The 72,089-nt window shown below is 43.2% G+C and overlaps 2 protein-coding genes across 2 annotated transcripts; both read left to right on the top strand.

Moving 5' to 3' along the window:
* Positions 1–15,229: 15,229 nt before the first annotated feature.
* ndnf (neuron-derived neurotrophic factor) lies at positions 15,230–19,845 on the top strand (the record flags this gene model as incomplete). Its single annotated transcript, XM_083969716.1, has 3 exons — positions 15,230–15,423; positions 15,861–15,985; positions 18,201–19,845. The coding sequence occupies 3 exons, from the start codon at positions 15,230–15,232 to the stop codon at positions 19,595–19,597; spliced, it is 1,716 nt and encodes a 571-aa protein (XP_083825842.1). The 3' UTR covers positions 19,598–19,845.
* Positions 19,846–31,193: 11,348 nt separating this feature from the next.
* Positions 31,194–70,980, top strand: prdm5 (PR domain containing 5; the record flags this gene model as incomplete). Its single annotated transcript, XM_083969704.1, has 14 exons — positions 31,194–31,360; positions 32,772–32,855; positions 34,000–34,122; positions 35,742–35,910; positions 36,027–36,204; positions 37,672–37,793; positions 38,327–38,406; positions 41,510–41,594; positions 42,797–42,954; positions 43,435–43,528; positions 47,167–47,327; positions 51,443–51,536; positions 61,350–61,435; positions 70,816–70,980. The coding sequence occupies exons 1-14, from the start codon at positions 31,262–31,264 to the stop codon at positions 70,978–70,980; spliced, it is 1,698 nt and encodes a 565-aa protein (XP_083825830.1). The 5' UTR covers positions 31,194–31,261.
* Positions 70,981–72,089: the final 1,109 nt, after the last annotated feature.

Below are 72,089 nucleotides of genomic sequence, written 5' to 3'. Positions count from 1 at the left end.
AAACATATTATTATTATTATTGGTAGTAGTAGTAGTAGTAGTAGTAGTAGTCTTACCTGAGTGAATTTTCTGTCTCATTTAATCCGTGAGCTATCACACAAATGTTGCAAAAACTGTTTAGACTTATTACTTAGAAGAATGTCTTATAGGAAAATGTTATTACTGTAAAGGAAAATCGACATGACATGACATCTGAATAAATTCAGTTTTTGCCCTCAGATGGAATACATATATCCTGTGCATTAGTCATTGTAGTAAAGCTGCACATTATGATTGAAACAGAACTGGGTCTGTTAATGTGTAAATAACTGACTGGATGTAAATTCAGATATTCATGTTCAGGATCTCACAACGACCAGCAGTTGAAGCATTGAAACATTAAAGCACATCTCTATAGTGATATCATAAATATCACTATAACATGACACATGGCCTCTCACATTATACAACCAACCTGTGGTCCTCCCATAGTAAATGACAGGATGCAGGATACCTACACTCTTTAAATGTCTCCACAGGAATCACTCAGGAATCAAATCAGTAATACATTCACTTTCTATGAGTCTTTTCCAAATACGGTCAGTTGATCCTGTCAGTCCTGTGCACGGTGCAGAAAATACAATCTGCACACATCCCTGGTTCCATTTCAATTCTGAACTATTTTCCTGAACATGTTGCCTACGAAATGACAATCTCAGTATTTTTGTCGAGGAAACGAAATCCCATCCACATTTATTTTTCCTTTTTTTTTCCTCCTGTGCGTGCTTGTGTGTGTGTGTGTGTGTGTGTGTGTGTGTGTGTGTGTGTGTGTGTGTGTGTGTGTGTGTGTGTGTGTGTGTTTCTTCTCCACACATTCACATCTCGGATTACAAAGCGCATCTTTTTTTGGCACAGTTCAGGGTTTAACATGGCAGAGTTATGCTGCATCTGTCAAATCATAAGCTATTATTCCTAACTGTCCAAGGTGGATAAGCATGTGCTGGGACCATTTGTTACACTGTCACACACACACACACACACACATACACACTGCAGCTGTTATATTGGAGAGCATCCGTCGCTGTCTCACAATAGCTCAAATCTCTTAGATAGAGTTACACTATAAAACCACTGGGCCTGTTTAGCTTTAACACCCATTAGAGCAGTTAGCTTTCAGCTTATTCAGCGCTCTGCAACAGTCTTCATACTCCTTGAATTCTCCACATTTTGTCAAGTTACAACCACAAACTTAAATGTATTGTATTGGGTTTTTATGTGACAGACCAACACAAAGTAGCGCATTGTGAAGTGGAAGGAAAATGATGCATGGTGTTGAAGATTTTTTACACATCAAAGACCAAAATTGAACTTTTTTCTATGTGTGGGTGAAACTTAAAACTGCACATGAACCTGAACACACCATCCACTGAGAAACATGGTGGTGGCAGCATCAGGCTGTGGGGAGGAGGCTTTTCTTCAGCAGGGACAGGACATCTGTTAGAGGCAGAAAAAGACTTGAGACTGGGACAGAGGTTCACCTTGCAGCAGGACAACCACCCTAAACACACAGCCAGAGCTACAGTGGACTAGTTTATGTCAAAGCATGTCCATGTTTTAGAACGGCCCAGTCAAAGTCCAGACCTCAATACTGTTGAGAATCTGTGGCAAGACTTGAAAACTACTGCTCACAGACGCTCTCCATCCAATCTGACTCAACTGGAGCTGTTCTGCAAAGAAGAACAGATAACAATGTCAGTTTGTATGTGCAAAGCTGCTAGAGACAAACCCCAAGGGACCTGCAGCCATAGGTGGTTCAACAAAGTATTGACTTATGCATGCAACACTGATTTTTATCTGTAAAAAAAACAATCTTGTATCATTTTCCTTCCACTTCACAATTTTGCGCTACTTTGTGTTGGTCTATCCTATAAAATACAAGTAAAATACATTTAACTTTCTGGTTGTAATGTGACAAAATGTTCATACATTTGTACTCAATGTAAAAAAGTCATGATCCTTCAGATTTTAGACTTGCTGACATAGCAACACCTGTAGTTCCCATGATGCATCTAACACTCAACAGAGGAGCTTCCTCCCTTTTTTTCCCCCATTTTTCTTTCTCTTTTTTCTCCTTTTGTGTCTTTTTTGTTTTGTATGTTTATTAGTGATAGTGATAATGATCTGTATGGACTGTTCTGTTATTTCTAAACCAAATGAAATAATAAAAGAAGTTGATCACAAAAAAAACAGAGGTGCGTGTGTGTTCACAGGTGTTTGTATGTGCCACTATAACAACTCCAGAATAGATTGTTGACATGCAGCTTGATACCACTTTAAATGTGTGCTTGGATAACGTATGTGTGTCAGTTGGGTAATGTATATGCAATGTAATGATGTAATGCGTCTTCCACTTTGTCCTCCTCCTGTCTGTGGACAGAGAGTGTGGACGGTGAGGAGTGGAGCCTCCTCCACTTGTCTCTGCCTCCTCCCGGCTGTGTTTACAATCGACATACCACGCCTGGAGCGGCTGCGCTCTAGAGTTTCACTAAAAAGTCTGGGCACGGACTCCTGTTTGAATGTTCTCTCTATATATATGTGTTGTGTGTGTGCGATTGTGAGTCTAAACTTTGCTCTTTGTTTATGTCTCCCTGTCCCCCGAGAATTCCAGGCACCGCCGACATGCTGCTCCCTCGCTTGATAATAGGATGAAGTTGGACGCTGACAACTGCTGCTCTCTTATTGGATAATGAGAGGAAGTTAGACGCTGACACGACATGCACTCTTCGCTTGTGTCCTTTTTCATCTGGTTTCAATTGTGGCTTCTTGTTTTTTTTTTCTTCTCTCTCTCTCTCTTTCCCTGTCAAGAGCTAGAAGAGCTTTTGAAGAAGAAGAGGAGGATGAGTGGATTTGGGAGTTAAAGGACGACCTATATGCTAATTTTAGAAATGCTGAACCTAGTATGCCCAGCATGTTTATCTGCATCCGTCTCTGTTGTGTAATGGATCTGTGCAGCACACCAAACTTAAAGGGACACAACAACATTTCTTTTCGTGTCTTGCCTCACTCCCGAGTCCATGACAAGCAGATAGACACCATCCTTTCGACTGTGCGTGCAGTAACAAGGGAGATAGAGCCGTATCGCCCGTAATTAGCTTAGCTCAAACGCTGGAAGTGCATAGGTACTGTTAGCCTGCCTCCTACCCGAGCCGAAATCAGCAGTCAGAAGCTGATTTCATTTTAGCTCTAAACTCTGTAAATATATCACTTTATTGTCATTTCCAACATTTTTAGGTGAGAAAGTAGCAGTTTAGATCAGCAGTGTGTCGTTAATTTGTCTAAATACCAGCTGTTTACAATTTTGTTCGGACGAATTCGGCGCTACTCAAGCTAGCCGTTGTGACCAACGCACTTCCGGTTACTTTCACAAAATAAAACACCCGTTGCCCTTTACATACAGAAAACCATGACAATAGAATTTCTGCTTTTACTTTGAAATAGGAAGCTAACCTACCCTCGATGTAGCTAGCTTGAACCAAAATAAACCGTTTTTGCTTGAACCCTCCGTTTTGACCGATCTCGTCCCGTTAGTGGCATTTGACCGCTCAAGATGCCTTACTGGAGAGTTTTGTCAGCTCTGAGACGAAGATCGGCCCGCCGGTTTCCGTTTAGAATTGCTGAAGAGTTTCTCTGGTGACTTTAGGTGGAGGCAGGCTAACACTACCTATACACTTCCAGTGTTTGAGCTAAGCTAATTACAGGCGATACGGGCTCTCCCTTGTTACTGCACGCACAGTCGAAAGGATGGTGTCTATCTGCTTGTCCTGGACTCGGGAGTGAGGCAAGACACGGAAAAAAAATGTTGGCGTATCCCTTTAAATGAAACAGTGAGAGCCTCTCTCAGTAACAAACCCCTCCAGGCCTGCCTTATCTCCACTCCCAGGGCGGTGTTGTAGCTACGAGCTGACAGAGATATCTGCTGAAGGCCAGGTGGGTACATGATGCACAGGATGTCCTCAACACAGCCTCATTCCCTCCCTCCCTCCCTCCTTCCTTCATTCCTTCCCTTGAACTGTAACCTCTCCTTTCTCTCCTCCCACTCCGTCTTGCTCTTCTCTTCAGATGATGTGCGCCGGTTGTCGCCCGGACCAGTTTATCTATTAGAGAAGTTGCCGTGCGGCGTGTGTGTATATACCGTCTTCACCTGGGTCAGGGTTCATACATTCTTTCTCCAACCCCCCCCCCCCCCCCCCCCCCCCCCCCCCCCCCCCTCAAGAGGCAACAAAAGGAAAGAGAAAAAAAAAGATGGGGAGAGATGTTTACAGAGTGGATGTTTTCCTGCAGAAGGCTCTTAGCTCTGCTGGGTTAAATCAGTTAATGATGAACTCAGTTTTAGGCAGGTAGACTCTCCTTCAGCTGGGATGAAAAGCCTCTCAGGCCACGCTGAATGGATGAGAGCTGACTTCCAGGCTCCGCTCAGCACCCGATGAAAGCACTTCACTCCAATAAGATATTACTTTCCACCCGCCCTGCATTAATGGATCACCTGAGCCACGGAGGAAGTGTAAGGAGATCAGTTAGGCCACAGAGTTATCCATCCCCCCCTAAAGCAAACAGCCTGTGTGTGTGCACTGACTCTGGATCTGTATCTGTTGTTCTGGGCCTGACCTGCAGAAACCTCAGAGCCACAAAACTGGGCACATCTCCTCAGAAATCATGAACAAACAAAGATAAGCGTGCCAATTTTTCATTCCACATCACTGATCTGACACCAGCTGCTGCAGAGCTGATGTTACAAGCTGACGATCAGGCTGGTGAAGAGTGTTACTTGATATCCAAGAAGCAAACGAGTGAAGACACACAATCTGCACCATTTCACACTGATGGTAAACTGTCAATCATTACTAAAGCTCAGTTAAGCTCCTTCCAGATAAGGAAGTGGTGCAGCCCAGTGATGAGCAATGTCTTCTCTCAGGGTGAGACATATGTTAAAGAGATAGTTCAACATTTTGGCAAATTGGCCATTGCCATAATCCCTATAGTTTTAGCAGTAGGCTCGTTACCTTTAATTGTCGGTGCAAGCTGTTTTTAGAACAGCGGAGCAGAGCCGTGAGCTGATCAGAGCTACACTACGGAGGCTAATGGGATTTCTTGGTTTCCCTCATCAAACTCATCAAATACACAATCCAACAACTCCAAAACGCTCTGGTGGACAAGTTGTGACCTGCACATTCACCACGCTGTGAGATAATAACGGAACATTATGAGACGGAGTCGTTTTCTAGGTAATTTCATGCAAAACAGCTGATGCGCGTTCCTGTTGGGGGCCTGTTTTCAGCAAGCAGTCTCTGCATTTGCCTTGAAAACAACTCTGTCTTATAACATTCCGTTATTATCTCATAGCGTGGTGAATGTGCAGGTCACAACTTGTCCACCAGAGCGTTTTGGAGTCGTTGGATTGTGTATTTGATGAGTTTGATGAGGGAAACTAAGAAATCCCATTAGCCTCCGTAGCGTAGCTCTGAGCAGCTCACGGCTCTGCTCCGCCGTTCTTAAAATAGCTTGCACCGACAATTTAAGGTAACAAACCTACTCCTAAAACTATAGGGATTATGGCAATGGGGCAATTTGCCAAAATGTTGAACTGTCCCTTTAAATCCTGCTTTGGGTAACTTCATGTTTGATCTTATTTCTGCAGTCAAATGAAACACTGATGGTTTCACTCTATCATGTTATTAATAACAATAATGGTTATGTCATGATTAAATAATGCATGACTCATAATAAAATAATGGTCACAATGTGATCAGTTAACATGTCAAACCTGCATGACCACAAAGTAGCTGGATTCCAGTTACATGTATTTGATCAGCAGCAACACCAGATATAGAGCTTCTTCTTTTTTAAATCAAACCAGTCAACAGATATTATTAATTATTATTATTTTGTTTCATTTGTTTAACATCAATCATTTATAAATGAGTGTTAGAGCATGATTTTACTTGAGAAGTAACTACTGATGTGAAATCATGATTGAGACAGAATTATTCACACTATTTATTGGCTGCATCTGATGATTTTTAAACATAATGTATCCATTAGTGCTACCCTCTCTGTCTTTACACAAATAAATAATTAGATAAATCAAAAATCTTTCCACCCTTGTGTCCATCGTCCATCACCTCACCTGTAAACTGCATGAAGACCTTTAAGTGGTGAAAAAACATGTGACCATTTTGATTTAAAAGACAGAAAGCTCATGAGAATAGGGACAGCTGCTCTTTGACAGAGGCAGAAAAACACCTGTGTACCTGGAATGATGTGATGAGCTGTAAATGAAACAGCTGGAAGTGTTTCCAATGCAGATCAGGTTTTGGACTTTGGTTTTGAATTTTATATGAATTCCCATAAGGATAAAAAAAGAATGATTTATTGAATATGATGCTGATGTCGTTACAAGGCAGCAACGCTCAAGTGGACCAACAGTAGAACTGTGTGGATGTGATGTGCAGCAGATTGCTGTGTGACACAGGGCGTGGCTGGAACACAGGACACGGACTTTCACACGAAGAGAAAAAATGTGCATTTTCTCCAGATTTCCTTCAGTCAATCTGTTAAAGTGAGATTTTTGTAGAGCAGAGCTGAAACAGTGCAGAGGGATTAACATTACAGAAGCATTTCCACCTCCTCCCTCCATCTGTACTAAACTGTCCCTGGTGTGGATCCATTTCCAAGATTCTGGCATGTAGCCGGGTCAATGCACGTCTCTCTCTTTGTGTGTGTGTGTGTGTGTGTTATTGTGAGTATACAAGTCCCCAGAGTGGATTCATTTTCACAGCTCGGTAGTGTGGCTGACAGCGGATTCAATTTGGCATCTATTTTAATCCCAGGGATGTGAGAATCACAGCGGCTCTAATCATGCATCCAGGCATTACTGACCCCCACACACCTGAGTGTAGCTAACATACACAAACACACACTGCTAGTTCCTCTCTCTATTCATTCACAAGCATTCACATAATAAAAAACTCTGAGGAATGAGTTACTGACTGATGTGCAGCCTCACTGACACTGAAAAGAACTGTTCTGTTATCTACAAACGCTCTGTCCAGACTCAGTGGCCTAGCTGTCTCCTGACTCCCCTCAGCCATCTGACCCGGACATGATCCAAAACCTGATGTGGACATAAAAAATCTGAGAAGAAAAGAGTGAAGTCTTCACACTGTATAAAGCTCCTCGAGTGTTTATTATAGATCAACGTTTCCATCCCAGTGGATCTTCGTCAGGATAAGAGACAAAGGAAACATTTCGTTCATATAGGCAATCGGTCCCACTCCCCAAATCAAGGTGAGGCAACCCAAAGACATACACAACAGTAAATTACAATATAATCTGAGGCTGTTAAGGGGAGATGAGCCCATAAATAGAAAAAAAAAACACACAAATACAAATATATAGATAAATAACAAGTATTTGGCAAATGTTCAACAAATTGTTCTCAAGAAAAGTATCTTAAAAAGTATTTAGTTTTTTTTTTTTTTAATTACAGTATAGAGAAAGACACAAAAAAGACACAAAAATCTGCCCTTCTTGCATGTAGCAGGCTGAATAACAGTTTTCTGTGAGGCTTTCTTCCAGCAGACGCTAGATGACGCTGTTGTTCCAACACTCAGTCCGTCTCCTCACTCAACAGCTCTGCCCACTGATGTCAGACCAGCTCCAGGCTGATCTGTCACTTAAACAGTTTTAAAGTTTGTCTTTTTTTTATTCTTAACTTACATGCCCCATTTATATTGCATTGTTTTAAAGGTGTCACTTTTTTATCTTCTCACAAATGAGACAACTTTGTATCAGTGTAAATATCAATAATCGATGGCTGAGCCTGATGATGTCCTGCTGCTGGAGCGTGTATAGGCGCACGCGTGTGAAGCTCTGCAGCTACACCCGACACGAGGAGACGGTCTTCCCGGGGAGGAAACAGCAGCATCCTCTAAAATCCGGATTGCCCGGTCATCAGCCCCCCCACCCCATCACCCCTTCACCTCCTCCTCCTCCCACCCCCTCTATCAGGCTATAAATTTGGGGGCAATTCAGTTTCCGAGACAGCTCAGTGGGGCTCTTATCTTGGGTAAATATTTGCTTCCCTTCAAACGCAGGAACAGACAACACCGATGCCTCACAGGGAATTTCCACAGCTCATCATCATCACACATGCACTGCTGAGGGCTTTTGTCACATATATCACTGTTGCCCTCCCTCCACCTCCTGCATTTCCTGCAGGAAAGTTGCAGCAGGCTGCACTCTGAGCATTGTGTGCATGCCCAGCCCAGCTATACCAGGGCTCCCATGATAAAACTTGTCTTCACACTTTGGCCCCCCCGAGGGAGTGCGTGACTTTGGCCCCAAAGTAATAATTTCCAGGGAGCATCAGAGTAAGCAGCGAGCAAATAAAAAAAAAGAGCGAGGGGAAAGCCCGCTCTGTAAAGAAGCAGATTTATGCCGTGGTGACATCTGACAGTCTGTTTTTGTGCAGCACTAAGCCTGGGTAACTACTAATGTGATTTAAAGTCCAATTCAATTAAGGCTTATTTGACCTTTTTTTTTTTTTTTTTTAATAAATTTATGACATTATTAGCCTACACTAAGGAGAATTCAAGATAGACTAGATTTTCAGATTTTCTCCATGTGTTAAGAGTTCGAGGGCCAGTCAAACCAGGGAGCAACTCTGCTCCTTTTATCGTGTATGTGTGTGCGCGCCCGTGTGTGTGTGTGTGTGTGTGTGTGTGTGTGTGTGTGTGTGTGTGTGTGTGTGTGTGTGTGTGTGTGGTGCGCCGCTGCTGAAGGAGTGGGCTGGTTCTGTGTCTTGGAGTCTTCCTACAGAGAGAAGACGAAGTTTCGCACCAGTTTTGCCTCCAATCCAGTGGAGGTTTCAATAGCAGCAGCGCGGCAGGGGAGGGACGCACTGCCAGCAACTCAGGATACCCACTCTCTCTCACACACACACACATACACACACAAAACACACACACATAACACACTCTCACACACACTCTCACACACTCCTGCCCACCAGAGACCAGTTAAATCCGCAAGAAAACTGCAAACACGCACCAGAGCAGTCGCCTTAATCCGATTGATAGGCAGCGACAATAGGAGTGGAACTGGGGGAACTACTGGACACTGTAAGAGGACAACTTGTGTTTTGATTTTTTCTTTTTCTTTTCTTTTTCTTTTTTGAAATCTTTTCCCACTGAAATCGCGGTATAGAAGTGAGTTTTGAGATCAGAGCGGTTGGAGGACAAGAAGCAGCCATCCTGCAGATAACTTCGCCGCTTCATATTGTGGAAGGTAAGAAAGACCGTCTCCTGTGGAGCTTGTCTATTTTTTTTTTCGCATGATATTCCCTCTGGCACGCTGCGGTGCGTCTGATCCACAGCCTCTACAAATTACTGCACCGGGAAAGAAAGAAAGAAAGAAAAAACACACTCCTTTCTTCGCTTTCTTTAACTTTTCAGAGGCTTTTATTTTTTTTTATTGTGCAGAAATGCGCCATATAAATTCAGAGCCGGACTCTCAGAGAGCAGCTCCTTTTGAAAAGAGTCTGCCAGAGAGAGACTGAGGCAGAGAGAGAGAGAGGGGAAGAGGTTTTTGCGGTTTACAACTCCGGGAAGTTAAAAGTTTCAAACACATTTCAATCAAGCCCCAACTCGCATGCTCTTTTAATTTTGGGTTATTTTGGTTTGGGCTGTGTTTCACAGTCACAGCACATGGCGCTGCTGGGCTCGTGAGGACCGTTAAACTGATGAACTTTAACAAACCCTCCTTTTGCTTTTGTGCCTCCCGAAAGGTTCCCATGCTCCCAGGGGTGACACACACACACGCACACACACATACACACACTCTCTCTCTCACACACACAGCACCCAATACTACTAATAAAAAAAAGCTATTCATCAATACGCGCAGTATTTCCAGCAGCGTGTGAACAGTTTTTCTTTTTTTTTTTGCGCAATTTGGTGAAATGTTTGTTTCACCCACGGCCGCTTTTTACGCGCACCTGTAAGAGCACATAGAGGAGGGGAAAAAAGTGCAGGATAACTGTTGACATTATGAGAATTAGAATACATCTGCCCGACTTGTTTTAATTAAAGTGAAACTGCAGGCAGATTAATGACAGTTCGGTTCATGTTGGCAAGTTGATTTCCCCCCCTTCATCCGGTCCATGTGAGCGCCGTGTTTTTCCTCTCAGTCGGCGTCTAATGAGAGACATACCCGGAGCGGGGATTTGAATAACTGTATTTAGTAGCGGGGGTGAAGCCACACTGCCTCCCTTCTTTACTTTCTCAGGAGAATGAATCATGAACAAAAAAAAAAAAAAAAAAAAAAGTCTTAAAATGGGAAGGTCTGCGTCGCATACCGTAACTAAACCGTGATTTGCATATGAAAACTCTCCGGCTGAAAGAATTCCGCCAGTGTTGCTATAGGCCGTTTGCGTCCAGAGCGGTGACAGGCTTCAGCGGTGTATATACAGTCTCCTCCGCGCTGCCCCTTTGTTGCACATCCAGAGTCACTGCTGGAAGATTAAGGACGCACGTTTTTTATTTCCTTGTTAAATTATTCATCATATCCACACCCCTTACACTCCCTGTCTCCAGGGCACATTCATTTTTTTTTTTTTTTTTTTTTTAAAGCCCCTCATTATGCTCCCCTCAGATGGACACAAGCAGAGGCAGGGCTGCTGAACAGGCTTTCTGTGCTCCCCCCCTCTCCACCATCACCACCATCATCATAGCACAACAGATCCTGATTGACTTATTTCCTACCAAGCAGCCAGGGCATGTTGCATGTGTGCCCCCCGGATGATGGGGCGGCAGCGGTGGGTGGATGACTTTCCCATGGGGCATTTGCTGTTTTAATCTATAAAATCTACCCCCCCCCCCCCCCCCCCCCCCCCTCCTCCTCTCCACAGCCACAATGCCAGCACATCAGTCAGAGCCACCGCCACGATTCCGCCCCTCGATTCTATTAGAAAATGCAAAAAAGCGGCCCTTTGCGACCTGACCCTCCTTCATAGAGACATTCCAGGATGCGGTGCTGAATGCGAGCTCCAGAGATGGTCTATAGAGGAGGAGGCGGAGGAGGTGGATGGGTGGGTGGGTGGGGGAGGAGGAGGAGGAAGGGGGCGAGAAGGGAAGGAAACTGGGCTCTCCTTCTCCCATCACGCTATTGTGCCAGCTTCGGTGGTTCTGATGATGTGGAGAGTTCAGAGACTCAAACTGTGAGTGATGTTGTGGATGGCGAGGAGACAGGTCCTGAGCGATGATTTTTAGACTCACACAAAGAGTGGAGCAGAGGAATGCCATGGTTTTGGACACACACACACACAGAGAAACATATGGACACACACACACCAGATAAAAAATCTCCGTAGTTGGAGCGGAGCCCTCACCACAGTCTCTACCAATTCATTAATGAGCTGTTTAGCTCTCCAAGAGCACCAGACCTGCTTTTGGTTTGGCCTGCCTATAGAACAGGTCCAGGTCCTGTGTGGTTCCATCCTTGGCTCTCAGCCCTTCATATACTCCACTCACTCCAATCCCCACATTGGCCCTGAAGTGACAGCAGTGATGGAGCTCTCTGCTGAGGACCCTCCATAAATCTGCCTTCAGACTTCCTTAAAGAAAACACACAGAGGCTTCAGGCCCCCGCGCGCCGCTGCCAGGCGTCTTGTTGGGTGGAATCCGAAATGTCTCTTTATTTGTGTTGAAATTAAACTGTCTTTTATTCCCTCCCGTTCTGTTAATGAGCTCCATGTGGCAGCAGGCAGGAGGCTTATCCGTCCTGACAAGGAGCTGGAGGGAAGGAGAGGGAGCCCGGTTAAACAAAGTGAGGAGGGGAGAGGAGGAAGGTCAGGGCGAGTTTGGCGCGCGCCCGCGCACGAGCATACACGTGCACACACGAGGGGGATATGGCGTGCGTGATCAGGTGGATGAAAATTGTTGCACGTAATTGATATTTGGTTGCTTTAATCATCGGTGGGTTGCGAATGATTTTCATTTTTGCAGCTGATTGATGTTGCTGAAAAGATTGCGTCCATCTGGGAGATGTAAAGACAATAGTGTGAACGTTTGTTTTTTTCCCCTTTGCACACGATTTGCTTGTAATGACCTCAAATTAGAGCGGGGTCAAAGCTGTTATTTGTAGAAATTGAAACGAGGGGACGCCATTCCTCAGATCAAACAACAATGGGGTCATTTTCTCATTTTTTTTCTCTTTCTTTTTCTGTGTAAGATTGATTCTGTGTGAGTCCAAGACAGCCATGGAAAAAGAAGATTATCACTATTTAAACCACTCCATTCGCTCTTTCATGTCATGTCACACAGCTCTCCAGATCCCACAGCACTGCCAATTAGAATTTACAGGATGTTTTCCAACAAAATGCTTCATTAATTTCACTGAAAACTGAAACAACAACAACAAAAAAAAAGAAACTCTGAATGTGTAGATAAAAAAGATAAAAAGCGACGGCAGACCAAAGTTGACAAGACTGCGGGTGACCTTGCCCTAAAATTATCCCTTCCTCAAATTGGGATCACACAGTCTTCCCCGTTCTAATTAAACATTCAATTTTATTTGTTCCAGATGTAGCTTTTTTTGATGTGTTTTTTTCGGTGAGGGAACTCGCCCGCATGTAAGAGCAGATCCGGTGTGAAGCGGTGTGACCGTGTCCATGCAGCTCCAGACCGGGGGGGGAACTGCAGTGTCCCCGCACGGCTCGGGCGTCCTCTCTCGGGCGGCGGTGGATGCTGACCATGTTGAGTGGACTTCAGTCATAGGGTTTGAATCAGTACTGTCACATGTGAGGAGCACATTGTAAGCACACATAAAATGTGCTAATGACAGTGGTGATAAAACCCATTCTGTGTGAGTGATAGGACACATTATGTGTAATGACATCAGTGTGGTGGACGCAGGCGGCCGGGGGGACGGGGGGACAGGGGGGACGGGGGGCGGGCGGCTTGGCTGCGTCCGCGCCTGTGTGGTGTTTGGGGATGTTGGAATGAAAGACAGCTCTGAACAGCTCTGTACATACCACCTCAGAGCTGTCTTGAGTATTAATAGACATGTCTTTGTTCTGACTGACACGCTTCTGAAGTGGAATGAGACAAGCCGAGGCGATAAGGATCTCCACTCTCTGTGTGAGTCAAACCTCAAAGTGCCACTTAGGCGGCTTTCCTTTTGCTCTCTGAAGTCTGGCAGTACAACGGGAGACCGGTCTGAGACAGCAGCGGGGACAGAGACACTGACAGGAGCTGTCACGGGCCTTTTCCCCTCCTCGCATGTGCTCATAAAGGCCCAGAAAGTAAGAAATGAAGCCGTGTTTGCGGTGTGAAGGTCCACCCCTGGCCTCTGGTTTTACTTATCTAACTGTTATGTGTGCTTATGAAGGCTAACAGGGGAGAGAGGGTGTAATGAAGGAGCGAAAGGGAGGGCTCGGTGAGTACAAGTGCGAAAGAGAAAGGGATTATTTGTTGATGAAAAAGCCGTGATCAAGGGAAGGAGACAGACAAGGCAGGGTGAGCAGAGAAAGGGAGAGGGGGGTCATTAAAAGGACACCATCTCGCTTGCAGTAAATGGCAGTAAAGTATCTGGCTAATCTGCCATCATTACACTGATTAAATCACCGGGGATTTGGCGTTCCCATCAGCTGCAATCAATGGGGCAAAATCAATAGACAGGGGATACGTGAGAGGCTCTCAGCCACGGTCAGCTGCACCTCGTCCCGAGCCACAGTTCCAACCACCAAACACTTTTATATTAGCGTCAATAAAATTTAAACGACATGGATTTGGGGATTTTTATGTTAAGCGCTTTATGAAATAGTGTGGTTCCCTGGAGCTCCGAGCAATGTCTTTTCCTTCACACGTCTGTGTCTGAATCTAATCCACCCCCTCCTCCTCCTCCCTGTGGCCTGGAGTTCTCATTCATTCTCCATTTACTTTTTTGTCTCTCACTCATTGATTCACACACAGATGGTGTGCGGGTCGACATCCAGGTTTAACGTGAGATGTTAATCGAGGTGAAAGCCTCAAGAAAAACAAGGGAGGAAAAAACATTTAAACATGACATAGCCTGTGTGAAATGTGTAAAGAAATTGAAGTGAATGCTTCTTAAACACATTGTAGATCTGCGGCCAAAAATAACTCATTAAGAACAATTTTTGTTTTTAGTCGAAAGGGAGAAAAAAATAACAACGAAAAAAAAAGGAAAAGGCCATTCAGAATTTCCATGGCAAAAGTGGATGTTTTGGCCACATAACTGTGGCTGATATGAGCCGTCAACACTGATTGCCATTACGCATTAAAAACAAAGCTGTGCTTGGTTGTTTTTGTGCTTGGAGTTTTATGAGAACTGATATCACTCTTTGGAAAATTGGAGTTGCTACAACCAGCGCTCGGTTAGCTGTGATTAGTATGTCACAAAGACTCAAAACAGGGACAAACAGTGACCCTTTCTACAGTCTGTTCTCATGGTTTCATTGAAAAGAAATAGACATGTTGGATAGGAGTCAATACCACTCTCTTTCTGTTTGCTAAATAAGAAACCTAGCATTAGCTTGGCTTAGTAATAATAATAACTTCAATTTATATAGAAAAAAACCCAAGGTCACCTGGGGAGAAAAAAAAGGAGTGAACTATGACCAATTAGCTAATTAGCATTAGCTTAGCATGCTGCCCCTCCAGATCCCCTAAAGTTTCAGAAATACACAGATTAACCTAGAGCTAGGTAGGCTAATAATAATAATAATGGATTGGTTTTATATAGGCCTAGCGCCTTTCAAGATACCCAAAGTGCTTTACACAAACCATTATTCTTTCATGCCAGTGGTGGTAAGCTAGGTCTGCAGCCACATGCACCTTCCCTTGGGCAGACTGAAAGAAGCGTCACCACCACCAAACATTCATATTCATTCATACACATTCACACAATGGCACCACTGGGGATGAAGCGGGATCTTCCGGTTATTGGCCAACCCTCTCTACCTCCCACGCCACCGTCGTCCCACAAAAATAAAAAACGAATGATTCACCTATGAAAGGAGGAAGGGGGCAAGTTAACCATGGAGCAATGTTTTGCCACAACTTGTAGCATATCACTCTGTAGTGATCATCTCAGTAACTGGACCTGAAATCCCACAACGAATGTGTTCCAAAACAAAATACATGATGCCATGTTTCTTTTCTATTTCAGAATGAGGCTGTGTAAAGGCTGGAGCACGGTGCTGCTGGTGCTCCTGGGGCTGGGAGCCGTGGCCCAGAAGCTGCCCACGAGGGACGAAGGCCTCTTCCAGATGCAGATCCGAGACAAGACGCTGTTCCACGATTCCTCCATTATCCCAGACGGAGCCGAGATCAGCGGCTACCTCTTCAGGGACACGCCTAAAAAGTGAGTGCTCCTCAAGGCAACAAGAGGCTCCGAGTGAATCCTAGTCATTACAAACTGTTTACACATGTTGTTAGCGGAGCAAATAGGGGTCAGTGGCCCCCATCTACTACTACTGGACTGATCCATATAGCATCGCTGAAGAAAACATTAAAGTTGCTGATGGCCACTTACTGTAAGCAGATAGGAAACATCAGATGTCGCTGTGTGTAACCTGATCTATTATGTTGATGCAAAAACTAAATAATAGATGAGAAAGTGGCAGGAGTGTAAATGAGCGTCTGTCAGCTCAGAGGGAGAGAGAGTCCAAGGTCAGCGGAACAATGGCAGAGCTGGACGCTTCGGTCTCAAACAGACACACACATTATTTAGGATCACGTCTCAACTATGATGAAACATGGATTTCGCGGGGTTCATATCTCGCCCTGTCATTTCCACAGGTACTACTTTGTGGTGGAGGAAGACAACACACCCCTGTCTGTCACGGTGACACCTTGCGATGCTCCTCTGGAGTGGAAACTCACCCTGCAGGAGCTGCCGGAGGAGGCCAGCGCAGAGGGATCAGGTATAATTGACATCAGGCAGCAGTGGAAGAGGTTAATGACACGTTATGTGGAAATATCACTATCCCCCACACACAATTAACTGACGCAGTGATGTTAGGCTTTGTGTTTTGGTGGGTTTTAATTAAGTCACAGTCGCAGTGTCTAGTCTGACCACTTATGATGTCTGACTCGGCCCAAGCTGACGTCTATAATTTCAGAGGAGGGCTCCACTCTAGTCAACCTACTGAATCAAAGCCATTACATCCCTTTACTTAAGCCGTCTTGGTCTTCTAAAGGTAAATCCTTCTGCTCTCTGTCTGTCTGTCTCTCTGTCTGTCTTCCTTCCTCTTTTCCTTTTCCATCTTTCTCTCTTTTTTCCCCCTCTCCCTCCTTCTGCCTCACATTACAGTAAAACTTTCTCCATCTGGAGGTTGCCCTGTCAGCACAGCCGATCCTGCCAGATGACTAAAGCAGCGGTTTTGAGTGTAGATGTGTGATGTGAGCATACATTTGAATGTCAATACAATGAGCACCTGCGTATGTGTCTGTGCTCTTGTCAAATCCAATGTTACAAAAATGATTTATTGGGTAGTTAGGCCGCTGGAGGCTGCTCCTCAAGAGGAAAGAATTCATCCCGAGCACGAGAGAATAACGGCAAAATCCGGACCCGACGCAGCGGTAGAAGTGCGACTTAAAGTTCAGTCGGGTGAACTTCCTCCCGTCCTTGCTGCTCTTTTTAGCGAAATGTCTCTGGTGGGAGTAGATCTTTGAGCATTAATTTTTAGTACATCACTGAGCACACTCTGGTCGACAAACATAATATTATGGTTTCTGGCTCAGGCTGCAGTAAGAGCTCAGACTGTCTCTCTCTCAGCGAAGCTACAAGGCTCCTCTTTTTTAGCAGAGCTTCACCGGAAAGGCCGAGTGAATGCTGGCCTGTGATCTTTGGGGATGTTTGGAGTGAAAACATGGCTGCAGCGCGAGGGGGGGCTGGCTAATCGTCCGTAAGGCTTGCAGAGAGCTTCATCGTGACCTCACAGCAACAACATGTTAAGATTTCTTTTTAGTGTGGGTGGAAATTATTTTGCATGAAAGCCACAAAAGAAAAAAAAACAAGGTAGAAAAATACCGTAAAAGGTCACGACTAAACATCTCAACATATTCGGAACTCGTAAAAAAAAAAAAAAATGTTGGATGCAATGTGGAGCATAGAGTAATTATTTCTGTTTTTCTGACTATTTTTTTCTGTTTTTCGTGGTTCATTTTTTTCCTCCTGTTTTTCTGGCTATTTTTTTCTGACTTAACGAGATTTCAAAATCCCGCGAGAAGCTCCCACCTGCAAGTAACGTTTAACCGCTACAGTCAAGCCTCCACATCTATTACATCTTAGATCCATGAGATACATTGTTAAGGATTTTATCCACCATTGCTTTATTTTTCAGACTGATGGCTCGAACACAAGCATCAACACACTTTTCCCGGGGCAATCCTTCAAAAATAAAAGTACTACTCATAACACAATGAGTAAAGGCGCTTTCTTTTACATTGCTTAACATACATCCATGGATATGCTCCACAAAAAATACAATCTTGTTTTCACTGTGTTCCAAGTAAATTCAGATTTATATTGAAAGGAAACTACCACCTCAGAGAGTGTCACACAATATTAGAGCAGTCTCATGTAGCACCTTTATTTTGAAATCAGTCCTTATGTTACTTGCAGGTGGGAGCTTCTCACAGGATTTTAAAATCTCGAAGCTAAGTCAGAAAAAAATAACCACGAAAAACAGAAAATAATTAGTTAGAAAAACAGAAAAAAATTATTCAAAAAAACAAACCAAAATATAAATTACTCAGAAAAACAGGATTTAAAAAAAAGGGATAGTTCACCCAAAATTGAAATTTCATTCATTATCTACTCACCCTCATGTCAACTAAGGGCTGGGAGAAGTTTCAGAGTTATCTGTGCCTTCTCTGAGTTACAGGGGGTCTCGGCGTAGCAGTGCATGTCCATATAACGGTTGCAAATGGATACCAACTGTCTTCGTAACAAAAAGACACACCAAAAAACATCCAAATACCTCCATGCTGCTCGTGTGTAATGTCCGTAATGTCCGGTTCGTCTAATTTGGACGAACTGGGAAGAGGACAGACCCTGGTTCGTCCAAATTATTATTCAAGTGATTGCAATACGCTTCCGTACTTACGTTGTGCGTGTTGTTGTTTTTTTTCCAGGAGAGCCCGAACCTCTGGAGCAGCAGAAGCAGCAGGTGACGGTGGACGAGGGGACGGAGCTCTTCAACTACAAGGGGAACGACGTGGAGTCCTACGTGGCCACCAGCACGCCCTCGGGCCTGTACCAGCTGGAGCTGCTGTCCACCGAGAAAGACAGCAACTTCAAGGTGTACGCCACCACCACTCCGGAGTCGGACCAGCCGTACCCGGAGCTGCCCTACGACCCCCGCGTGGACGTGACCGCCCTGGGCCGCACCACCGTCACCCTGGCCTGGAAGCCCACGCCTACGGGCTCTCTGATGGGCCAGCCCGTCCAGTACTGCGTGGTCATCAACAAGGAGCACAACTTCAAGAGCATGTGCGCCGCCGAAGCTAAGATCAACAACGACGACGCCTTCATGCAGGCTCCGAAGCCCGGCAGAGACTTCAGCCCGTTCGACTTCATGCACTTCGGCTTCGTTCCCTCCGACAACGGTTTCGGCAAGGACCGGGGACTCACCAGTAACAAGATCTCCCGAGCGTACGCCGCCAAGCCCAGAGCGGCGGACATCCAGAAAGTCTGCATCGGCAATAAGAACATTTTCACCGTGTCGGACCTGAAACCGGACACGCAGTACTACTTCGACGTGTTCGCCGTGAACTCCGCCACCAACACCAGCACGGCGTACGTGGGGACCTTCGCCCGCACCAAGGAGGAGGCCCGTCAGAAAACGGTGGAGCTGAAAGACGGCAAGGTGTCCGACGTCTTCATCAAGAGAAAGGGCAGCAAGTTCCTGCGCTTCGCTCCCGTCTCGTCCCACCAGAGGGTCACCCTGTTCGTCCACACGTGCCTGGACGCCGTGCAGGTGCAGGTGAGGCGCGACGGCAAGCTGCAGCTCTCGCAGAACGTGGAGGGGGTGCGGCAGTTCCAGCTGCGGGGGAAGCCCAAGGCCAAGTACCTGATCCGGTTGCGGGGCAGCAGGAAAGGAGCCTCCACTCTGAAGGTCCTGGCCACCACGCGGCCCAGCAGCAAGCAGCCCTTCCCCTCGCTCCCGGAGGACACGCGCATCAAGGCCTTCGACAAGCTGCGCACCTGCTCCTCCGCCACCGTGGCCTGGCTGGGCACGCAGGACCGCAACAAATACTGCATTTACCGCAAGGAGGTGGCCGATAATTACGGCGAGGAGCAGAGACGCCGGGAACAGAACCAGTGCGCCGGGCCCGAGACCCGCAGGAAGTCTGAAAAGGTCCTGTGCAAGTACTTCCACAGCCCGAACCTGCAGAAAGCTGTGACCACAGAGACCATCACGGGTCTGGAGCCGGGCAAGACCTACCTGCTGGACGTTTACGTAGTGGGACACAGCGGCCACTCGGTGAAATACCAGAGCAAACTGGTGAAAACAAGGAAATACTGCTAAATGACTCTGCAAAGAATAAATCTATTATAAATATATATATTAAATAAGTTTATTTAACTCTAAGTGATATTCTACTAAGGAGTGTATACAGACTGACTACTCACACAGCTGATGGGCCTGTGGCAGTGACTGAACTGTTTGTAGAGAGAGATATCAACCTGTATATTTATGTTTACATTTCATTATGGCACGTCTGGGTGGCCCATGGTGTGAGCTGCTTTGTTACCAGGCTTGTCGTCATCGTGTCGCACCCCCCCCCCCCCCCCCCAGGGGGGAAGGCAGAGCTTCAAAGAGAATCATCTTTCACGTTGTATGTTTTCTTTGTTTTTCTGCATGACATTTCGCTTTTGTGCGTCCGTTATTTGTCCGTCGCTTCGGTTTTTCTTCCAATCACGTGGAGCGGAGGAGATACAGTAGCCGCCTGTATTATATTATATAAATCTCCCACTGCATATTCATCACATGTCTTTTTTTTTTAGGAAGAATTTAAATTATTTTATACTTTTTCGTCTCTTTTTTTCCGATCATCCGCTTTTGTTGATGACAAATAATAACTGTTGCGAGGAAATTCCAGTTTTACGAGGAAGCTGTCGTAGTCCAGACATTCCCTTGTTATGTATCTCAGCCAGTGTTTGCTCTAGAGCCCATCTTGTAAATGTGTTCTGTGCTGCAGATCTGTGTTATTATCACTGTATCGCTGTGTGTGTGTGTCACATGTACAGAGTTGTCCTGCCAATATTCATGTACATAAACACTAAATATAGAACAAGTAATCCCTGTGTCACCCTGGGTGTCATGTTCTTTTGCCAAGCCGTTAACATCACAATCATGGCTCAGAGATGAAAGACACACACTGCGTATTGGGTTTATAGACTCAGACACCCATTAGGGTATGAACATATGAGCAGGACTTGATACTTGGGAGTGATTTTATAATGATAACCTGAGCCCCGAGGAATTATATGCGACATGACAACAGAGGATGAACTCTTTCCAGGAAATACCCTTGAACTTCTTCTCCCAGATCAAACGAGTGGTGGTTATTGCTCCACAAGAAAAAAAAAGAAAAGAAAAAAAAGTTACCTCTTGACAACGTTGCTTGCGGTCGAGTCTCTTTCAGAAGGTGTACAGTAATAAATCAGTGCGTCTTTGCAAGATGGTCCATGTTCTCTTTGTTCCCTACAGATATTGTGGCGTCCTTGCGCAATCTAAAGACATGTGGGCTAATTGGTGACACCAGTAGTTTAGGTGTGAGCATGAATGGGTTTTGTCTCTTTGTGTCTCTTCCAGCACCAGCTCTGATTGGCTCCTGTTTAAACGGATAAGCAATTTGGCTAATTCTAAACATTCATAGTGCATTTCTTTATCTCTGCTAGAGGAGATAAAGGGGTTTTAACACTCTACCTAGAGCAGCTGCATGCATATGAAACTTAAAACATGCTATATGTTTCAACTCTTTACAGTTTAAAGAGTGCAGACCATCTGTTTCCCATGGTCCCCTTGTGATCTCAGTTTTTCTATTAAAACAGTCATGATGGTTGCTGCTCTGCGCACAGATCTCCCTAAAGATGGAATACAAATGTTACTGATTTGGAAATTTGCATTTCATACATGGGATCCTGGGTTGATCTCAGGATCACAATAAGAAGGAACAGGTCTGATAAAAGTCACATGTTTGATTTAAGAGTCAGGGCACACATCATTGAAATAACTCTTATCGGGATTTGCAGATATAATGTGACATACATCATACATATATATTGTAACAAATTTAACAAATAATTTTCTTATGTATAGCTATAACTTTTCAGATAAGAGAAAATATAACCTGTTCTCTTTAAATGACAAATATCAGGGCGTTGCTTCAATTGTTGTGTAACTGATTAATGTAGTAGCCTAACTTTTAAAGTTTAATGTTTTAATTCAATGATAAAACCAGTGTAATTAATATTTCATGAATGTTATGAAGCCAATGATCTAATTCATTAGCTAGAGGATTATCAAGATACTGTTTGCTCATATGGTTTGGTTTGTTTTTCCTATATTGAAGTTGAAGAATTAAGATCTTTGTTGTCAGTCTTGTTTTAAACCAAATCAGGCTGAATGATGTCACACTAATCAGAATAGCTCAGTGATTGCACAGCCTATGGAAAGCTTTTGAAATGATACCATCTCAGAGTGGAGGGGGGGAAAAAAAAAACAGGTGACACTGAACAGGCCGCAATCTCCCTGTTCACCTCACCTTATGTTATTTTAAGTGCATATACTTAAAAAACAGGTACCAAATTTGGGAGAAATGGGTGACTTGCGATACTATTTAACCATTAGACTCAGTTAACCACAAATAAGCAAGGAGAAAAGCCAGACACACATCAGTGCACATATCCACACGTTCCAATTAGGAGCAGTCTCAGGTGAATGGAAATGCTCTCTCTGTTGTGGCCAAGAAAAGCAGCTGTTGCTCGTGAATTGCCGTGTTTCCATTCCTGACCTTGATTTCGGGTAGCCGCGCTCCGATTCATCGCCGCGACTCACTGTCAATCACAGTGCTCCTGGTCAGAGGAAATGCAGCGAGGCTCCACCTGGCTCCCATTAACCTGCTGTTGCCCTGGAATAATGTGGAGGGGCTTCCACCGAGCTGTGGGAGCGTCGTGGATCTCCCTGTAAAACTGCCTCTAATAAAGCTGGTCCTGCTCTGCCTAACATGTTATCCTGCATGTGTGAATGTGATCTGCCATGAAGCACTTGACTTTTTTTTTTTTCTTTTTTTTTTAAGTCTCCTGCTCTTTGGTCAACTCAAAGAGGTCTTGGATGGAAAAAATGTGGAGACATTTCTGTTTTACCAGCATGCTCCAGGAGATCTCCTCATAAACACTCACTCGCAAACATACACATACTGTACAGAGAAGCCTCTATGCCAGAGCGAACCATCTGCAGGGCTGTCCGTGTTTATCTTCTGCGTGGTAATGAGTCAGTGCTTTGATGTATGAGTTTTGTATATGTGTGTGTGTGTGCATGGAGCGGTGTAAGGAGTGCAGACAGACATGTTGTGGGTTGGTAAGTGCTTCATCTGTCTCACCAATCATTAGATTCCGGCTGATGTGAGCCCTCGTTAAAGACCGAGGCCTGAACAAATAAAACACATCTATGGTGCTTATCACGCCTAACTGAGGCTGAAAAATAATCACATTTATATATACATCTCATTATGTTTATACACACTTTACTTAATTATGAAAAAGAAATATGTGGATTATGGAAAAACAGCTCTAACCATGTCTGAGATCTAATTACGGAACAGTTTATTAATGTGGGAATACACTGTTGACTCTCTTGTGGAGATTTTGATGAGAGGACTGATACCACTGTCAAAGGCAATAGAGGAAGGAGCAAAGATGGAGGAAAGAGGCTGTTAGCACAGCTTGGAATCAGATGGAAACAAGTAGCCGTGCTCTGTCCATATAGCAGAACCAAATAGCTCAAACAAACAACACATTGTGGTTATATGGGGAGTTATGTGCCACACTTGTTACTTCGGTTATATAAATGAATGAATGAATTTTTATTTTCGTGTCATGCCACCATTGTGGCCCATCCCATATGGGATTACAATACACATTTACTGACAAATCAAAAACTAGACAGTCCTTCCTGTTGGTATTACCTGCCACACCAGTGTGACACATAAATAAACAATTTAAGATTACTTTCAGCACTCATCTGTATAACGCTCTTTGTCTCATTGCCCAAAATGCTAATATTTTAAATTGACGAAAAGACGTTTTAGCTTCTCAGCATTGTCCTACCACACAAATTCGTTATTTGGATCTACCTTACTAAACAGTTTTTGTCTTATAAAGTCATAGAAAGGACAGTATAACACACAATGCATTTCATTCTCCACCTCTTGGATGTCAAATTCTGTGTTATATTGTATGAGATACGAAACAAGGCCACGATTTGAAAATACAGTGATTAATATTTGCACCAAAGACAAGCACCACAGTTGCAGCTGAAACTGTTGCTAACCTATATAAATCGTTAGACTAATATGAGGAATTTAAGAATGAGAATATGATATTTGAGTAAAGTGAAAATTATTGTCAACAGAAGGCATACCTACCTACATTTTGGTGCTTTCACCTTGGCAGGAAGTGGATCACCATGGAAACAACCTGCATGTTTAAGGTGCATCCAATAGAGGAATCTTCTCCTGGAGTCTTAACACTGGTGTTGGTGATGAGAAATGAAGCGTAATGATGGGATGCCTTTATCAGGAAAACTTATATCAACTTCAAGCAAACAAGATATAACTCTAAACACTATAAAAAAATCTGGGATATGGCATTTTTGAAAACCGTTGGTTAAAACCTAGTTGTTTTTACACATTTGCAGTCTTTGAGCTGCTCTGGGTGACAGATGCTACTGTGTGACCTGTCCTTATAAAAGAAAAATGATGGTTTAAACAAGCCACCCAGAGTTGCCCTTCTACCAAAAGTAAAAATGAGCATAGCAGCATCCTGAAGCTCAGTAATTAACATGCTGTATTTTGCTTGTTTGATCTTATCTTTTTTTTTGTATGTTTTTGTTAATTAGTCAGCCTTTAAGATGCTGGTAGGCAGATTGTTTTATGTTTGGAAAGAGACAAGCTAGCTGTTCCCTACTGTATATTCCACTTTTCATATTATGCTAAGCTAACAATAGCTTCATATACTACATACAGGAAAGCAAATAGCCTAAGTGTAGTCCCCAAAACATAAATTCCTGGATGTTAAAGACTTTCACCACTTTCATGAAAATAGATGTGGAGCACTGAAAGAAAGATGAACTGTTGACATTTCTTGCAGGAGGAGGAGTCCTCATTTTGCAAAGGACTGTAGGACTTGGCGTTTGTCAGCATGCTCTGTGCATGTTTGTGTGAATGCACTTGCTGCTCAACTTAGAGCTGAGTGACACTTTTGGACAGGGATTGTGAAAAGGGAGCAGACGCTCCAACAGAATCCAAACAGAGAAGAACAGCAAACAGACAGACACGCCGGTCGGGAGAGGAGGGGGGGGGGGCTTTGAGTGTGACGCCCGTGTCGGAGAGAAGTAGTGAAACGCTGTTATGTGTAAAATGAAGGGCTCCTGCCATCTACCAGGTTGGTATGAGACTTGAGGGCAGTTAAATTAAATGATTCAGCCGTACACTGGTGGCACTGTCTCAGAAATCTCCAAAGTAAACACTGAGTAATGAAATTATGACGCTTTGAAATTTCACACACGCACAAAAGAGAGAGGGAGCCCCGGCTGGGAAGCAGAGAGGAGCAGACCGCGATGAAAATGACTCCACTTCAGCGGCTCCAGGGATAGATCATTGTTGAGGCTCAGGTCCAAACCAGCTCTACATAACTCTCTTTTAGCAGAGGGACACGCAGGAATCGGAGGCTTCCTTCCAAACCCATCCTGACCAAAAGCCCATTCCCAGGAAGGGTGGAGAGAGGGACCAGTGGCCCTCGGGCATTGCCCGTCTCAGCCGATCTCCATTAGGATAACTCAGGCAGTGAAAAAAAACAATGGCTGGCTCCTGAAAAGGGCTTTCATTTAATCCTGTTGTATATTCAACTGTAAGGTCAGTTATATTAGCAGACACGGATACGACAGCTATTTCCATATCCTCTGCACTTAAGGATGTCTAGATGGCCTAGCCTTGTGTGTTTGTGTACTTGTGTACCTTGTGTGTTTGTGTACTTGTGTACCACGCTGCCATCACCCCCTCTCTCCGGAGCTGTAGGGGTGGTCCCCCTGCTCTCTTGTGCTCATGAAATCGCTTCTAAGTGCCTGTAATTTCTCACGCTTCATCAGCACTGTAATTTCAAAAGGGTTCCCTCTGAAGACCCTCCTTTAGCGGCGACCCGGGGTTGTCAAATGAAAACATTATTTATCCAGTGACCTCGGAGCTTCAGGAAATGGTTTGCTGGCTATTCAGCGACAGCCTTGAAATAGGGAGCTGCGGTGAGGGACTGCAGGGTTTGTGAAACATGAAACAAAAGGTGGTCTGGCCCCTCAATCTACAGTATCAGGTTTGGAGAGATTTGAGAAAAATGCACACACATCCATTTGGAAAATCTTGTATGGAACCATTTGTGTGTTTGCCAAACTGAGGTTTTCCTCCAGTGAAAATATTTACTTAGAAAAAAAAAAAGAAACTCTGAAAGTATTTATTTCAATGCAATCCATTCCTTCACCATGTCCTAAATGTGGTTTCTGTAGTTTTTGGCCCAACTGGCGGTCCAGCCACTGAGTGGCTCCGCTCCATGACTGGGTACTTTCAGGTTCAAAGTCACGCTCCTGTGGGGATGATGAGCTAAATGTCTTGAAGAGAAATCTTTATCGCGGTTGATGCTAGTCCACAATACGTCATTGTCTGCTGTTGCCGTTGCCGCTGCTGGGTTTGTGCGTGCGGAGGCGTTGTCATCGGTTGGTAAGGCGAGCGAGTCATGGAAAGCTTCTTTCACTCACACATGTGTAGAAGTGAGAAATGGTGGAAGAAGAATAAGCAGACAGTAAAAAAAAAAGAGCTGGAGATGCTGTTCGCTGGTGTCTGAGGGGATTACTGCATGTCTGGAAGAAATCTGCATAGCCACAATAGCCGAGCAGCTCTGTGGATGCTGACGGCCTGTCGGTGGTTCACTGTGAAGTCACCCTGACATTTTACACGGGGTAGAAAAAAAACATGTTTTTGCGGAGAGCAAACTTGTGCGTAGTTCTGTCTGACTCAATCAGCTGATCTGCATAGTTATACTGAGAACTTGTGTGTAGGAATAAAAGGGTGAAATGTTTCAAAAAATGTAACTGATATTAGTTTTTCATGGGGACATTTCTTAGTTTGGTTGTTTTTTTACAGTATTTTTGGGATGTTTTTACACCTTTAATTGACAGGACAGTCAAAGAGAGACAGAAACTGGTGAGACAGAGAGGGGGAATGACATTCAACAAAGGGCTGCCAGGGGAATCGAACTGGGGCCACTGCACATGGGGTGCTTGCTCAACCCAGTGAGCTATGGGATGCCCCTCATTTCTTAAATTTTATTGAGAGAACCCGTCCACAGCAGCCCATCACTACCTAACATGAATTATCGTTTTACTTTTTATCCAGTGCTATCATCAGAACAAAATGTCTATTTGTCCATTGGTTTTGCTTCCAGCCTGCACAATGACACTCCATCACCCTCATCCATCCATCATCTCCTTTTAATACCAATTAGTGTGCTGACACAGATGTAAAACCAAAATGTTATCACAGTCATTGTGAGCATGTTGCTGTGCTGATGTTAGAATGTATTTAATACCGCCACCAGGCCTGCAGAGAGCAGGGGAGACTGGGGACAGCTGCAACACTTTTTACATTTTTCTCAGTTACTCAGAGACTATTTGGACAATAGGCTCAACTTTTATAGATTGAACATACATGTGTCTGCTAATTAGTCATGCCATTCAAAGATGGTTACATATGACATATCAATCACAATATTTATTTGAATGGAAGAATCCAGACGTTGCAACTGACCCCAAACATGGGGCACAGTTGCAACACAGATCAGGGACGGTTGCAACATAGTAAATACATACATGAAATTTCACTAATTAACTTTTGATTTTTGTCTTAATAAGCATAGTATTCCTAAAATATGCCTTGTCTTACAATAAAGGTATAGTATTATTTATTTATTTAGTAATATTAATCGAAGAACAGTTGGAGTTTTGTTTTGCGTAGAACTTGAGTCAACATGCAGAAGTTACCAGTGGTATTAAAACTCAATAGCTCAGTGTGAGACCAGAAGAATGGAACAATTTGCAATACAAAAAACTTTTCTTAAACATGTAGGCTACTCTACATTTGGATGATTTATTCACTATATGACATCAAATAAATTGACTTTTCTCCAATTTTCATAGGAAAGTATATGTGGTTAGTTTCCTCCCATATAACAACAGAATTGAATATTTCATTATCAACAAGTTATTTTGGGAATTATTTAGTCTATCATTAGTCTCTCATGGTTTAATATAATTGTTCTGTTCATCGTGAGGAATAAAATAGATACATTGTGACTGTTTTAAGATAAAAATGTCTCATTTTATACATTGTGTTTGCATATGCACTTCCATATTTAAATGGCAGTTATAACAAGTTGTTGCAACTGTCCCCATGACAAAACAGCTAGCTAGCTAGACACAATGACACTGACACATGCTAACCATATAATTTAATAGTCAACACAACAGTGATTCAAACTAGGTAGGTTTAGATTCACTCATACAAAAGGTCAGGACAGTATGCCAAAAATACAGCTCATGAAAAAAGCTACTTTCATACCCTTAAAACAACTTTGTCTCAGTACAAGCAGGAGCAGATGCTGAATATGTCTTCTCTATTCTTGGTGGGCAGAGGGTCTAACTGTGCATGTGTAGTCTGAGTCTCATCACTCTAGCATTTCTGATTTGAGAAATAAGGCTTGTTGCAACCGTCCCTTGTTGCAACTGTCCCCAGTCTAAAAATCCACAAACACCAAAGACCATGATGCATCTTTGCAGACCAACACAGACTGTCTACAATCTTAAAAAAGGCCAAATCTGTGCTATCATCCTGCCTTGTATTGAATTTCCTTGTTGAGCAGATGACTCCCTTTGTGTGTGTGTATGAGTGTGTGTCCTTTGTGCAGGTGTTGGAGATCAGAGCAGGTCTGGAAAACCCAGGGATCTTAGTGAAAGCTGAGTGAAAGTTAATGGGTTGGAGGGTCCTCTGAGGGCACAGGGGGGAAAAAAGGGGTCGTGACATTTAATCGTCCTGCCCCGACAGGCCAAGGCTCTGACAGAGAGGTCAGGGGAGACAGAAATGGACCAAGGAGGACATGGGTGGGGTGGACACACACAAGGGTCCTCTCAGTCTAGTGATCCGGCCTGTCTCCCTGTAACCCTCTCTCATGGCTTAACACAAATACGCCTGGAACATGACTCCCAGCCGCCGATGACACCGTCTCAACAACAGGGGCTGGTTGGTGGGAGTCCCTGCTGAAGTTCTGATATATGGACTCTCCTTTATAAACAGCAGCCTGACAAAATCCTTGGAAACACCATCTCACTGACTCTGATGTAAACATACTCATCATGGTTTAGTCTTTGCCATAATTGTCAGCTTTAAGTCTGGACCGGTCCTGAAGTCGCTCAGCACAGGACAACAGGAAGCCACTGGCATAAACACCAGCTATAAACAGGATAAACAAAAGCTACGTAATGCTGACACTGCTGATTAAAGAGGGGGGACACGTTTGTCGAAGAGGTGTCCAAAACAGATACACACAAACAGTGGGTGATTAGAGCTAATGCTAATCTCTCTGTACAAGGTGAAAGTCAACAAATCAAGGGTAGTCAAGATAAAAGAATGTATAACGTGAGGTGTGCAGGAGGCTAGATGGTTTCAGAATCATCTCTTCTAAAGTTTTTGAGATTTTTATTTCTCAAAATAACCTAGTTTGGCATAGTTCTCAATTGTTCTTCTTCAAACTTGTTATGGATAAAGACGTATGGAAACCTCTGTATTACACACCAAGAGATGAAACAAAAACACTGCATTTTGTGATATTATATTAAAGGGATAGTTCAACATTTTGGCAAATTGGCCCATTGCCATAATCCCTATAGTTTTAGGAGTAGGTTCGTTACCTTTGATTGCAGTGAGTGCAAGCTATTTTTAGAAGGGTGGAGCAGAGCCGCAAGCTGCTCAGAGCTACGCTACGGAGGCTAATGGGATTTCTTGGTTTTCCTCATCAAACTCATTAAAAAGCCTACACACAATCCAACCACTCCAAAACGCTCTGGTGGACAAGTTGTGACCTGCATATTCACCACGCTATGAGATAATAACGGAACGTTACGAGACAGAGTTGTTTTCGAGGTGAATTCATGCAAAACCACTGATGCGAGTTCGGGGGCACGCAGTTTTTCGGCAAGCAGTCTCTGCATTTGCCTCGAAAACAACTCTGTCTCGTAACGTTACGTTATTATCTCATAGCGTGATGAATGTGCAGGTCACAACTTGTCCACCAGAGCGTTTTGGAGTTGTTGGATTGTGTATTTGATGAGTTTGATGAGGGAAACCAAGAAATCCCATTAGCCTCTGTAGCGTAGCTCTGAGCAGCTCGCGGCTCTGCTCCAACGTTCTAAAAATAGCTTGCACCGACAATTAAAGGTAACATACCTATACTATCCCTTTAAACATTTTTATTATTTTGGGGGTCTGGCATTATGAAATGTTGACCGGCGTCAGTGCTTTGACTATGTTTGAGCACCAACTCGTATAATAAACATGGTGCCAAACTTACTAGGATAAGTTGATGTATACACGTCTACATCCTGTTTGGTTTTATTTACATATAAGTCTGCCTTGATTTAAGGTTCAGCCTGGAGGGTTTGGTTCTGATGGTTGTGGAGCAGCTGGCTCCAGACCAGAAGAACCATCTGTTCAAGCAGCTCAAGATTGTTGGTAAATTGTGGTTTCTGGCCTGCTGAGCAGAAAGGGTCAGTCAGATCTCTGATCCACAGTGGTTTCTGAATTAGACAGAAAAACAAGTTTGAGCCAAAACACAACATATTCTAAAGTTTTGGTGATTAGTGGTGAGTGTTTTACAGAGAAATTTTGAAATTTTTCACTTCACACAGACTATGAAAAAAACACTAGTAAAAGTGTAATGACAATGGAAGAAATGAAAACAAGATGGCCTAAGAAGCTTGTGAATAGGGGTCCAGTCACCACATGCACTACGATTTCAGCCACAGAAATTTTAAAACTCTTATTTCTAATCCAAAGTTATACTAAAACTCCCCAAAAATGACATGAATGGCAAAAATGACAAAATACAAAAACATCTATCCCAGCCTAATTGGTACATAGCTACAATAATAAATTGTAAATGAAAATAGTGGCCTATGTGTATTTGTATGTGTCTATATATCAAAAAATACAGAGATAGTGACATATTTCTGTTAAATGTATGTCTTAACCTTTTCAAGATTATTTTTTTATAATCTTAAATGTGAACAGATCAGGATATATGACACTCAGTAAGTAAGGAGAAACACTGGAAAAGTGGGTCATTATATTGGTGTTGACGCTTGACTTTTTTTTCTTCTGTCAAATCAGTATTTCAAGTAGAGTCATTATTGTTGTGATTCTATATCATTCATTCATTCTTTAATCAGCACTCAACTCATGGGGGCTCCATAGCGGGGGAAAAACGACAAACTAAAGAAAATCCCCATAAACTGAAATGTTAGTCATCCAGTGTACCGTTCCTTACATTACACGTGTTGTTACTTGCATACAACTCCAGTAACCATTGCTGCATTGCCGTGCCCCTGTAGCCTACTGTACAGGCTGGGAGAGCAGCCTGAATGAAACACAGGCTGGAGTGTAGCACCACAGTAAAGGTAGCTTCTGGTTACAAACTTTGGACCAATCAGGACGCCGCTCCGCTTCCCTGCTGCAGGAACTACACAAGTTTAACCTGGACCGCTCCACGAAGAGACTCTATCTGCTCTAAATTCAAACCGACCATGCTAATTCCCTCCCGCTGACACATTCGGTAGTCAACTCATTGTCATTGACGGAAACGTTTCCGAGTAATGACAATGTTGGGTATGTATGTGCCAGACAGATTTTCCCTGAAATCGTCAAAGGTCCAGGATGGAATCGGTCTGTACACGGCGAGGCGAGTCAAAAAGGTTTGTTTGTTTCTGGCTGGGCGACTTTGTAACCGAGTGTACACGCGGGAGGCGTTTAATGTTGCTTTTAAGACTTTTCTAACCGTTGTAAAGACGTTTTCTGTTCGCCTCGTTCCTCATAGTCGCTGTCAAAGTCTCAGCTTGAAGCCAAGGCTCCTCTGACGTGAAGTGCCACGTAGCTGCACTTACTCCAGTTGTTTCTCTCGCTCACTGCTCCACTGTGTATTCAAATAATGTATAGTGCGAACACGCACTATATATGACGGTTACATCCACGTAACAGCTCGCGACTTTTTAAAAATACGCATTTTGGCTAAAGTGAATACATACCGCTGTCAATACATATGGACAGGTCATATAGAGAGGTATACAGTAGTGACACGTCCCTGAGTATGAATGGTCTCAGTGATGCGTTCACGTTCAGGAGGTTATTGTCAGTTAAATCAGAGGCGCTGTAGTAAAACATGATGAGAATGGACGTGAACACAACATTTTGACCACGCCCCCTGACATTTTTTGGCAATTCTGGAGAGTCAGAGAGAAAAACATTATCCTATAACAAGGAATCTCACATTAAAGGGATAGTTCAACATTTTTTGAAGAATTCGCTTATTGCCATAATCTCCTATAGTTATAGGGGTAGGTTCATTACCTTTAATTATCGGTGCATGTTGTTTGGAGATTCACAAGGGAAGAGATGCGAGCTGCTCCGTGAACACAATGGAGGTGAATGGTACAAGGTCCCCTGTCCATCAAAACTCATCAAATACTGTACATAATCCAATAACTCAAAAACACTCTCATGGACAAGTTGTGACCTGCACATTCACCACACTATGAAATAATCATGTATTATTATGTGATAATACGAAACATGAAGCAAATATTCTACTACTTGCGCTTCTGAAATCACTCCGCCCAGCAGCCGTGTCTGGAATGCAGTTGCGGCTATGCATTTGCCTTGAAAACAACTCTGTCTCGTAATGTTACATCATAGTGTGGTGAATGTGCAGGTCACAACTTGTCAATGAGAGTGTTTTGGAGTTGTTGGATTGTGTATTCGATGAGGGACAGGGGACCTGTACCATTCACCTCCATTGTGTTTGCTGAGCAGCTCGTGTCTCTGCCCCGCTGATCTCAAAACAACATGCACCGATAATTAAAGGTAGTGAACCTGCTCCTATGACTGTAGGATTATGGCAATAGACAATTTTGCCAAAATGTTGAACTATCCCCTTAAAAGAGGAGTAGACCTACCCACCAGCCATCCACCATTTATCTGTCCACAGTGTACAACACCCACTGGAATCCTGTACTGTATCATGTTTTTAATATCATTCATTTTGCCTGCTAGTTTGTTTCACAGTGAGTGTCCTGATTTGAAAGGTGTCTCCGTCTCTTTGTTTTCAAGGGAGAAAAGTTTGGCCCGTTCGCAGGTGAGAAAAAGCTGCCCAGTGAGCTGGACGAAAGCTCCGACACCAGGCTGATGTGGGAGGTGAATGCACACACACAATGCACATACACACACCCTGCCCTGTTTCTGCAGCACTGTACACATGTGACGGTTCAGGTTTTAAAGGTGCAAGTGGTCAAAGTGAGTGCACCGTAAATATTGGTTTCTATACTGTAGATTAGAAGGACATAAATCATGTAATGTTTAGTTCTGTATCAATTATGTTTTATATTTAAAGGGATAGTTCAACATTTTGGTAAACTGGCCCATTGCCATAATCCCTATAGTCTCAGAGCTACGCTACGGAGTCGGAGGCTAATGGGATTTCTTGGTTTCCCTCATCAAACTCATCAAATACACAATCCAACAACTCCAAAACGCTCTCGTGGACAAGTTGTGACCTGCACATTTACCACGCTATGAGATAATAACGGAACGTTATGAGACAGAGTTGTTTTAGAGGTAAATTCATGCAAAACCGCTGATGCGTGTTGCCTTCAGGGACAGTTTTTCGGAAAGCAGTCTCTGCATTTACCTCGAAAGCAACTCTGTCTCTGTATTTGATATGTTTGATGAGGGAAACCAAGAAATCCCATTAGCTTCCGTAGCGTAGCTCTGAGCAGCTCACGGCTCTGCTCCACCGTTCTAAAAACAGCTTGCACCGACAATTAAAGGTAAGGAACCTACTCCTAAAACTATAGGGATTGTGGCAATGGGCCAATTTGCCAAAATGTTGAATTATCCCTTTAATAACAGAGTAATAGTCTCTTTGCAGATTGTGTTGCAGTGTTAAACACATCCTTTATCACTGGGCAGCTGTAAGAGAGACACAGCTACTTGCATACGTGTCCAAATGCATTCCTCATTTTTCTCTGGTATAAAAAAAACAATGACTTATGTTGCAGATCAATTAAGCACACTGTTTAATTTAAACTGTCTCTCATGTTGCTGGGAGCCATTGATGGTAAGCGCTTAAAACAGATGCTGTGATGTAGTTATCTGTGGCTGCCACATTGGGAGGTACAGACCTGCGCACATGATAAGGTGTTCATACGTCAGGGCCAAACACACTTTGATGTACAGAAGACCAACCATGAAAGCAACAAGAAAAGAAGAAGGATCAGCGTTTTACTTCTGTCAACTCACACAGTCATTGTTTGTTTTGTTTTTTCCCCCCTTCCCTCAGGTCCGAGGTAGTAAAGGAGACGTGCTGTATATTCTGGATGCCAGTAACCCACGCCATGCCAACTGGCTGCGGTTTGTCCATCAGGCGCCTTCACAAGAGCAGAAGAACTTGGCAGCCATACAGGTAGATTTCCTCTCAGTGGACAATGAATCCCTCACACTTCCTTAGAAGAAAGAGGATGAGATATTTTAAAGACTTAAGACGTTTGTGGGGGCGGGCTAATTATTATTGGCTGGGATTACAGACGAGTCCTTGTCTTTTATATAGCTGTTTGATGATGTCACAGTTGTAAGCTCACTATGTGACCAACTAGGTGTTCCTGGTCTTGTTCTTACTTAAGTACGGCTGTAAAGAGCAAGCAGCCCGAAAGACCAGCTCAAAAAAGCTGGTGAGTTTTTTTGCTCTGTACCATGTCCCAGATAAAAGGTTTAATCTCACAGATAATATGACTATGAAATATGTTATAATATAATGAGGGTGGTCTTACATGGGTAAGACAAATGTGTCAAAATACCAACTGAACTGAGGGAATTCTTTATTTCTACAACTTAAATACTTAAAAAAAAGATGTACATCACATATCACTTTGGTTGCAACTCTGCTTTTATCCAGATGTTTAAACTAAATAATAATAATAATACATTTTATTTATAACACGCTTTTAAAATTGCTCAAAGACGCTTACATAAAAATAACAACGCTATTAAAATACAGAAACAATGTAGAATAACAACACAATAAATTACAAAAAGAATGTGAAAGATCAAAAGGAGATATTAAATGAGATAGGATATTGGTAAAGGATTGTATTAATTGGTAAAGTATAAAATGATTGGTAAAGTATTTGTATTATTGGTACAAGTATATGAATTGTGTGTAAAATTGGACAAGGACATAATCATACTTTTTTGTTTTGCGTATTTATATGTATGTATTTTAGAGACACAATTTTTGTGATTGTTAATTATTCTAGATACTTTTTTTTGTCAATTTGTTAATTACAAAGACCTCAAATGCATTTAAAAAGCTCATGATAAAAAGTATTATAGTGAAAAATAATGCATTGGTAACTGAAGTAATCTAATACAGTATATAAAAAGTATAAGACACATTCACATTCACACACACTGACACGTGAACACAACCTTAGTGCATTTTGCTCCAGTTGATTTACCTCTTGCTTGTGCAAAAGATAAAAAAAAAACTGTTCTGTCATGGCTGAAGAAAAATAGAGGTGGAATGAGGGGAAGATGAACATTTAAGGTTGCAGGGCCAAGTTACCTCCATTAATACACACATGCTCGCAGTGATTGGTTGTTTAAAGGTCATCTATGTGGGTTAAAGCTCTGTGTTCCATCAGCAGTGACATTTATTGTGCAGCTTTCCTCTTGTTAATCATTATTTATGTATATTTAGAATCCCATAGGTAAAACAAAATGACGGTTTGATTTTATTAACGTGACCTTTAAGAACAGCCGAGTTAATGACAACATTTTTAAGGGTTTGAGCTTTTGACCTGTGGCCTCGATCAGGTCATAACAGACTTTTGTCTGGGTGTAATGAGTTCAGCCTTCACTTACTCACTGTGCATTGCCGTAAATAGCTCGACTTGCATTGAGCAAGAATACTTTTCCTCGTTAGCTGCATTCCTGTCAAATTTGTGAGGTGCAGCCCTGCCACTGCTCCATGTCATCGTTAGCTTTGTGTTATTACTCAACATCAGCCCTGTTGTTATCTCTCAGGACGGAGAAAACATCTTCTACCTGGCTGTAGATGACATCGAGACAGACACGGAGCTCCTAATAGGCTACCTGGACAGTGATATGGAGGAAGAGGAGGAGGAAGAGGAGGAGGAGATCATCAAGGATGAGGACGAAAATAGTAAAGACAACAAGCACATTGTTGAAATGGGTAAAGTCAAATGAGGTCTTCTCATTTCAGTGTTATGAAATCACAATCACAGCTAATACTGATAAGTCACAGGAGTTATAGGAGATCTCTGCCATGTGTACCACCTCTCTCTCCAGAACTGGTAACAAAGAAGGAGGACCACCCCTGCCTGCTGTGTGAGAGCAGTTTTCCCAGTGAGGAGATCCTGGCCGCCCACCTTCAGAGCCTGCACCAGAGGCCCAGCACTGAGGAGAAGGAGTTCAAATGCAGAAACTGTGGCAAGAAGTTCCCCATCAAACAGGCTCTGCAGCGCCAGTGGGTTCACAGCTCTGCTCCTTTACTGGCCACGGAGCTGTTTAAATCTTACTTTCAGTTTCTCTGTAAGCTTAAAGCGCAAGTCATTAAAAAGTGGAAGAATCAGTTCAGTAAAAATTATGATCTAACACTATGAGTTAATTTGAAAGAGCAGTTTAATGATATGAAAAACAAATGTTCGTTTTAATTCAGAATGAGTAAACTAGTTTTGGGAAATAGTTTTTTTTCCCGACACTGACACTAAGTTGAACTTAGTCTGTTCACTGTTAAGTTGAACAGACTTAGCTCAGGCTAGCCTAGCTCCCCGTCTGCTGGCACCTCTAATTAATGAAAATGTATGGTGCAGGGCTCCAGACTGCCCCTAAATGGGAGCATTTTGCCTCTAGACAGTGCAAGTAAAAAAGAATTTCATCTACACGTGCATGTGCAACCAGTAAATTTACTATTTTTCTTTTTAACACTGGTGAAACGTGAAAGGGGTAACCCAACCGGAAGGGGGTCATCCCTATGTTCCCTGGGTCCTATGTTCCCCGCTTTGTATGTGACCGGGGAACATAGGACCCTTTTTTAGAAAAAGGGTTTTATGTTTCCCGCTTTTCATATTTTTTATCTATTTTTGAGTGAGAAATGTAATTGTCCCATTGGTTGGGTTTAGGCAATGGGAAAGGAGTTTGTTAAGTAAAAAGTTAGTAAAAAGACCAGCTAGAGGCTAGACAGACCAGATAGATACATGTAGAGAGAGTCCAGATAGGTAGAGAGGGAACATAGGTACGCTCCGTGAAGAATGAGAGAAATGTGAATATTTGCTTTGCAAGTCAGTTTACGGTTTGCACCCCTAAATTTTCTGTTTGCGCTCCTAAAATTTTAGGAGGGAAGGGGCCACTGTGCTCCTAGTATAAAAAGTTAGTCTGGAGCCCTGTGATTTGTCCTGGTTCAGTTGCTTTGTTGTCACCAGACTACTACTCACTGCATTTGGTGAATAAGTAGTCGACACATAACCTCTCTCATTTACACTTTGGATGAAACAAAGTAGATTTTGTTCCATTTGCACAGAGCCAGCTAAGCTAAGATAAGATAACATAAGCTAATACAATCACCTTCTGCCTGTAGGGTTTACATACTTGCATATGGGAGTAGTATCAGTATCACTCACTAACTTCAATCCAGACAGGCCATCACCTTGATGTGTTTCATTTCCTGCTCCGTCCCTAATTTGTTTTCATTTTGAATCCTTCCTCAGTGTTTTGCATTGTTCTGAGTCACTGGATCCATCTGCTGACTCTAAAGCTCATCAGTGCTCCCTGTGCCACAACACATTCAGCTCAGAGTCCAGGTAACATACAGTCCAGAATGGGCATTTATACCCAAACAAGGTTCCTAATACAGTACACATCTTTTTTGTCATTTGAAATTATTATAAAAACGTAACTCTGACTCATTCTTTCGTCTTCTGAATCCTGTGTGCAGTTTTGAACAGCATAAAGAAGCCTGTAGAGGAGACGCCAGGTTCATCTGTAAAGCCGAGAGCTGCGGTAAAAGATTCAAGAGCAAGGACGCGCTGAAAAAGCATAAAGGAAACGTTCACACAGGTTGGAGTCTCTCTTTTCCCTTCCACATATTCCTGTTTTGCGTAACATCATGTAACAGAGTTTATTGTCCATTAGCCTCAGCCCTGGAGGAGCCGCAGCATCACTACACGATGACCTCGATCAGTTAGAAATCTCTGCAATATTGAGACGCATCTCTAATTACTCGCGCTCCATAATTGCTGACCTGTGTGTTCTGGGGCCGCTCGCTCTTTCAGATAATTGGACTTCCATAGCTATTTATGATGGGATGTAGGGCAGTGGGGATCTGCACAGCTTCACACGTGAATCAAGTATCAACCCGAGATTAAGACATTCAGGAGTTCATATCTGGGCCTGTGTTTTACCAGTGTGTGTGTGTGTGTGTGTGTGTCGCTGGATGTATGTCGAAGAGAAACCTTTATCCTGTGAAACTCTTTGTGTGTATCTGCGCTGCGTGATGATTGTCATGAAATTGTCGAGGTGATTGTCCGCCCTCGACATCCGTTCCGAAGTTCAGGCGTGGTAATTTTCTTCTAGTTGTTTTTCTTTTATAGGAAGCTCACGGCAGAAACTCACATGCACCATATGCAACAGAAAGTGCTCCTCCTCCCTGAATCTACAAGAACACAGAAAGGTGAGACTCGACAATGAACATCCTGCCTGTGTGCGTTTCACACTATCACACCCAGATCCTCTGCACCGGCTCTGAGAGGATTTATCTCCACTAAGCTAGTTTTGCATGATCCATTTTTTAAAGCGATGCGTCTTTATTGCCGTACAGTGGAATCCATCACACTGTTTCTATAACCTAGACTCACCTCTTAATCTCTCCTGAGTTCACTTTGTTGAGCTACTCCCTCTCTCCATGTGAGGGTGTCTTTATGATCAAGTTGTTACAAATTTATTCTGGGTGACACCGAGCGCAGGACTGGTTTCTTTTTCACTGGCTCATCCCACAGGTCCTGTGAAATTTAAGAGCCTGTGTTGGCAGACAATACGGTTTTAGCCTTGGCGTCGGGATTCTCTCTCTTACTGATGGATTACAGATTTAAATGGGACTGTTTAAATACGACTTTAAAACATTTTCACACAAATATATATTTATATTTTGTTAATGTGAATTTCCAGTAAAAACACATGTTCGGTTCATGAAACCTTCTACAATTACCGTTGTAAGTATCTATGAGGCGGCAGCCCCTTCCAGGTTAAATAAGTCTAATTTGTTCCATTTCAATGTGTAATTTCATTGTAAATACGTCCTATAATACTGATTAATTATCATTATTAGCACAGCCAGTACGTGTGAGACCAAAAACAACAGGTTGTGTTGGTGGGAGGTGTTGTTTAAGGTACCAGTGAGACAATGAAATACAATCGGTTGGTCCAGTTGGAGCAACAGAGTGTGTTTAAACACTTATCAGATGTAAAAGTCACAGGCAGAATTTTTACAACCCTGGAAAGTTGTCAAGTCTCCCATTGACTTCTACTGAAGCCCGGACCAAGGAGAAACTCGAGCATGTGTTTCCTGTTGTGCCGCGAATCCCCAGACATCACAGGTCAGAGTTATGACTGAGGGAATTCACTTTAATTTCACTCACTTAGAAACAGATCAGGAATTAACTGTGTTTGGAAGTAGAGATGTTATTTCTGCAGTGCATTTTCTTACTTCATTTAGTAGATAATTGCTCCACCAGAATTCTGAATCTGCAATCTGTGATCTCACTGTAACATAATATCACACTATTTTTTTTTTACGTTTGTTTCTTGTATCAGAAGCATGATATCATAGTTGGTGCAGAACCTCGCTTGATGATGTCACGATGATTCTAAAAGGCGTTTTCACACCAGGAAAGTCCGTTAGTTTTCTCGCTTTGGTCTGGACCAAATGCAATGTGTTTTGGGTTTTTTTTGTTGTTTGGTGCGCTGCGCTTTTACATTGCACTTTTTGCATGTGGATCAGAATTTGTAAAGGAAGCCTCATGTACACTGAGGTCGTTCAATCATTGGTCAGAAACATCTGGGGCGGGGAAAGCAGGATGGAAGTAGCCTAAATGATCATTGAGGGCTTGCTTCGGCTTGTTCTGATATATATATATATTTTCATAAATTTGTTTATTGAAACACACCACATCATGTTACATATATCTTTACAAATAGAACAACAAACAGACATACACAACCAGTACAGTGAGCAAGAGCATTAATACAACGTCAGTTTTGTGATGGTGTTCTTATGATTTTTAAGACGGCTGAAGAGAGCATATTCTCATGTGCGCCTACCATGGCATAACAATTATATAATTTATAATTATTATATATAATTCTAATCATAATTATTTCCCACAATTCCTGACTATTAGAAGGCGTATGCTTTTTGCAACTGTGTCGGACCGCGGTCGGACCGCTTTCAGGGTTCGTTTGGAAGCGCACCCAGCCGGGTCTCAGTCCGCTTGTTCGGTCCACACCTGAGTCGGACGGCTGTGTTGTATTCACACCTGGCCAAAAGGTCCACACCAAAGGGAGAAATGAATTTGAGTTTGTTTAAAGCGAACTATACAAGGCAGGTGTGAAAACGCTTCCAGCCTCAGTTTCTGAGTACAGGCTTTGATGGTTTCACAGTAATGATATAGAACCAAGACCTGATTTTCAATCACACTACACATGGACATCAACCTTTATACTGAATGGGACCTTTAAGGATTTCAGGTGATCGAGCTGTGCACAAATGTGTTGTGAAAAAAAAAGAATTCCAAGAATCTTTCTTTACATGTTTGTTTTGTTCTCTTTAGGAGTTGTTGACTTTAGATCATGCACAGTGTATTCTATAGTTATTTCTAAGTTTACCATCACCTGTGTGTGGTTTCACCCCAGGGAACACACTTTGGTTAATGGTCGGGCACTTGATTAGTGCACAGGTTGTCTCATTCAATTTGTCTCATTGGTCGTCATTACATCGTTAGTCATTACATTCTTCATTCATTATCCCTGCTGGTAATTGTGACATTTCATATTCTCCCGTCAACATCGATCATCCGCATTAATGAATATTTCTGTCACATTATTTATCACCGGGGCTGCAACCGCAAACTGTTCAACACTTTACAGTCACCTGGACGCTGACACAGTTCTGCAGTTTCACATCTCCAGGGAGTTTTAAAATAGAAGTATGGAATATTCCTGAGTGGCCTCCTTGTGTCTCCATGTGCCAGTTCTGCTATTATGTGGCTCTTATAGTTGTGTTTTCCAATCTCGCTCTATTGTGTAAATTTAGGCCAGCGTTACATTACATTTGGAAGAGCTGAGTCCCGTTGAAACAAAGTGTTATTATAAACACGGCATAAATATCTAGTGTGTTCATACAGCCTCAATCAAAGACACTGGAACAGTCACTATTATTCAAGCCAAAGACCAATCAAACTTTCCGTAGTGACACATTTGTTCCAAAGCAGCTTAGAACTGCCATTATCACCATTTAGCCGAACAAGCTTTCGCAGGCGCAGCTGTGACAAGAGGAGCTGCTTTGAATTAGCATAGACTATTGTAGCTGAACGCCAGGGCAGCGATTGGATTTGAAAATGAAGGAGTTTAACACTGAAGCAGAAGAGGGATTGAAACTTTTCATCACTCAGCCGTAATAGTTGTTCTTCTGTCTTGAATGAAAACTGATGGTGATCTTTTTTTTCATGTCCCAAAGACCAAAACTTTTAAACCCCCTCTTTGCTGCTCTTTTGTCCAAGGTTCATGAAATATTCGACTGCCACGCGTGCAATAAGAAGTTCATCTCTACAAACCAGCTTAAACGCCACATGATCACGCACTCAGGTAGGAAGACGCCGCATTGAAAACGTTCCGCTGTAACTTCACGCACCGTTTTTTCTGTTTACCACGATGTATCTCCCTTAAAGGGATAGTTCAACATTTTGGAAAATTGACCCATTGACCCCTTTAGGAGTAGGTTCGTTACTTTTAATTGTCGGTGCAAGCTGTTTTTAGAACGGCGGAGCAGAGCCGCAAGCTACACTACAGAGGCTAATGGGATTTCTTGGTTTCCCTCACCAAACACATCAAATACACAATCCAATAACTCCAAAACGCTCTCGTGGACAAGTTGTGACCTGCACATTCACCACACTATGAGATAATAACAGAACGTTACGAGACAGAGTTGTTTTCGAGGTGAATTCATGCAAAACCGCTGATGCGTGTTCCATTCAGGGGCAGTTTTTCGGCAAGCAGTCTCTGCATTTATCTCGAAAACAACTATCTCTTAGCGTGGTGAATGTGCAGGTCACAACTTGTCCACCAGAGCGTTTTGGAGTTGTTGGATTGGGTATTGATGAGTTTGATGAGGGAAACAAAGAAATTCCATTAGCCTCCGTAGCGTAGCTCTGAGCAGCTCGTGGCTCTGCTCCGCCGTTCTAAAAAATAGCTTGCACCGACAATTAAAGGTAACAAACCTACTGCTATGACTATAGGGATTATGGCAATGGGCCAATTTGCCAAAATGTTGAACTATCCCTTCAATGTTTCTTTCTTTTTTCTCTTTTTTTTTTTACACATTACAGGACAGTTAGACAAGTACAGAACCGCATGGGACAAGGGGCAACAGAATAAATAAACAAACTAGGACAGAACAAAACAAAGAGTGGAAGGGATTGAGCAGGCATTCTGAGGGATGTTGGAATTGTTGGGAGTAAAAAGAAGAAGAGAGTAGAAAAAAAATATAATAATAATAAAAAGAAATAAGAGAAAGGGATGAACAGTGTAGAGTAGTGCTTGGGGGTTCAGCTCTGGATAAATTGTATAAATGGGGACCAGGTGTTGTTGTAGAAGGTGATATTGTCTTTTATGGTGATTGTAAGTTTTTCCAGATTTGAGTATTCAGTTAGCAGATTGAACCAATGTTTTATTATTAGTTTTGTTCTATCTTTCCAATTGAGTGAGATTTTTTTTTTTTGGCACTGGTTGTGTAGACGAGGATGAATGTTTGAAGATGTTTCTCCCTTAATGTTTGTGTTGGGCAGAGAAGCGACCGTACACCTGTGAGATCTGCAGCCGCTCCTTCAAGCGCCTGGATCAGGTGACGGCTCACAAGATCATCCACAGCGAGGACAAACCCTACAAATGCAAGCTGTGCGGGAAGGAGTTCGCTCACCGCAACGTCTACAAGAATCACAAGAAGGTGATCACATGATAATCCAACCAGTGAGCTAATTGTGTGTGGCATTGTTTTGTCTTTATATTCATCTGATTGGGGAGATATTCATTCATTCAAAGACACTTCAGATTTGGAATTGTTAGTCTGTCTGTCTGGGGTGTCAGTGGTGGTGGTTATCTGTGGGGTCTCTGGCCTCCTCCACCCCAGAGGTTGGCTGTGTTTACCTTCGGGATTGAGGTGTCACTCAGATAGATGGGATGGGGACGGATTTGGGAGGGGAGGGGGAGGGGGAGGGGGGGTCAGAAAAACAGAAGCACTTTGAACTTTAAGCCCTCTGAGCTGCTTGTCCTCATCAGGTCAACAAACCAAATAGGCTGTGGAGCCATACCCATGATCCTCTCACATCAACATCCACACAGTGAGGCAGGAAGCCCACCCCTCAACACACACACACACACACACACACATACGCTAGACACTGAGGCCTCTCTGCTCTCTCTGCAGACCCACTCTGAGGAAAGACCCTTCCAGTGTGAGGAGTGTAAAGCGCTGTTCCGCACGCCTTTCTCGCTACAGCGTCATCTACTCATCCACAACAGTAAGTATGAGTGTGAGTCCACTGGTGTGTGTTCATCTGAATCTGAACACACATATGGCAACGATCAACCTTTTACTTGACAGGGAAAACTGTAGCTACAAGTGACAATGTCACTAAATGTGAATCTGAGGGTGTATTCAGACATGTGGCACGTTTGCTTTGTTCTGATTCAAAAATGCAACGATACAATTGTTGCATTTTCTTTTGGGCCGTTTGTGTTCACAAAGTTAGAGTTCCAAGTGGTCCAAAGTTGTAAAAAAAACAAAAACACTACAAGTATGGTCGCACTTTGTCATTTTAGAAGTTAAATATTTATATTACAACATATTGTATACGTTGAGTTCTCAAACTGTGGTGAATGTTCCTGTTTTTACAGGTCAGTGATTCATCAGTTTATGGACAATGAAATAAATATTCAAAACAGTTCCACACAAAGTTAATGTATTCTTAGTTGGATCATTTTTTAAAGCACTTTTGGCAAAAATGGCATTCGGGAGTTTACATTTAAAGGGAAAGTTCAACATTTTGGCAAATTGGCCCATTGCTGTAATCCCTATAGTTTTGGTCCCTCATCAAACTCATCAAATACACAATCCAACAACTCCAAAACGCTTTGGTGGACCTGCACATTCACCACGCTATGAGATAATAACGTCCTCGAAATAACCTCAAAAACAACTCCGTCTCGTAACGTTCTGTTGTTATCTCATAGCGTGGTGAATGTGAAGGTCACAACTTGTCCACCAAAGCGTTTTGGAGTTGTTGGATTGTGTATTTGATGAGTTTGATGAGGGAAACCAAGAAATCCCATTAGCCTCCGTAGCGTAGCTCTGAGCAGCTCACGGCTCTGCTCCGCCGTTCTAAAAACAGCTTGCACCGACAATTAAAGGTAAACGAACCTACTCCTAAAACTATAGGGATTATGGCAATGAGCCAATTTGCCAAAAATGTTGAACTATCCCTTTAAGTGATTTTCTCCCTTTATATCTCTTGAGAAAATCACCCACTTGTTTTGTGTCATAAATTTTCATTAGCGTCCAAATCATCCTCACATCTGTGGACATTTCCGTTAAGCATACAGACCATAACTCTATCAAACATCTCAACAAGGACACATTAAAATTGGACAGGTCGTCCCAGGTGCTCTGGTCTGACTGAAACCCTCTCCTCAGACGGCCCAGCCTCAGCAGGACGCAGCGCTGCTCCTCAAAACGGAGACAGATAACAAAGAGATTGTACAGCTCAAGGCATTTCCTGCCTCTGTCTCCGGAGGCAGGCCATATAATACCGGCACTCGTATGAAGTATCGAGTTCTGGAGTATGTGGGGCGGGAGGATTGAGTATGAGATTTCATTGTACTGCAGGTGAGAAAATGGCCACATGCCCTGGAATAAGTGTGTCTGTCTTTGTGAGTTAGCGCTGGGAACAGGAGTTGGCTCCGTAGCGATGGCCCACGGTGAGAAGATGAAGCACAGCTGTTGTGAAATGTTCAGGTGAAATCAAATCAGAACTCTTGAGTTGAGGAAAGAACATTCTTCCATTTAAAAAAAAAAAATCTGTCTGCACGCGTTCCCAGTCAGTTTCATCAAACTGTTACCATAAGAAGAAGAATTTCACATCACAAACAATGTAACAATCAGTCAGATTAGAGGACCCAAATCAATCAGGTTCAGATAATTAGTACAGTAAAGGGTTTAAAATCGAATTTCAGATCCTGAGAAAAAAAATCCTGAGATTGATCTTTTAATGTGCCATTTCCTGTTTCCTGTGTTAGTCGGCCGAGATCACAGACCAGCATGATCACAAATCTTGCACACGGTCTGTGATCACACTGCTGTTTACATTTTGTTGTGTCCATCCACTGCTGAAATGTGCACATAGATTGCAGTACTTGAATTATCACCCACGACTGTACTGAAGAGTTGCTCTGTTTTGCTGTTACAAGTGTGCATTAATGTAGCTGCTTTTGTGTCATTTTTTAATGTAATCATTAATATTTTTTAAATAATGCACCAGGTTAGAGAGTCCCATCTTCATATAATGTGCAGCATCAGTTCTGTGAGAATCTCTTTCATAACCAAGCAAAATTGTTATTGAAACAGACACATCTTCAAATCAATATTGAATCGAATCGGGACCTTGTGAATCGAAATTAAATAGATTCAATAAATCCGTAGCGATACCAAGCCTGAGTACAGTTGCAGTTTGTTTCATTATAATTGAACAGAAATAGAAAGACAAATTGCTCTGCTGATTAGAACTTTAATTATGGCCTCATAATTCTTACTTTAAATAAGCCTATCTCTAGTCAGCTGACGGACAGGGCGATTACTGAAGTCACTGTTGAAGAAAATCTGAAGACCTGCATCAACTGAGGTTGATCCCATAATAGAAGTGGGATCAAATGTCAGTTGGACATTAAGTCTTTAAATAATAGTATGATCCCGTGTGTGTGTGTGTGTGTGTGAATCTTTAGTGTGTGTGTTAGTGATCACCACTGATTTCCTGAATCGATTAATTCACAAGGTCCCGATATGATTCAGTTTGGATTGTTGGAGATATTTCAGTTACAGTACCGTATGAGTGGATGAAGTTGCATTTATGCATTTTTTATTTTATTTTCCATGACCAACAGTTTACACATGTATCTCAGGAAATAATAGACAGAGCAATAATAAAGCTTTGCTCTTGTCCAGCTCTTTACTGTCGTCATAGTTTATAAATCCTAAATGGAGCCGCTCATCCGTCTTTAGACCTGAGCCCCTGGTGGAAACACATCTGCCATGTTTTTTTCTCACATAGATCTAGTTGTAAAAGACTAAAAAGGGGTCACAGCTTCACACATCCACAGGAAACTGTAAAAGACCTGAAAGGATCAATCTCAGGAGTTTATGGATATTGGATTATTCAGATGAAGATTGATGCGAGTCAGAGATCAGATCACAGTTTCCCACCGGGCCCTACAATAACGTGTCCTAATGCCAGACTTCACTGCAGCGCCGTTCCAACTCTCACAGTGAACCTCAGTGTTTTCTCCTAAGCTGACCATCATCGGCCTTGGTAACAGGAGAACGGGGCGAAAAAGCTCGTAACCACTTGCTCCCACACCGAAACACGCAGTCTCTCCAAATTACTGTGTGGAAATGGAATGATCTCCATATAATGGAAACAACCACTCTTCAACAATAGAGGCTGTTGTATGGAGGCAGAGAGCAGAGGCGTTAAGGGAAAACATCAAGCTGCACTCTGAGAACAGCTGAGACTGTCTGAGTGCTGTCTGTCTGCCGCTTTCGCTATGATTAATAAAATAGGACATTTTTCTTTTACTGTAAATGCGCCGAACCATTTATTGTGCAGAGGGAACATACAGCGGCGGAGTTTGTTTTACCAGTTGCCCCTGAGATGTATTCACCTACAGGTACATGATAAAAGACTTTTGTCTAGCAGACCGCCGCTTGGAGCTTGTCTGCCGCAATGAAACACCCTCTTTTGTATTTTCCCCCCCTGCCCACACAATCGCCACCCGGTGAAATTGGGTCCCCGCTTGCTGTGCGTGATGACTGTGTGTTTAGAGGCACAACAATAGATAACTGGAAATGGCTCCTCACAAACAGAACCTCTATCTCCCCCGGCTGCAGGTGAGAGGACGTTCAAGTGCGACCAGTGCGACGCCACTTTCAAGAGGAAGGACACGCTCAACGTCCACATCCAGGTGGTGCACGACGGCCACAAGAAGTACAAGTGCGACCTGTGCGAGAAGGCCTTTGTCACGCCGTCCGTCCTCAAGAGCCACAAGAAGGTGAACGGAAAAAATAAAAAAACCTCTCTGTTCGTTTTGTTTGACTGTTCCAAAATAATTGATGAAACCCTGAAAAATGATCTTTATTATTTTGACGATCTGCATGAATATAGTTCCTATGGTCACGCTTTGTCATTTTAGAAACAAATAAGTTATATTTCCTGAATTAATTATAGATTTAATATCTTTGGGGTTTGAACTGTTGGTTGAAAAAAACAGATGACCTATAGTAGCCTATACGTTGAGTTCTCATAAACTGTGGTGAATGTTCCTGTTTTTACAGGTCAGTGATTCATCAGTTTATGGACAATGAAATAAATATTCAAAACAGTTCCACACAAAGTTAATGTATTCTTAGTTGGATCATTTTTAAAGCACTTTTGGCAGAAATTGCATTCAAGAGTTTAGGAAGACAGAGAGCCTCCGTTCTCACTCATAACAAGTCACAAGTCATGTAGTTATCACAATTACTCTGGAGCTTTTTAATTAAGGCAAAAATGTAGCATAGCCACGGGAGAAATCCTGCTTAGTTCCTCTTTAATGTATTTTTAGTTGGATCATTTTAAAAGCACTTTTGGCAGAAATTGCATTCAAGAGTTTACATTTAAAGGGATAGTTCAACATTTTGGCAAATTGGCCCATTGCCATAATAATTTTAGGAGTAATGGCTGAAATACACTGGGAACGGTCGTGACGCGAAACGTATGTGGCGCGACACCCGCAGCAGCTCGCGCCCATTCAGTCAATGGAAGCTCCTCCACCGGCCATGTGAGCGACGCGCACTCCAGCGGCCGTCGCGCGGCGTTTCTCTTCTTTTTCGCGCCGGGTCTATTTTATTTCCTCGTCGCGTGGCTACGCGGCCCTCCAACAGGTAGAAAACTACAGAGAACTGTGTCTAAAACGAATATATTACGTTTAAAAGTGATTAAAATAAATGTCTCATGTACCAGAGGCAAAGCCAGTAGCAGTGCAACATTATGGGGTTTGTTTTTTTTACATTGTGGATCCATGATCGTGTAGTTAAACAGTTAATTGATACCATTTAATATAGTCTGCACTTGCAAACCCTACATAGTCAGCAAATTACCTGTGAAAAATGTACTGTCAATCCATTTTAACAGGAAGGATGTAAAAATATGTTGAGATGCATAAAGTGCACTCATTTACTGCAGGCTTGACAAGGTGAAGCTGACAGCTGCAACAACAAACAGTGAAGCTGTGTCGCGTCGCGTCCGTGCCAAGTGTAGCAGTTAAAAAACTCTGCTCCGCCCCGCTTACGTATCGCGTCGCGGCCGTTCCCAGTGTATTCCTGGCGTAAGTCCGTTACGTTTAATTGTCGGTGCAAGCTGTTTTTAGAACGGCGGAGCAGAGCCGCGAGCTGCTCAGAGTGTGCGACCTGTGCGAGAAGGCCTTTGTCACGCCGTCCGTCCTCAAGAGCCACAAGAAGGTGAACGGAAAAAATAAAAACCTCTCTGTTCGTTTCGTTTGACTGTTCCAAAATAATTGATGAATCCCTGAAAAATGATCTTCTGTATATTGCTGACAAAATGATTTTGACGATCTGCATGGATATACTTCCTCTGCGTTTTGAGTTAAAGCCGCAAGTAAATTGCACTAAATTACAGCATTTTCCATCATCAATCTTCAGCTATCAAACTAGATTTAGACGGTGGAGAAATGACAGGCCAGCGTTTACTTTGCTAACATGTTTCCATTGTTTCACATCCAGTCTTATAAAGTGATGCAGCTAACGTCTTGGAAAGTCAAACCTGGCGGAGACATCCATCTCGAGCGTTCCTGCACTCGAAGGCTCGGAAATCAATTCCAATGTTGATTAGAAATGGCAGTTAGTCCATTAGCTCCGCAGGGTTTCAAAGCCCCAAACAGATCTCGCTGCAGATTACCAGCCCTAAATCTGACAACGTCCGGTGTGGTTATGGATCAAGATTGAAATGAAACAGCTTCTTGGCACAGGGCAAAAGAAAAAAGTCTCGGAGGTTGCCTCAGAACAGTAGGGCCGAAGACAGGCATGTTGAACCGTCTCGCTGCTCATGGGGTCTGGAGGCTGCTGGGGGATCTGGCCTTGATCAAAGTCAGGTTGCAGAGGAGAGAACAACTTAGTGGCTGTGTTTACATGTGCTGCGTAACCCTGCTCTTGGTAATACTGTTGTCCAAGTCGTATTTAATCTCCATTTTCATTCTCAGCAACTATTTGTCTGTGCGAACTTCTCCCCTGGAATATTCACAAACCCTCCTCATGGTCATGTTTGAAACTGGAGCACAGCTCTGTGCACAGTCATGACTTCTTATCTAGACGTCTAGAATCAAGACCGATCCTGTACTTTATTAATTTTTTAAATTTTTATTATGATGCCTTTTTAGGTCTGAAGTGATTCACACTCTTGATCAATCTTCTCATTAGGTTTTCCGTTTTGGAGCTGTATTGAGCTTGAGGTGACACTAGTGACACTAGTTATAGTTTGTTTCATTCAAATCTAAACCCATAACATAAAGATGAGGAAAAACAAACTCAAAAACAAAATTATTAAATTGATCAAATGTTAAACAGCCTTCAGCCTACAGTCTTCTCTTCTACTTCATCCTTTTCTTCCATACTGTCAGTATATCTATGCTTTTATTCGTCTTCCTTTTCTTCCTTTTCTTCTTATTCTACTTCTTCCTTTTCTTCTACCTCTTCTTTATCTTCTTCTATTTCTCTGCAGTGGCTGATGATGAACAGCGATGCTCTACATATCTGACATATTCATTGAGAGCTTTTGCGTTACAGCGAGCGCTCTCTCTTCAGTCGGCCTGGATTTGTGTTAATGTGAGAGGGTGTGTGTGTGTGTGTGTGTGTGTGTGTGTGTGTGTGTGTGTGTGTGTGTGTGTGAGCATGTATGTGCATGCATTGTATGTCTTGCTCGTCTCACCTCAGTCGGTGCTGAGAGAGAGAAGAATTCACGATGAATGAAAATTACAGGGTTGGTTCTGACTCGTTACAGACGTACTCTATTTATTCAGCCATGTATAAAACTTGTGAAAGCTGCACAACAACTCCCAATAAACTGCTCAGGTATGATGTGGGCCGGGATGTTCCTGTGTGAAAACGATACATTCCCTGTGGCTGTTTTGGTGGAATACAAAACAAGGCTCTCGCTCTCCTACAATTAGCGAAACACGGCTCGGCCTGCGACACACGTGTTCATGCAAGTGGATTTATTTGTAGGATCTGAGCGCGTAAGCATGGGTTTGTTTGTTAGAATGTGTACATATGTGTTTGTATGTGTGCGTGCATGAGCGTGTGTGCGCGTGAACGGTGGACGGAGCCTTTTGTAACCGAACACCCGAGGTGTCAGAGTCACACAGCGGGGTGATGGAGGGACGGATGGGGGCCCCCGGTGAGGAGGTGTTCCTGTATTGTTGTACTTGCTGTCGAGACTGTTGCTTTAACTTTGAGCTTTTCACACTCACACTTATTTCTGGGCATTTACGACGGGCCGGGAGGTGGAATTCAGAGTTTCAAAAAGGAGAGAAGGGGGGGTGGCGGGGGGAGGCAGCAGCATACTCTTTCCACATGCTCTTCTTTCCCCGCTTGCATGTGCACCCCAGAAGAAGAAGAGGGAGGAGGAGGAGGAGGAGGAGGGGGAGGAGGAGGTGGATGCATGTGTGCACCCTGGCCTTTCTGCTCCTCGGGGCCTCGGACCCTGCTTTAACTTGGATGGTCTGTGGTCTTTGATCCTTCCTTCGGGGCAGCTCATCGGATCAGCTGTCACGTGAACATGTGCATCTCCATTTACTGAGTCCATCACTAGTTTGTGGTGCATTATGGGGGATAGTATACGGTTTGCTCTTTACCCAATTAAGAAAATCTACTAAAGTGGCCCTTTAAATCAGAGCGTAGATGCTGCAGTTGTTTTGAATTAACAAAAGGACCAAAGTGGTTTGAAGAGACAATGTGATGAAGCTGGTTAAGGTTAACGGGATGAGTGTATGTCCCAACGTGGAAGTCCAGCTTTCACCAGTGATCGCATTTACCCTGAAATGTAGTGAGGATGAATGCTACAAATACTTTTCCTAATCAACCACACGTGTGCTTTATCATTTCTCTCCTCCAGACACACACGGGGGAGAAGGAGAAGATCTGCCCGTACTGCGGACAGAAGTTTGCCAGCAATGGAACGCTGAGGGTCCACATCCGCAGCCACACAGGTCAGTGGTCCCGTCTACGACGTGTGTGCATGTTGGTTTCAATGACCGATCAGGCATAAAAGTGAATAACATTGAATAACAGTTAATGATTTCACCTGTTAGTGGGTGGGATATATTAGGCAGCAGGTGAACAAAGTTGATGTGTTAGAAGCAGGAAAAATGGGCAGTGCAAGGATCTGATCCAGTTCTCCAAAGACGACTGGGTCTCTGTCATGTGGGCTGTTCCCACGGGAGGAGGAAGGAACAGCTGGCTGCAACAGCACAGTCTGTAACCATGTCTCCATCCACTTGTCGATCGAATTATCTTGAAATCGATAAAGATATTGCCAATAGTGCCGGCTCAAGTGCGTTTCCATCTCAGACCTTAAACCGAATAAAAAGTAATGACGTCATGTGCTGTTTTGCGATCCTATTGCTGCATCAAATTGTTTTCTTGCAATTTAAGGTGTTTCCATTCATTTTTTATACTAAATCGCAAAATAAAAAGACATCCATCCTTCATCTTTAACCGACTGTCCGAGGTCGGGCTGTGCACAGGCCCAGTGTCATGAGCAGCTGGGGTCGTTGCCTGGAAACCACTGAGCCATACGCACGCCGGCCAGGTAAATCGGCAAGTTCTAGGCTATAGGCTGGTGCTTAGAATGCAACATGCCTGACATCTAAACACCACTTTGATGCAGATGCAGATGTTAAATGGTGGCGGTGGTCTGTGATCGGCAGCGCATCAAACTGTTCTGGGAGATGGTGACACTTCACATGAAGCCAGTCTGTCGCCTGTTCACCTGCATCTTTCTTTACTCCCGTCGTGTCAATGAACAGCTGGAATACGTAGCAGAATCGACATAAAACATAAACGCAACTCACATTTATCTGACAAAGAACTGTTTCCATCAGCATTTGTCGCAGTAACTTTGTATCGATCAAGAGAAAATCCGATGAGATCGACCGTATTAACTTTTTATCGATATTCACAACATGTTATAGAATTTTACTGTTTCCATGAGGCATTTTTACATGGTTTGTGTTTAGAATTTTTGTCTGTTGGGCCGGTTAAAATGTCTATTTAATGTGATACGGACGGACTGTGGAAACAAATTTCCCTGCAGGACAGTAGAATGAATCTGAATCTTAATCTGGTGAAGCGGCCACAGGCTCATTGATACACGTTGGAGAGAGAAGGCTGGCCCGTGTGCTCCCATCCAACAGACCAGATACTGTTGCTCACACTGCTGAACAAGTTAATTCTGGTTCTGATGGACAGCTGTCAGAACACACAGTGCATTACAGTTTGTTGCATAATGTTATGCCTGATCGGTGTATAACCAGTTCACATGGATGAGTCAACTATGATCAACTGTTAGACAAACTTTATGAGCAGTCGTTATGTTGCAGCACTAAGCAGCAGGTGAGTGAACACGAGGTTTGCAGCACAGGCGGAGGTCAAGCTAAGCTAAGAGGCTATTTCCATTTCATGTTCAGTGTAAATGCATCACAGATATAGAAACTGTCAGAAGAGTGAAGGATGAATGAGAGGAAGCTTTCCCTCTTTTCATTAGTAATTAACAGTTTAATTACTTCGACAGACGTTTGGAAATCACCTTAACTCTCTACATGAAAAACACTGTAGTGATGCTTTGACCTTGAAGCTCTTTATAATGTAGAAACAATTCAGTTGGATTGTGTAGTTATAGTGCATCTGTTTTATTTTATCACTTGGAGAAAAGTATGAGAGCTTCATTCCCAGCAGCTCTGGCAGCGCTACACCTGCACTTATTTGTTGTTTGGCCCGGAGTTTCACCAGAGGATTAATATACACGTCTGTTGGCTAATTAGCTCGACATAGCAGCGTCTTACATCAAACAAATGGGCGAAGGTCATTTTAATGTTAGAGAAATCCGACAGGTTGCAGCGCTGCCTGTGCCAGTCTTTGCTCAGCACACAGAAATAGAGCCCTGAATGTTCATTAAACTGCCTTAAAGTAGAAAGCAACACATTCCAGCGCGTCTCCCTACCAACAGACTGCTGCAGAGCCCTGGCACGGCCACACACACACTTCTTGGCCTTTAAACTTGGTCGCTGGGTCTTTCTTTCTCTCCGTCTCTCTGGCCTGTTCCTGGCTGCCTCCCTCTTTTCCTCACTCCCACTTACACTTCATCTCCCTTTCCTCGCCTTTTTCCCCTCTCCTGTTGTTTTTTTGGAGTAGAATGCCTCAGTTTCCTCTGCTGCTTTTCTGGCAACACACACACACACACACACACCTGGAGATGGGAATTTTTTTTTAAATTTTTTATTTGGATTGTTTAGTCCAGGTGTAGCTGTTTCATTAGCTGCAATAGTTCCACACCTTTGGGCTCCTCCACACTCTCCAAATAAAAATGGAATTAAAAGCTTTAGCCGTATTTGAAGTAGAGCTGCAACAATTGATTGATAAATCGCACAATAATCGATTATTAAATTAATTGTCTATTAATTTGATGATGAAATAATCGTTTTTTTCAAGAATAAAAGTCAAAATTTTCTGATTTCAGCTTCTTAAATGTTAATATTTCTGTTTTCTTTATTCCTTTATGACAATAAACGGAGTATCTCTTTGGTTTGTGGACAAAACAAGACATCTTTTGGTTTGCGAAACACTGATTGACATTTTTCAACATTTTTTACAAATTTTCTAACAACTGAAACGTTTAAATAATCGACAGATTAATCGCTAATGAACAGACTGGTTAGTTGCAGCCCTAATTCGAAGCCTCTCAAACTCCCTGCAGGTGTAGGTTTGTGCGTTCATCTGAGTGGTGGTGGTGGGAGGACGGTCCATTTACAAGCCCATATACCACACTTTGTCAACAGTGTCCTGTGTAATCGTGTGTGAGCTGCGAGCCTGTATGTGTGTATGTGTTGTTGTACATGTTGTATGTGAGGAGGAGCGACCGACAGAAAAGGGAGAATGTATACCAACCAGTGTGAGCGGCGGAGCAGTCTGATTGTATTTATATAGAATAAACAAAAGGGAGGAATGCTGGGGGAGGGGTGGGAGCCGAGGGGACACCTCAAAGAAAAGAAAGGAGCAAAGAGAGAAAAGACCACTCCAAGAAAGCATCCAGCCGGACGACCCTTGACCCTGACTGGCTGTAAATCTGTCCCCTCATTCTATTGGCCGGGGTTTGTTTGTTTGTTGTTTTCCGTGGGAGGGGGGGGGAAATGAGCTCTTGTGAACAGTGTGAATTTCTTTTTTCTAACCTGACAAAACTCTTTGTCATTTTGTTCTCATGTAGCTCATCTGTGCATGTGTCAAATGTGGCATGTGTAAATCATATAAGAGCCCCGTTAACGTGAGGATAACTTTAAAGAGGGCTAGTTTTTCTGTCAGTGAGCTCTTTAAAAAAAGCCCACCAGCCGGGGGTGGGAGAGGGGTGGGGGGGGGGCTTTAAATCGACAGCTTCTCCCGAAGGCAGACAGGAAAGCTTCATCTTGTTTGTCTTCCTGCTTCTCAGGAACAAGTCGGCATTGATTATTTACCTGCCAAACACGGGGGGACTTTGTCGGGGATTCCTCTAGAGATTTCCTCTCCCTCATCAATTTACCATCCAACACCGCGGGGGCGTTACGGGAGAGACGGGGCGAGGTGTGAAAGGATTAAAGAAGAATTTGAAAACATCAAAACTGAAAAATATTGAGAAGCTGGTGAGAGGTGTACTGTATATTTGGCTTGGGTTCGGTTTCACTTTAATTTGGTTAGAACATCATGTCGAGCTCAAACAAATTAGGCAGGCGTCTTCTTCTCGGAGAGCAGGCTTTATGAGTTCACCGACGACCCGTAAAATGTGAGCCGTCAAAAAAAAAAAAAACTTGGATGAGACTCTCGTTTTGAGTTTTTGGACCTCGGCAGTTATGATGGATGTTTCTATCATTTTCTAAATTGTTCTTTTTGGCCGTGCGATGGAGCAAATGCGTCCTTCTCCACATCAGAGCTCGGTGAGAGCAGACTTTCCCACCATGTGTGCCACGATGTGGTAAATAACCGTGGTGGGGTCATGAAAATTATTTGTGCCAAGGGAAATGTTGACAGAACCCAGTGCCTGGCTGTCACACTGACATCATAGCACATGTCATGTTTGGGCACGGCGATAAGTGTAAACCCATGAGCTATGTTACAGCTAATTGTTGTGGGACTTTAACCCTTAATGCTGATTTAGTGTTTATGTTCCACCATGATTCAAACCTCCACATTCAGACTTTCCTACATGCGGATAAACAATGGAGCATTTGTCACGAACGGAGTTAGTCGTCGATAATCTTCCTCATAACCAACAAAGCGAGGCTGTCATTTTTAACAAGCAGAGACACGAGGCAAAGCAAAACAAAGAAGCAGCAGCAGAAGCAGCTGTTTTTCGATGCTCAAGACATTATATGTTGAATTTAAGCGATAAAAGCAGCACATAGACAGCACCCATTTTCACTTTGGCTGTCTCCTTTTTACGAGAGATGCTATAAAAAAGGTAATCTCTGGCTTTAATGAGCCACTAAAGCAATTTTAGTACAGCGCTTCCATTCAGTCAGCACACTTACAAGACATGGATAAAAAGAGAAAAGTCAAGACTGAGGCAGGACGCTGAGGTTTCTACATTTTTTATCTGAAGTTTAGATTGAGTTTCCACCGGATTTAAACAGAAAGATGAGTAAATAAATGATATACATTAAACAGATATCAGGGGAACAGCTGGCGGTGCTTATTTTAGCCTCGGTCGCTATAAATCACAACAAAGTGATGTCATTTAAAGGGCGGAAATGAAACCTCAGACTAATGAAAGCAGCGTGAGCAACACGTAACAGGAGTGCGATTTATGTTTGTTTATCGTTTGTAATTTGTGTACTTCCAGTGGAGTGGATGCGTCAATGCACTTTGAAGTTGATTTAAGTTTGTTTCCTTTACACTTTGCCACATCATTCTTTTAGCGCTTTAGAGCCAAATTTTCCACCTCAGATGTTTCTTTTGTTTTTAAATATGAAAAAGTGGAAAATGTGCACAAATCCTACATTTCCCATAATGCAACTTGATCGTCTGGAATGCGCGTTATCTAAACAAACACCCCCACCTCCGCGGATTCAGAACAAGTCCAAGTTCTCACTGACCCACATCACCGGCTAACCATTATTTTATTGTGGGTTTATTATACACAGCAGGTCATTTACATACAGGCCAAAACCCACACTCTGGTTTTCCTCACAGAGGTGGAGGAGGGAGCCGGTTTGTAACTTTTGGACGACCGACGACAAGTAAAATAGATCTGCCTCTCCGAGCTGACGGCTTGTGTTACAACATGTAGTATTTTAACATCAGTAAATCACTGAAACACAATTCACAGTGTAATCCAACGAAATTACTTAATTACTTAATTTAATGACTGTGCTGGGAAACACACAGTCAAGGTGCATTATCTAAATTGCTGTAACTGCGATTGCTCTCTGGCACTGTTCTTTGTTAGAACATGTTTTTCAGCGAGACAACCAATAAAATGCAGGCCATAATAATCAATAACTCTATTTTTAGTGTATAAGGCAGTGTTTTTCAACCTTGGGGTTGGGACCCCATGTGGGGTCGTCTGGAATTCAAATGGGGTCGCCTGAAATGTCTAGTAATTGATAAAAATATTTAACTAATTATTATTCTTTTTAAATTTAAAAAACCCACACATAATCTTTAACAACTGTATTCTATACTTTCACTTTCTCGACAATAAATCGAGTTCAAATAAAAATATCTGAGCTGATGCATGATTGACGGCCTCGATCACGTGACTGCATGTGATCGGGGGTCGCCAGAAATTTGTGATGTCAAAATGGGGTCACGAGCCAAAAAAGGTTGGGAACCACTGGTACAGGGAAAGAGAAAACAGACAGTCAATTGTCTGAACATGATACAACCGTGTTGTCCGGTTTTATGTTGGAGCTTCCTGTGATTTCACAAGAGCAACTGCCCAAAAATAGAAACACCGAATCTGTGTACGCACTGATGACTTTGTGTCGGTCATACAATCTTGTAAAGTAAAATCACCATTAATTGAATTATCATTTGAGCCTTGCAGCTTTAATTCTTTTTTGGGGCGCGGTGCACATGCCTCATTTGGACTGAGGATTGTGTCAGGTTGAGATCTGCTGCATGTGTGGTAAGGCTCGGTGCACAGACTTGTCTGATACAGGCACCTTCACATGGGCGAGTTGAGGAGAATCGTTTGAGGAAGTGGAGAAATCTACTGAGACCGAGGGCCACGATGGAAAGGTCAAGTGCAAAAGTTGTTGGGCGTTCCTACGGCGTCATCAAAGGCGATCTCCTTATCATCTCCCGCGCCGCTGCTATCACGTTACCCCCGGCAGGGCCTCTGTCGGCATGCGGCACAGGGACGGAGAGCGGAGAGGGCCACTGTTTGGCTCATACCGGAGGAAGCCAGGAATTAATTTCTGACGGACTACACTAATGTCTTTCAGACCCCGGAGCCCCCGAAGCTACAAAGCGCTCTCCGTAACACGAACGCTTTTGCGCGGCATGGGCAAGAACGACAAAAAGCCGACCATCTGCTAACCAGACACGCGGGGCCGTACGCACACACATACAACACACAAGGGGTGCCAAACGGATCGATTAGCAGACGAGGAGTGTGAGGGCCACAGCGGGGGGGGAGACACCAGGGGTCAAAGAGATGGTGTACTGTTTCAGCACATGCTAAATCAGTTACCATCTCCACACACATAAAGCCCCGGCTCAGTGGCGCAGCCACCCCTCATAATCCCCAAACAATCTGGCTCAATCTGGAGTGGAGGTTTCTAGTTACAGTCACACTCAGCAGAACAGACACTAAGCCCCTCGCATGAATAACACACACCCATGTTGCAACACTGTTACTACTTAGGTTTCTAAGTAGTATTTGTTTGTTTCCTGTTTCGCTAAGGGATTGAGTTGCTCTCCTTTTATTATGTGCAGGTTCAACCAAAAGGAAAATCAGTGAGTGGGAACTATACATGTTGATATTTATGAATGACCTCTTTCAGAACATCCTTTTTTTTTTTTTTTTGCTTTTTACCAGATGAGGCACACAGATCCAAACCAAGAGTGTGTAGGTTAAGTAGGTGAGCACTCACTGTTAGCCCAGTGTGCTAGCTAGCTGGGTGTGGTTTTCCACGCTGCGTATTAGCTGACAATAGCCAGCTCCTGGGAGGGATGTGATCCAAGCCACAGAAGTACATTGGCACACTGCGCTCCGACGCTATTAGCACACTAATGCCTTCTCCAGGGCTCCCCGAGGCTAACGCCGGCCCTTAACCCGATACCACACATGCTACACAAAACATATAGGAGTCGCTCTCATCCGTCTCAAGACACATCTGGGACTCAGATTGTTCCTGTTTGTCAACAAAAGGCCTTCCTAGAGGCTGAAGAAGCTACAGTACGGAGTAGAGGGGGATTTTGGGCACATGTCTCAGTGTGTGTAATCAGTCCACATATGTCACATTAACCCTTCCTACGCCAATGCGAGGTTATGCGTTTTATGACTTTGTGTCATAGCACTGCTCTGAAACCCTCTTGTGTTTGTGTGTGTGTGTGTGTGGGGGGGGGGGTTATGGTGGGTTTACACACGGACTTGTCTGTGTATCTTCTACGTAACAGCTGTCGTAGCCACAGGCTCTCTGGACATGAATAACTGTTGTAGCTGTTTGACAATTGAAATTTGGAGCAGTGGTCAAGCCTGAGGTATAAACCAGGGTCAGCTCCAGCCTGTATGCCCTTGACCATCTGTTTTCCACAACGTAACTTTTAATGAAATACATAAAACGGTCATTAAATTTGTACCTAACACCTCCAGTGTAGCCTTCACATCTCTATCTGACCACACTTGGATTTAGAGAAAGAGAAGAGAAATATTCCTCCAACACCGTCGATGATATTACTCGTCTCTCATATTCCCCAGATGGATTTTCTGATGTAATAAGCATTTTGCATTTTGAATCCCAAGGAAACACAGCTAATTAACCTTATTACTTAAAGGGGCAAAACATCTCCCCCATCAATAAAAATGACTTGCTCGCCTGTTTCGACAATTAGTCTCTGAAGAGAGATTATGTGACTATGAAGCAGATAAAAAATGAGATTGTTGCACTGAAAGGAGCAGACACAAATGTCTGGCTGCAGTTTTCATTAAAATATACCGTGTGTACTTGAAGGCACATATTCAGAGGAGAGTAATAGCTAATATCATTTAATCCCCTGCTCTATTTTTAGTTTTCTGGACACAGGAAGTGTATTGAGTTTGTTCTAGTTTCCTGATAAACGGTGCGGCTATGAAATAAATGATATATTAATATTAAACCCAGGTTGTTTTTTTTCTCTTTCATACTGAACTTCATCGTCTGAATCTTTCATTTCAGCGTGGTTATATAGGTTACCTCATATCTCTTCTGTAGATTAGTAATCAACTGCGGTGATCCTATCTGGCCCGGTAAGCAGATCCATGTGTCAGCCGAGCGGTTGACTGACAGCCTGTCACTTCCTCTTCGTCATCAGCGGCGCACGCTCAGATAGGATCTGTAGGAGTTTTGGCTGGACTGCTTTTGATCCAACTGGGATAAGCCACATCGCCTCTGATGTGCTCCTAAGCTGTTGGCCAGTCGTAGCTCAGATATCAGGCCACGAGCCGCGGCCAACACAAGCTTTGCTCTGCAGTGGAAAGTCAGCGCACATCAGAAAATGAACGACTCGGGTCGGAGCGGTAGCCAGGTCGGACGTGCATCAGAGCAGGGAGGATGATGTACTGTACCTGTGAGGTGGAGCAGAGTCATACCTCAGAGCAAGGGCGTAATTTTGGGTTAATCATTGAGGGGGGTTAAGATCTCTGCCCATATAAGGATTGGACAGTAATTATTAAACCTTTATTTTAACTTGAGTGCCATTCTAGTAGGGATGAAAAGTATGAGGGCTGCTTGCCAATAACAGCCTTGAAAATAAACATATACCACTGTGGGGAAGAGTGCAAAATCATTAAAGGAGACATACTATGCCCCCTTTCCACAAATTAAAATAGTCCCCATGTGTCTTAAAGACATGTCTGTGACATGCTTTGGTCTAAATACCTCAAGGATCAAACATCACAGCTCTTTTCATCCTCTCAAAACAGTCCTGTTCAGAATGGGTGGTTTCAGTGCCTGTCCCTTTAAATGCAAATGAGCCACTGCTCGCCCTGCCCCACTCCTTCTACTGGTATGGTAGTGCTAGTGGTATTATGCAAATTCGAAACCTAGTTACATCACTGGAAGACAACTGAGGGAACAGCTGGTAAAACCACGTGGATTTCAAGAGCCTTCAAAATTGATTTCTTGGTTTCCCTCATCAAACTCATCAAATAGGATCCAACAACTCCAAAACGCTCTCTTGGACAAGTTGTGACCTGCACTTTCACCGGAGATAATAACAGAAAGTTGTTTTTGAGGTAAATTCATGCAAAACCATGGATGTGCGTTCCCATCGTGGATGAACTATCCCTTTAAGATAACAATTCAGTAACTCAATGATGTGACGTCACCTCCTTTGGACGGTGGTTTCTCTCCTTTTAGATGATGAACCAACTATTTGAAATAGTTTGTTGGCCTGGTGGTTCTTTTCATTATGTTTCTGACCATATTATGGGCTTGACCAATTCTGATTATTTTGGGGGGGTTGTAACCCTCTTACACCTATGACCTGTAGGATTAACCTGTTCAAATGTGTATGTTCCCATTCATGACTCTGTTGTGGTCTCATGTGCAAAATTGTCTTCTGTTCCACAGGTGAGCGTCCGTATCAGTGCCCCTACTGTGACAAAGCATTCAGCAAGAATGACGGCCTGAAGATGCACATCCGCACACACACTCGTGTAAGTTTGAACCACCTCAACGCTCTTGTTGGTTTTAATGTTGTACACAGAAATCTTTTTATTATATCAGAGACCGAGAGCGGGAACACTCAGGGTTGTGTTGTATCTGGATAAACAGAAACAGAGACCTTTTTAAATGGTGACATGGGCTCCTCCAGTTGTTCCCTGATTGGGTCTTACCAACAAACTGGGATGAGCTAGACAAGCTGATACCTTGGTCAAAGTTATCTGAGAACTCAAGTCTCCTGGGTTTCCCGTTCTTTTGCAGGCTGCTGCTTTGTTTCCATTTTTCACTCTAAACCTGTAGAAAACTAAAATAACAGACTGATATTGCCTAAAATATTGAGTGTCTCATGTTTAACTTTCTACCTTTTGGAGATAATTTCATCTTCCACTTGCTGAACTGTTCACTTTAAATTTTGACCAGAGGTCCCCAAACTTTTGCATGCCACTGTATGTGTGTATGTGTGTGCTGTACATTGATTAATGCAGTGTTTTTAAAATAATAATTAAAAACACCACACACGATTTTAAACAACTGTATTTGATACTTTCACTTTCTCAAATATTTTATTTATTTATTTTTATTAACCTTTATTTATACAGGTAAAATCTCATTGAGACCCAGGGTCTCATTTACAAGAGAGACCTGTTGTGTATAAATAAAGTTAAATGCAGCATATAAAATATCTGAGCTTGCGCATCTTGATTGACGGCGTCATCAGAAATTTGTGATGTCAAAATGGGGTCATGAGCCAAAAAAGGTTGGGAACCACTGGCTTAATGTGTGTTAGAGCGCTGCCTGCCCTCCAACCCTCCTGGTCAGAGAGAGAGGTGCGGTAGGAAACATGGTAGAACATCACAGATGGACATCTTTATCAGAAACACAACTTTTATATTGTAATAACAAACAGGAAATCTCTTTCCTACTTTCTCCAGTGCCCAGAGCAGAACCAATAACCTACGGTGGTTTCTGTCAGAGGATGAAATTTGCGGCTCAGTAATTGTTTGATCTCGACTCCCATGTTCTATTATTCTTCTTCGCCGAAACAGTTTTGTTTTGTCAAGTTTGATTGAATCTCTACACACTTCATGCTGCCTTCGGATGCACACATAGGCTTCATGAGCTGAACACGTACAGTAAATGTAAAGTGAGTGAGTCAGAGCTCAGGGTGGAGAGAGGAAAAGGTAGGTGATGAGGTCACATCCTGGGCCGGGACGCCCTGTTCGTTTCCGTGCATCACTTCTAAGTTCTACACAAGGAGCGCCGCCGCTTTCCATGAGTTCCCAGAGAGCATCTGGATGTGTGTGTGTCTGTGTGTGTGTTGGTGTCCCCTCTGATGAATGAGACTTGATATGTGTTCCATCATACATTTCCATCACCACTTTCTGCTGCTATGACTGTGACAGTCACGGCTTGTCAGCGCCGTTAATTTCAAAGATCTGTCCCGTCTTAACGCTGTCCAGAGCCCAGCGCGCCGCTCTTACAGTCAAGCTGATGATGGAGGTCTCCTGCTCAGGTCCACGTCGCTCAGTGGGAACAGACAGGTATAATTTTCTAGCGAGCTGCTGATTAAACTGACTGATGTTTGGTTCCTAATGTTCCCGGATCTGCCTTTGCTCACTTCGCCCTGAAATATGGGCTGAACAGTTACAAACAGCAGAGCCAGATGAAGTCACTAAACAAATGTCGTTTGGCCGGAGCTCACTGTTAATGTACAGACGATTTGAGATGGACGCGTTTGGAGTTTGTGTGCTCTTACCACAAACCACATCAGAAGGGGATATTGAGGGCCCGTACTTTTGATATCACAGGGTTTTTCTAATATTATTTTAATCTCTGATGTCACTAGATGTGGATGTATCTATATATCTATACAGTTATTAGAATTGATGTCAGAGGTTCCATCTTTTCTGGTTAGCCGAGAAGTCTGTCTGAATGTTTTTTCGTATGTTGAATTAAAAAGTTCAAAAGAACCAACAGTAATTTGTTGGAGGGAAGTCAAACACGACTCATGTAAACACCACACCACTTGGTAGAGCTGATGTTGTTCCATCCACAGGCCTCTGTGGTCTGATCCAGGCAACCAGCCAACAGGTGAATTAGGTTTGATGTTGTGTTAGGAATGAAAAGGTTCAGTGGTTTACTAATGATCAGTAGATACTAGAGATTTAATTTCAGGCCTTTGTCCGCAATAGAAAAGGGACCAATCGGCATTTACACTCTGGTCAAATGACTCCACAGTAGATGTTGTGGGTGTCATCATCAGTCATGGAAACACAACACTGAGGTGAATCCCCACATTCTCACCCCTGGGATATCTGTCAGAGCACACACACACACACACTGCACACACACCTGTCACCTCCAGCACAGTGCTGTTAAACCAGAAACACTGCGGCCACACCGTTAACAGGAGAACCAATCAGGATGAGATGTGACACATCCATCTCAACCAGCTCACTGTTTGTCCTGTGTGTGTGTAGGTAAACTCGACTGGCACTAGAAACTTGGAATCATGTTTATGCCTGGACAGTGGGTTTTCCTGCTAATTTTAGTGGGGAAAGGGTGTAAGTAAAGACACAGACCAAGAGTGTGTAGTCTTGTAGCTCTGTGAGGTCGCACATTGGCCAGAAGTGCTTTGAGCTAAATATCGATTTCCCCTTTTAGCATACACACATTAATAATGCTAACTTGGTGATGATCAGGTATTATGTTGTTAACCATGCTCTCAGGCATAGAGGAAAATATTAAGTTAATATTAAGTATGTTAAAAGATTTGCAGGTATTTGGTCTCAGATTCCAGATCTGATCTGACAAAGACAGTAATTCAGGGAACATACATACATACAACATAATGGAAATGCATTCAGAAGAGTCTCTAGATTCAACACATTAACTAAGAAGTATCACAGTGTCATGGTGGCACTGGCAACAAAGAAAAATCAGTGGCTCGTTGAAGTCTATGGGATTCATCCAAGATGTAAGAACCAGAATCCCATGGCAACCCATTCAGTGGTTTTGAAATATTTGAAGTTGGACCACAGTGGGGGGGTGACCTTGTTGTTAGAATGGCTAACATGCTAACAAGGCTAAAAACTGTCTTGACATTGACTGCTCATTGATTTCTAGCTGGATACTGAATAGGCCCCAGTTGCCATGTTCATATGCATTTTTTCTAAAATCTGATTATAATCATTCTGAGTGGGAATTCCAACTTCACTTTTTACATGAATTGATAAATTGATCCGATTAAAACCTGCGTGTACATGCATCAAGCAACTACTGTAATCAGAGTAAATTCACAGTGACATGCTCACTGGAGTTTTGCCGGTCAACTTTGTTGAAAACGGTAGAAGAAGAAGCTTCTCCCTCCGTAAACAAACACTGTCCTGCTCCTTCGCTCGCCCCTCTCTCTCTCTCCCCGTGCTGACCTCCTCTCTCCTACGTGCCTGTTGCTGATCCTCTGATCAACATGGACCTAATAGCGTGTGCTGCAATTGTTACTTTTGTTTCTGGTTTTCTCTTTAATTAAAGGTCCAGTGTGTAAATTGGGGTTGAAAACTGTGATATGATATCTAGTGTTCAGATTCTATCTTGCAGCGCATGCTGGCGGCAAAAAGGACAAAAAAACATATTCTTTGTTGGTTCATTTATGAACGCGAAATGCGCGGAACGTGCTCTCTGGTTGGCTGGATTTTCCATTTGGGCTGCTGTACAAACATGGCGGTTCAAGAGGGCGGCGCTCTCTAAAGCGAGACCCGTGCTATATAAAAGAAAGGCTACGAAAACCAAACAAAGTTTATTTTATAGCGATTATACACTTTTACAAATATATTCATGGGTCAGTAGGCAGATTTTGCCAATGGACCCTGCCAATTATTACACACTGGACCTTTAAGCTGCAGCCGCAGCAGTTTATACTTCCCCTGCGATCTATGTGAGGCTGCTACAGCTGGACCCTCACATAACAGCTTAGATTAAACGTTTTTCATGGATCTTGCTCTGAAAATCGACCCTCATAAACCACCCGTCTTGATCGGAAAGAAATGTCTTTCCCAATGAGCCCGTTCGGATTAAAATTTTCCAATCGACGTGTTTACATGAGGCAGTTTTGTTTGAATCAGCATTTATTCCTATTTTATGGGATTTGTGATTATTTGTGTCCATGTAATCATGGCTATAGTGACTTCCTGTTGTCATGCTGCTTTACAAATACCCATGTAGCTAACATGACACCTGAGACGTGAGGCTCTTTTGGAGCGAGTAAACAGAACTCCGTCTCTGCTGCAGCAGAGGACGGTCCGAGGAACGCTGGGGGTCAGAAGGCCAGAGGGTGAACAGCTGCTGAAGAGTGAAGGTCACCAGGTACAGATGTTCAATGTTACCGGGGTCACAGCGATGCATTCTGGGTCCACCACATGTTTACTGACCTTTGACCTCCATCCGCTCATAGTTCTCTTCTTCTTTTTTTTTTTTTCTTTTTTCCTTGTCATACAAGAACTGTTCTAACCTTATGGAAAAAGAGGTGGTCCTCGTTAAAGCAGAGGAATTAAGGGGGAATTTGCATTACACACAAACCTTTGTTTCCTCTCTCTCACACACACACACACACTGCTTTATTTCCATTGTCCCCCTTTATTCTGCCACATGCACACAAACAGTTGCATACTTAAAGCCTCTCACACACATGTGCCCGCTCACATGCACACATGCAGTGAACCTGATCTTTACTTCCTTTTGTATCCCGTGTCACTGGGCACTTCTTGCCCCGCCCACCTGATAGCGCCTTTCCCAGGACCCTTTACTTCCTGCATTCACCCTGTTCCCATGACAACTAAGCTTTAAATGGGTAGAGGCCTTTTTGCTATCAGGGCTAACTTGTCAAAAAAACAGCTTCGTGGCAGAGCCGCACTGGGAACCGACCCCCCCCCCCGCTATCTTCACGCTTCTTATTTCTCCTCGGGTCTCGAAGGTGTCGCCGCCGTTTCCCCTCTGACCGCCTGACACACCCACGGTCCACCCACTGTGGAACTACACACACACACTACACCACAGGCGCGTGCAGTGCAGTGTTTTTGTGAAAACACACCCACGGCGAGATATGTTCTTTGACTGACAGCGAGGCCGGCCTCCGAAAGGCGCAGAGGAAATGTTCTTTGGTAAACTGATGAGGTGTGGAGACAGAGGAGTGATATTCGACATCCCCAGAGTGCCGGGGTCTCTGATACACGTTCAAAGGGATTTTCTGTGCCATGTTTTTCTTGTTCCTTTGAGGTATCCATGTGTTTTTGATGGCCCCTAACGCCGGTCATTTCCTCCCTACTGCAGGAGCTGTGCAATCTTTAATTTCACATCTTCATAAACTCACAGGGAGGGAGAGCGCCGGGGTGTGAAGGCAGAGAGTATCAGTGTGCGTGTGTGGATGCGTGCGTGTGTGTTAACAGGCGTATTTCCACATTTCGTCTCGTGTTTTCCACTGTGCATGTCTGTTTGTTTTTACTCGTGTGTGCGTGCACATGTGCGGCTCATTACAGGTTTTTTTTTTGGTTTTTTTCTTCCTCCTCCAGGTTTTGTCCATATGGGACAGTATTGTTTTGTGTTTATTGTTCTGCTACGTACAGACAGATGAAGTCCTCTCTTTAACTCTGCTCACTGCAGGAGAAGCCTTATAAATGCAGCGAGTGCAACAAGGCCTTCAGCCAGAAGAGAGGGCTGGACGAGCACATGAGGACCCACACGGGAGAGAAGCCTTTCCAATGTGATGTAAGTGTGGCCCTGCTTCCGTCGTGCCTCCGAACCAACCTGTGCATGCCCTCCAGTCATGTTTGTGTGTCTGTCTGTGTGTGTGTGTGATGGCGCTCTGGCTCCGGGCCAGATGTGGGGAAGAGTTGGGGGAGCTGCTCAGCCGGAGGCAGATAGTGATCTGGGTTCTCTGGAGAGGCAGAGCGGGCTGATCTCACGTAAACACATTGAGAGGATCAGAGGGAGAAATTACCCCGTGTTTATAATACCGCAGGAGTAATAATTATTCTCAGAAATTGGGGAAGGGACACACAACAGAAGGTGCTGTTTATGTTTTAAACAAACTTTCTCATTATCACTATCTCAGCCATGTAAGCCCTCCTCTACAGTATATACATTCAAAAACACCCCCCCCCCCCCCCCACACACACATATATATGTATATGTATATATTTCATTTCGATTTTATTCCATTCATGGTTTACATACGTCACACTGTTGCACATATTTACATGATGTACACATAATCACCATAAATGAAAAAGAGCAGGATGAAGAAAAACTTATAGTACCTGCCCCTTTCTATAGTTATAGTTGCATTGGCTTAAATCCCCAGTATGTAACTTATTTGGCTTTTTATCAGCAAAAATCAAATATTGCTTTCATAAATACGTATTTCACTGAAGTGGAATCACAGCCGCATACAAATGAAAGCTTTCTCGTACCTTAGAATGAGTTGTTACAAGTCGTTACAAATATACAAGGGGGGGCGCATCGAACCGAGGCGGCCATGTTGCATCACCATTTTTTACCTTCAGTGGTAGCGTGGCCGTAGGTAACCACGGAAACTCAGCGGAGCTGTCGGCTCGGGGAGAAAGTTTTCCAGGTAGCGCCTGTTAAAACTGTCACCACTGTGTAGTGTGAGGAAGGACGGAGGCACTGATGTTGCATTCAGGTGCAGTCAGGCAGACGGCCGTCGGCAAACCAACCGGATGTCATTTTACTCCACCAGAGAAAGACGGTAAAACGTGGGTCAGGTAAACAATACCACATCACCATGACAACATATTGTCACGCCTGTATGAACGCAACATCAAGAATACATTCCGATATGCAACCGCACCGCTAGACGGGGGGAATTCCTACACATTATACCTTTAATATCAATATACTTTTTCAAAAAATTAAAGATGATGAAACATATAGTAATAACAAGTAAACAAACAAGCAAAATAGCAGTGGACACAGCTCTTCTATCTATCTTTTCTTTTTTCCCCTTCTTTATATACAGTATATGTGTGTGTGTGTGTGTGTGTCTGTGTGTGTGTGTGTGTGTGTGTGTGTGTGTGTGTGTGTGTGTGTGTGTGTACAGTTTGTTTTTTTGAGAAAGCCACAGCTCCATCTTAAAGTCAAAATCATATGAAATTCTATCCAGCCCCATCTGTATCTGTAATATAAACCCAAGGAACACTTACCACAAACTGCTGCAAAGGATTCTGGGCAATAATGGTGCTCAGGCCACTCCTTCTCCTCTTGAGTCAATCTGAACACAGACATAGCACATTTTTAATATTGTATCAGCGCAAATTACCCCCCATGGACGTCCTTATTCCTGACCCCCACTGTGAATAAATGTCCATAAATCTCGATATCTCAGAACAAACACTACGGCCGTAACTCCCAGACGCGCCAGTAATCCCATAATAGTTGAGTGTCACTTTGAAAAGCCCCGAACATAACCCGAGAATATGTTTCTTAATTCCATAAATCCATCACCCAGCTCTGAAACTTCAGACTCTTTTATTTTTTTTTTAGCTTTAACATCCTAATAATCCTCGATCTGCATCGGCATCTTAACCAGCCAATATTCCTGGATGTTGTGTAAGACCACAGGATCACTGTCAGCGAGGCATCACCACAAAGAGTCTCGCAGCCACGTACGGCGTTCATCTGGATTCTTCTTCCCCGGCTTTATAAGAGACGTTTTCATGTAAATAATTCTCCCCCCACACTATTGAAGATAATACAAATAGCATGTGGACTTGAGTTTGGGTGGATTTTTGAGTCAAGACAGATCCAGCAAAGCGGATCCAGCAAAGTTTTCCAGACAAAGTAAGAGGGGCTGTCTAAGCAGCCTCTGTCAGAAGAGTATTAAGAATGCTGTAGCAGCATCCAGTAACATCTGGGTTAGGATGAGACATGGAGGCCTTACTCCCATCAGCTGCCTGTCACTGATTCACGTCATAAAATTCAACATACTTTACTGACACCGGATCAGATTTTGGAGATTGTCTGAGCTGTGTTTCATTCCACTAGATCCACTAAATCCACTAAACGTGACAGCACATCAGCATCAGCATCCAAGTTACCTGGTAGTTAACTGTTGTGACTGTGGTTCTGTGGAGGTTCTGCTCTTCTGTTTTTCTTGTCCTCAGACTTCAAAACCATCCGTGTGATTTTCTGAATGTAATTTGCGGCGCTGAATTTCTCCTCCGCGGATGGAGAGAGGAGGAGGAGACACGCTGTGATTCCTGAAGCAGTCTGTTAAACTGCAGCTGAACGCCAGCCAGTGGCGGATTATCGTGATTGATAGAGGATGATGGAGTCATTTGTACAGTGTAAAATGGCTCATTTATGATGGATGTTAAGTTGCATGCATTCCCGCTCTTTAACCGGTGGAGAAAAAAATAAATAAAGGGGATTTCTGTCACCGAGTACACGTGGTGTGATTTACATATCCCTCCCTGTGTCCGGCTGCGCCTGTAAGAAAACTGAAGTCCGCAAACATGATCAGAGATTAAACTAACCCTTTTTGGTTATAAAAGAGTCTCATATTAATGTGGATGAATCTACGTTACTCACACTTGTTAATGGTTCCATTGTTGATAAATATATTGTTTTGTCTTTATAGTTATTTTGTTTTTATTATTTAGTGGTCGACTTGCCCAGCATTTCCTAGTTTCCTGGTTTTGCGGACGCTGCCCTGCGGGTCATGGGAATAACGCCGCCGAATCTACGTTTATGGTCAGAACTACGACGGTATCTGATCGTCTTCCAACCTGCGACTTTCATTCTTGATCAATAAAAACATTCTTGGCAAATATTTTCGCTTTCGTCCGTCCTCATGGGAAATGTAGTGTGAAAACACTTCGCTTTCCAAATCTCCTCATTGTCCCTTTAAAGGGACTATGAGGAGTTTCGGTGCCTCCACGCGCAAGATGGACAAAACCGAAAACATGTTTTCATTGATCAAGAATGAAAGACGATCAGTTACTGTCGTAGTTCCGACCATAAACGGCGATTCGGTGGCGTTATTCCCATGACCCACCGGGCAGCGTCCGTGAAACCGAAACTAGGAAATGCTGGGCGAGCCGACCACTAAATAATAATATCAAAATAACTATAAAGACAAAACAATATATTTATCAAAAATGGACCCATTAACAAGTGGGTAACGTAGATTCATCCACATTAATATGAGACTCTTTTATAACCAAAAGCAAACTCATCGTTGTCCCTTTAAATGATAAACTGAAAAAAAGATAAATAAATAAAAAACTGAAAGCTGAGTCAAAATGATAAAAAAAAATATATAACCTGTGTGTGTGTGTGTGTGTTTTTCTGTGGTTTTCAGGTGTGCGACCTGTCATTCAGCTTGAAGAAGATGCTCAGCAGGCACAAGCTGACGCACAACCCCAACCGGCCGATGGCGGAGTGCCAGCAGTGCCATAAGAAGTTCACCAGGAACGACTACCTCAAAGTACACATGGAAAATGTCCACGGGGAGACGGAGAGCTAGAGGGACCAAATATCCCGTGTCTGATGCCTCAGATAAAGCTCAGCCTCATGCTCGGCGCAGCCGGTACGGCCTCCACATACTGTACACACAGATGGATAGATAGCAGAAATGTTGTTATTAGAGATACATGCATGGAAAACATCAAGGAAACATTGACTGTACATTTGTACATTTTTTTTGTCATACTGTTTAGATACTGCTTTGAAAACCCCGAACAAACAAAAACTCTACGTCCGCTTGATCAGCTCCAGAGCTGCTGCGTCTGCTCACGGGGGGACTGACCTCCCGCCTCCCGTCCTTCTGACTTCTACCCAGTGTTACTGTCCATACTGTTACAATCTGACTGACCTCTGTGCTCTTCCACCTCACTGTCCAGCCAGCTCAAAAGAAGACGCTCCCTTTATTCACCTGCGCTCCGTCCACTCCACACACTCGACACATTTCTTCCATTTCACAGATGTTCTCCTCTGTTTACTATTTAGACTTCGTCAAGGCCCCTAGAGGACACTTTAAAAGCATGCTGTTCCATTTACCAGTGCAGAATATGAGGTATTACAAAGGGGACAGATGAACAGCAGATTGAGAGGGAGATCTGAAACAGCTCACAAACACAATTCTTTGTTTACATGACAGCCAGAAAGTTTACAGGCTCCCTCTTATTGAAGAAGCGCACGATGCTCTTGTAGCATCATCGGACACGTGCATTAACCCCCCACACACACACACACACAAAAAAAAAAAAAGTCATTCCACATTTCCGATTTACTCTGAAACAAGAAGGGTGTTGTGTTTTCCATATGATTTGCTGGATAGCTGTTGGACCTCCAGCATTAATTTAAGATGACCGGGTTCAACTTGTTGCTTCCTTTCCCACGACCTTGTTGTACGAAGAGCGCTGGTGTTGTTAAGTGTGTTACTGTTTCTGTGTCCCAAGGTTTTTTGGGGGGCAAGAAGAAAAAAAAAAGAAAAAAGAAAATCCAAAGTACTGTTTGTTGACTTTTGTGACAAACCATTTTCATATGAAGGGCCCCGGCCTTACACTGTGTGTGTTTACATTGTTTTTTTTATTAATGATCGTTCAAGTAATTCAGTATTCCGTGTATTTCAGC

The sequence above is a fragment of the Trachurus trachurus genome (genome assembly GCF_905171665.1).
Source record: "Trachurus trachurus genome assembly, chromosome: 4".
Taxonomy (NCBI): domain Eukaryota; kingdom Metazoa; phylum Chordata; class Actinopteri; order Carangiformes; family Carangidae; genus Trachurus; species Trachurus trachurus.
Note: the sequence above shows the minus strand (reverse complement) of the source record. Positions and strands in the feature narration are given on the sequence as shown.